The sequence below is a fragment of the Rhineura floridana genome, chromosome 2, assembly GCF_030035675.1.
Source record: "Rhineura floridana isolate rRhiFlo1 chromosome 2, rRhiFlo1.hap2, whole genome shotgun sequence".
Classification (NCBI taxonomy): domain Eukaryota; kingdom Metazoa; phylum Chordata; class Lepidosauria; order Squamata; family Rhineuridae; genus Rhineura; species Rhineura floridana.
In genome coordinates, this window is record NC_084481.1 from 170,337,215 (window position 1) to 170,409,303 (window position 72,089).

General features: G+C 43.1%; 2 protein-coding genes across 7 annotated transcripts; one reads left to right on the forward strand and one right to left on the reverse strand.

Moving 5' to 3' along the window:
• Positions 1 to 621: 621 nt before the first annotated feature.
• Positions 622 to 19,123, reverse strand: LOC133377408 (protein-L-isoaspartate(D-aspartate) O-methyltransferase-like). Of its 2 annotated transcripts, none has more exons than XM_061611436.1 (9): positions 18,756 to 19,123; positions 14,682 to 14,823; positions 13,058 to 13,162; positions 11,957 to 11,988; positions 7,371 to 7,475; positions 5,328 to 5,448; positions 4,514 to 4,599; positions 3,884 to 4,053; positions 622 to 1,370 (listed from the first exon to the last, which is right to left on the reverse strand). In XM_061611436.1, the coding sequence occupies exons 1-9, from the start codon at positions 18,756 to 18,758 to the stop codon at positions 1,358 to 1,360; spliced, it is 777 nt and encodes a 258-aa protein (XP_061467420.1). In that variant the 5' UTR covers positions 18,759 to 19,123; the 3' UTR covers positions 622 to 1,357. The 2 variants fall into 2 exon arrangements, with proteins under 2 accessions (XP_061467420.1, XP_061467421.1); XM_061611437.1 differs by lacking the exon at positions 18,756 to 19,123 and adding an exon at positions 18,518 to 18,712.
• Positions 18,804 to 40,289, forward strand: CCDC32 (coiled-coil domain containing 32). 5 transcript variants are annotated; one of them, XR_009760701.1, is made up of 5 exons: positions 18,804 to 19,305; positions 31,958 to 32,213; positions 33,800 to 33,956; positions 35,304 to 35,461; positions 38,178 to 38,255. XR_009760701.1 is itself a non-coding variant. In XM_061611438.1 (4 exons), the coding sequence occupies exons 1-4, from the start codon at positions 19,141 to 19,143 to the stop codon at positions 38,314 to 38,316; spliced, it is 717 nt and encodes a 238-aa protein (XP_061467422.1). In that variant the 5' UTR covers positions 18,813 to 19,140; the 3' UTR covers positions 38,317 to 40,289. The 5 variants fall into 5 exon arrangements, 3 of the variants coding, with proteins under 3 accessions (XP_061467422.1, XP_061467423.1, XP_061467424.1); XR_009760702.1 differs by having other exon boundaries at positions 35,304 to 35,449; positions 38,178 to 38,236; XM_061611438.1 differs by lacking the exon at positions 35,304 to 35,461 and having other exon boundaries at positions 18,813 to 19,305; positions 38,178 to 40,289.
• The last annotated feature ends 31,800 nt before the right edge of the window (positions 40,290 to 72,089 follow it).

Genomic DNA, 72,089 nt, shown 5'->3' on the forward strand with positions numbered 1-72,089 from the left:
GAATATAAACTTTCAAAGGAAACTGTTTTAGGAAGTACAACAGACCTAGAGTGCCTTGCCTTGTTGCCAGTAAAAGGGAATTGCTTCAGTGACATATTTAGTAAGTGTCACTGAGGCCATTTCCTTTTGCTGGCAGCAAATGTGTATATACATACTTGCTGAATGTTGCATGTGAATAACTACGAGTGTACAGCTCGACTGGTGTACCCAGGTACAGAGACTGTACATCGTTGGACCTTACATGTGAATAACTGTACTAGTGTACAGCTCAACTACTTGTGTACTCAAGTACAGAGACTGTACACTCGTTGAATGTGTGAACAGGGCCTTTATGTACAGGCTTGCAAGGGAATGGGGTATTAGCTTAGTAGTTAACAATATTAAGTCTTCCAGCAGAGTAAATTAAACATCCATGGCCAGAGACAGTATGCCTTTAAATACCAAATGTTAAGGACAAACAGGTATTATGACTTACACAAGAGCAATTTGAAACATGGGTGGCACTGGCTACTGATAAAAAATAGATGCTGAAGTAGAAAGACCCTGGTCACATCCAGCACAATAAATTGTACTATGAGTGTAATAGTAAATACAAAGAAAGAAAGAAAACAAACAAGTGCATTAGTTTATTGGAGAAGTTACAAATGCATTTTATTTTCAGTTATGTTCAGAAGAAGACAACCAAATGAATTATTTCCCAAAACACCAGATGACCACATTAGAATTGCTTCCTTGCATATATAAAAAGGCAGAGTGCACAAACACCTGACTCGGCTATTTCTTCTGCATGCAGGATTTTATTTGTATTCTATTATTTATTTATTTATTTATTTAATTAATTAATTTATATACCGCCCGACTAGCAATAGCTCTCTGGGCGGTGAACATAAAATAGCATAAAAATACAATGAATAGCAAAATAATACTAAAATACAATCATCAATCCAATACAATAAACATTTTAAAAAGTAAATCAGTGTAACTTAAAATGCTTCAGAGAATAGGAAGGTTTTGACCTGGCGCCGGAAGGAGAGCAGAGTCGGCGCCAGGCGTACTTCCTCGGGGAGACTGAAACAGGACAGCTAGACTTATCTAGTTATTAGTCTTGGACCTATTGATCTGCTTTGCCTCCTAACTCCAAGAGTTCTTGGGGTTAGGAGGTAATAAGTCAATTCTTAGCCTGTTGGAAGGATTTATCCTAGTTTCTCCCACATTGCAAGTTATATTTGTGTAACAGTATCAAAAAGTCCATTTGAAAAGCAGAGCCTTATTTGTTTCTATGTACAGCATATGAACCATTCCTTCCAAATACAGTTCACAGGTTATCCAAAGTTCCTTTAAAAATGCTTTAAGACTTTTAAAGTTCACCCCTAAAGAAAGAGAGAAATTGACAATTAATATCATGAGACGTGAACATCTTTTCTCAAAATCAAGTGCTCACACTTAGCTGGAGAGATGAAAATATATTGAAAGGCAAAATGGCATTCCTTGCCTCAACTCTTCTCAAACTTAATATAAACAGCTAAGAAGCAGCACAAACCTTAATGTAAGTGGTTAAGAAAAACACAGATAAAAAGGAAAAAGCCTTTAGGTTAACAGGCAAATATCTTTAATAACTTGTTCACATCAAGAAAATGTAAAATTTGTGAATCAAGACAACCATTAGATTCAAGAGCGTTCAGAACTTTAATTCAGAAAACAAGACTTTATCCATATCTGCATCAGTGCCATGGAGCCCTGAACAATCTGCTCCAATCACAGAATGTAATGTGGGGAAGTGACACCAGTATTAGGAAAGGTCAATGAAGATTTTCCAAGCTGCAGATATGAAATCACCAGACATGTAGAAGCAGGGGGCGATAGCCATTAAGGGGCAGAGGTCTGAATTAGTAGAGATGGTAAAGGGTCAGAACAAAGCTAAGTGAGTGATTGTAACAGTTGACTGAAGAACATTTCTGATAATAAACAGAATAAGGGAGTTCTGGAACTGGAGAAATAATGGAACATCAGCCTCAACAGCAGAGGTGCATTTATATGTATTTGCTGAGGTGGTCGTGCACATTTTGGTGGTTAGCTAAACTGCAAATAGGATATATAAACAGTGTGTTAATGTAAACACTATGGAAATAGCTTCTCACTCCTACAGCTATCTTTTAAAAAACATAATGCTGGGAACAAACTATTCCTTATTATGCTCCATCACCACATACAGTTTTAAGCAGGAATAACTGAGGTTACATACAGAGCCTGTAGAAACCCCCCCTTTTTTAAGCTTGCTGTACAGCAGCCTTATCATTATATTTTCTCTTTTCCTCTTAAATTTGGAATGCTTTGCTTAAGATTTCCTTTGGTTTATACCAGAGAAAGGAGTTTTCAATCTCTAGGTTTCATTTCTCTCTCTCTCTCTCTCTCAAAATAATAATAATAAATAAATAATAAAAATTCTCAAGTCTTAAAAGATACTTACTGGAGGGGGGAATCAGATTGGGCACTATGCCTGCAAACCTTTGGCAGTTACGTCCTCACAGAGGGTAACAGGTTTGGGCTGGCTTTAGGCCAAAGTTTGCAGCCATTAGAACCTGCCTTGTCCTCAGTTGGGGAGAGTCAGTATATCTTCTGACATCACTGTTGAGGTATTCCAACTGTCTCAGAAGTGCAGCATGAGATCAAGGACAATTCCTAACCTCAGCTCCAAGTTCAGGAGGAGGGCTGAATTTCGGCATGCTCACTAGAGGTGTGGGGGGGGGAAAGCTTGCTGTGACATGTGTATTTGTGGGCCCTTTGTCTCTGCATGAAGGCCTAGCACCCAAATGGGGAAGGACCATGCCTATAGCTTCATCCCAACAGACATTAGACTGGCTTGGATCAAATACTGTGGACTCCTGTGTCAAAGTTTTCAACTCCAAAATTTTAAAAGTGGACCTTTTAAAAATTCAGCCAGAATGTATATTTAATATACATTCTACCTGTTTATCTATAAAATACACTTTTCCTTACTCTGTTTATCATGAGACAAAGTACCAACACTTGGTCCTATGGTTTCCTTGTGAACAAGGGCTAATAGAAACAATGGTTTTCTCTTGCCAAATAGTAGGTTAATTATAGTAGCCTGGTTGCGAAGCTCAGTTCCTTCCTGCCTTGCTAAACCACAGTTTGGCAGCTAGGAACAAGCAACAGAACTGTGCATTTCTCCCTGTTCCCCCATTTCCTTTGCATTTACGTCCTTGTTTAATTAAGCCACAACTAGCATTATGTCTGCAGTTTAATCCTATATATGCACACTGAAAAAGAAGCTCCATTGTGTTTAATTCGGTTTTCTTGCAAATTGCCAGCATTAAACACTGGAAGACAAACAAACAAACGATGCACCAGCAAGATCTAAACATTTTAGAAGACCTTGCATTTTGACTAAATTTTAAGGTGGAAAAATATTAGTATGTAGCCTTAGAAAGCACTCAAGCTCTCCAAGTGTCCTCTGTAACGGGGTGGGAAGTTTTTTGGCATGGTGGGCCATATAATGATTTGGCCCCACCCTTGCAGGTCAACTCTGACAGGTGGGCATGGTCTGGGGAAAATGACCTCATGGGACAAATTGGAACTCATGTCAGGCCACATTTGGCATGTGGGCTGGAGGCTCCCTATCCCTGCTCTGTATGGTTCCCAATACATTTTCTCTCTCTGTTTTAAGGGAAGACAGATATAGTTTTTCATAATGGTTTCACTACAAAGTTGCTCAGAGCATATTAGTATCTTTGCTTTGCCTAGTACATGTAGCGTATGGTAAAGATTCTCTTTTTTGCAGTGTGATGTAACTTTAGGGAAAGTGAGCTTTATCCATCAATGACTTGGAACACAGAAGGGCAGGAACTTATTAATATTTTACCGAGGCCACTGTTTCTCCTTATCTGTCAGAGGAACATATATGACACCCATCAGATGCTTTTCCACAATCTGCCCATCTTTGGTTTTGTCATACTGCATCATAATCTGATTTCCACCCTCTGGCCCTACGGGCAGAATTAGTCGTCCTCCTGGTTTCAGCTCATTCAGCAACTAGTAAAACAAAAAACCATCAGTAAGACCAATAACGCAAACTAAAAACAGAGAAATCCAGTTTTCCCATAAAAAGGGAAGAAGGCATCTGGTTCCTTAAGAAGTCCAAGAAAAGTAAAAACTTCTAAAGAATTGGCAATACAAACTTGCTATACATTTGTAACTAAGCTTCCTCTAAGTGAAGTTTTGCCTGCTGAAGAGTTCTATGAAAAGTGCTAATAGTGAAGCATTTTCTTTACATCTCCTGTCAATACGATACAGTCAAATCTCCAGGACATCAGAAATTTCTGTATGTAATGCATTGTCCCCTATCTATTCTAGTTCCCTTTGCTTAGGATAGCAACTCAAACATAACGTCACACATTTTTCATAGCTGTCTTCTCAACTTGGTAAATTAACTACTTCAAAAAGTTCTAGCCAGAGCTGAGGGGCAAGAAAGGCAGGCATGTTTCTTTCTTACCTCCTTCGGCACAGTAGGTGCAGCTGCTCCAACATGGATGGCATCATAAGGGGCTTCTTCAGGGTACCCCTTCCTGCCATCCCCAACTGTGGAGAGAGAATGTGCAGTGAAGGTTCTTATTCAGATGGCAGCTCCTCCTAAACACTGCTCCTCTGCCCTTCCTCTCACTTGACACCTACATGCAGGAGAGACTGGTATGCAGATTATGTTAGCATTGGGGCCCCCTCAAAACTGAGTATAGTAATAATGGCGAGACATCTAACAGGGAGAATGCTCTTTGATATTACTTTCCATGTTGGATGGGATTGAGAAAGCAAAGAGAAGGAAGCTAAAAAATATTCAGTAGTCATTGCACCAGCTTTCCCCAACCTGGTGCCCTCCAGAGGATTTGGACTGCAATCATCATCAGCCCTGACCAGTGGTCATGTGGCTGGGGCTGATAGGAATGGTACTCAAACATGTCTGGAGGGCATCAGGTTGGAGAAGGCTGTATTATGTAAGTTCAACTGTGCAAGTGTGTGTGTGCTTACTTGGAAGCAAGCACCACCAGGATATGGCAGAGGGATCTTATGGAACAGAGTGTTCTCCAGGATAAACAGTTTTGGTTCAGTTTATCATTAAAAAGTTTGATAATAAAAGTCGACAGAAGTGACAGAGGGGCAATATTTAGCTGTAAGTTGTTCATTTATTTTTATGCAATGAATCTTAGCATTATCGCTAGACCAACATTGTTCCTGCTAAAGAACATTTTCACAATGAAAAGGGCATCCAGCTTATCAGCACAGAAATTTGCACCAACACTATAGACACTCACCTAGAAGTTTCACGCGGCCAGAGCTAAGCAAAGCTGGATCATCTTCTCTGACGTTTCTGATGGATTCATGAACCAGGTCTTCAATGTGTTCGACTCCTACTGCTTTCCCTGTGGGACCCACCTGTTGGAGACACCACACGTACTTCAAATCTTTGTTACTACTACAAACAAAATTTTAGAGAGCAGAGAGTTTCTCTTTTTTGTAATGCCTGACCATTTATATGTAATTACCTCTCTAGCCAGTTTTAAAATGCCTGAAGGATAGGTCTAATCACACTGGTTATCTTGAAAATGAACAGTTTATTTGCAGTTATTCCTACAACAGTGTCTGCCATGCATTCCTCATGAACATTAAATATGCTAACTAGCAAATTCCAATGGAAGAGCATCTTGCAGTACAATCTATGCCTGCCTGCCTACTCAAAAAGAAGTCATATTGAGTTAATGGGACTTACTCCCAGGTAACTGTGTTTGCAGCCTCAATCTACTTTTTGTTGCAATGACGGACAATTTATTTGGCAGGGTGGATGAGGAATAGTTTAGAACAGGAGTGGAGAACCCTTGGCCCACCAGATGTTACTTTTTTTTTTTTACAATAATTTTTATTCAAATTTTCATAAAACATACAAAACAAAATCATAAAACATTCAAAGACAAAAAACAAAACAAAACAAAAATGATTAAACAAAAAAATAAGATGTTGACTTCCCATTTGTCGCAGATCAAATCAGTTATAGGTCTACAATATATAACAATCCTGTCTCTTAAATTATATTATAAAATCACTTTCCTCCAGTAGTTATCTTAATTAATCATCAAATCTCATAAACATTACTTTATTCTTTCCACAAAAAGTCAAAGTTTCAATTCTTTAAGAAATATATCTATCAATTTTTCTCCAAATAAACATGTCGATTAATCCATCTCGTTAATAATAATAATAATCTTATTGTCATAACCATATCCAAATAAACATATCGATTAATCCATCTCATCAAAATCTGTTAAGTCCAATAATTTCAATAGCCATTATTCCATTATCCATATTAATTCCATCTTCCATCTTCAATAGTCCTGTTAAGTCCAGTAATTTCAGTGTCCAATCTTCCATTATCAGTATTCCATAATAATCTTGCTGTCATAGCCATAGTCATATAATAAGAGTCTGATGGGAATTTCCTCTATCCCAAATATTTTCTTGCCATCAATTCTGAATAAGTTGCTGAAATATTGTTGTAAAGTCATATCTCTGTTCTTTTTTACAAAATGCACTGGCTCATCTCTTGAGAGTTTTTCCATTGTCACATGGCTGCAGTTAATTCCATAGATTTTCTCTATATCAAGCTCCATCACGTCATTCCAGTCCAGAAGATTATCCAAGCCATTGATAACTTTATCTCTAATATCTTCATTAATTTCTTCAGAGATAACGTTAAATTCCAAACAGTAGATTTTATTTCTAATATCCATAAACTCCAGATCTTTTTCCAATTCCACATTTGTTCCAATCTCCAAGGCTTGTGTCTTCCCTTTATTTTTTCTTTTCTCATCTCTGATCTCATTCTCCTCTCTCACAGGATCCCCTATTTCTTTAAGCTCCTGCGTCATTTTGCTCAGTTCAATTTTCAGCTCCTTACTGCCCTGTCGCAGGGTTTGTTTCGTTATCTCAAGGCCCACCAGATGTTACTGAACTACAACTCCCATCATCCCTAGCAAGACTGGCCAATGGCCAGGGTTCAGCAACATCTGGAGGGCCAAAGGTCCTCCACTCCTGTTAGGAAGTTATATACAGACAGGTTTCTTCTATTAGTTTTGTTAAAGTTGTGTTTACAACTGAAATTCACTTTAGCAGATGCTCTGTAATTTACCAAAATTTAGTAATTTCTGGCAGTGAAATATTTCCCTATAGAGAAGCAACGTCAAATACATGCATCAGATCATCTGTTCTAAAAAGAGAAAAGCTGTACAAGTAGGTCCTTTTAGTAAAAAGCAGATTTCTTCTCTCTAAAAATTTTCAAGAAATTCATGTTGGATTCTGCTTACCATTCTAGCAAAACAAGCTGTGAGATATCCACTTCCTGATCCTACATCCAATGCTTTTGCTCCTTCCACTAGTTGGTCCTTCAGCAACTCAAGGGCATGAGCATGCTGTGGAAGCAAGCAACAATATCTCACCATTTGCACTCAGTCATTTTTCATGATCCCCTTGCCCAAAGGAAATGAAAAGCATGGTGGTTAGATACACAATGCTACTAAAGATTCAGTAAAGTTCTGCTATAAACCATAACTAGCTATTCAATTTTGGCAGGAAAGCTTCAGTGCTCCCTGACAATTGTGCCTGATCTTATGACACTGAGGACAAAATGAAGCTTCCATACAAACTTAGATGACATGCACCCACCTCAGTGTTAAATATTCCAGACTTCATTTGTTCCTTTGCTGAAGCACTGCCTAGGTCTGTATAAGGGAGACCATCACGGCTCTTTTACATAAAACAGGAAAGTAGTAGTAGCATACAAAAATATTTCTTGGCATCACGCTGTCGCATGCCAACTACGCTTGAATTATACCTAGTACATGCGCTTTTATACTTACACCAGGAGTACAAACAAAGGAGCAGGCAAGGCTGCTTCTGCCAAGTTAACACCCACAGATACTTCAGCCAAGGGGTTTCTCCAGCACAAGTTTCTAGGCATTTTAAAGTTCACAACAGGCATAAACAGGGTGTGGAGAAGAAGCTGCTAGACTGACTGCTTGCTCACAAGGAGTCTGCCAATAGTCAGCCTGGATGGGCTGCAGGGGAGCAAGGGTGAGGCTGAGAGGGGCTGCAAGTTTTCAGACTCATTCTGGTGGCCTCAGCAGGAGTCATGGAAGGGGAGGAGCCTGAGCCAGAGCCTGAAGAAGGCAGATGCAGTCTCTTGAGAGAGGTCCAAGGAGCTAGTGAGGAGTGGTAGGTTATCTACTTCTCCCTGTGATGAGCAGGGCTGCTCTGACCTGACAGAAAGACAGAGCAGCGAGTGTAAGGAGCAGCTGCCCTAGGCTCTAAGGGGTCTGAAACTGTCAGGCTTGTTGACCTATGCCATATGCATCAATGTGGGACACAGGATTGTTCAGCCAATCAATGCCTAGCACAAATAATAATTATTTTATTATTATTATTATTTATTAGACTTTTATACCGCCTGACTAGCTATAGCTCTCTGGGCGGTGAACACAAGAAATACAATAAAATCACATAGTATAGTACAACAAAAACATATAAAATACAATACTCTAAAACAATCACAGCAGATTTTAAATTAAATTGACTTAAATTAGTATGCCTCGGAGAAGAGGAAGGTTTTAACTTGGCACCGAAAGGATAACAATGTCGGCGCCAAGCACACCTCCTCGGGGAGACTATTCCACAGTTCGGGGGCCACCACTGAGAAGGCCCTAGATCTTGTCACCACCCTCCGGGCCTCCCTATGAGTCGGAACCCGGAGGAGGGCCTTCGTCGTAGAACGTAGAGTACGGGCCGGTTCGTATTGGGAGAGGCGTTCCGACAAGTATCGTGGTCCCGTGCCGTATAAGGCTTTATAGGTTAATACCAACACTTTGAATCTGGCCCGGAAGCATATTGGCAGCCAGTGCAGGCGAGCCAGAACAGGTGTTATATGCTCGGACCGCTTGGTCCTTGTTAACAATCTGGCCGCCGCATTTTGCACTAGCTGTAGCTTCCGAACTGTCTTCAGTGGCAGCCCTACGTAGAGCGCATTGCAGTAGTCCAAACGCGAGGTTACCAGAGCATGAACAACTGATGTAAGGTCCTCCTTACTCAAATAGGGACGTAGCTGGGCTACCAACCGAAGTTGGTAGAATGCATTCCGTGCCACCGAGGCTACTTGAGCCTCAAGTGAAAGGGAAGAGTCTAGAAGGGCTCCCAGACTACGAACCTGCTCCTTTAGGGGGAGTGTAACCCCATCCAGGACAGGGTATGTATCCACCATCTGATCAGAGAAACCATCCACCAACAGCATCTCAGTCTTGTCAGGATTAAGCCTCAGTTTGTTAGTTCTCATCCAGTCCATTGTCGCGGCCAGGCAACGGTTCAGCACATCAACAGCCTCACCTGAAGAAGATGAAAAGGAGAAGTAGAGCTGCGTGTCATCAGCGTACTGATGACAACGCACTCCAAAACTCCTGATGACCGCTCCCAACGGCTTCATGTAGATGTTAAAAAGCATGGGAGACAAAACCGACCCCTGTAGGACCCCACACTGGAGGGCCCACGGTGTCGAGCAATGTTCCCCAAGTACTACCTTCTGGAGACGGCCCGCCAAGTAGGAGTGGAACCACTGCCAAGCAGTACCTCCAACTCCCAACTCCGTGAGCCTCTCCAGAAGGATACCATGGTCTATGGTATCAAAAGCCGCTGAGAGATCAAGAAGAATCAACAGAGTTACACTCCCTCTGTCTCTCTCCCGACATAGGTCATCAAACAGGGCGACCAAGGCCGTCTCAGTGCCAAAACCGGGCCTAAAACCCGATTGAAATGGATCTAGATAATCGGTTTCATCCAATAGCACCTGGAGCTGGCCCGCAACCACTCGTTCCAAGATCTTGCCCAGGAATGGAACATTCGCTACTGGTCTGTAGCTGCTGAAATTTTCTGGGTCCAAGGAAGGTTTTTTCAGAAGTGGTCTCACCACCGCCTCTTTCAGACAGCCAGGGACCACTCCCTCTCGTAAAGAGGCATTTATCACTTCCTTGGCCCAGCCAACTGTTCCATCCCTGCTCGTTTTTATTAGCCAAGAGGGGCAAGGATCCAGTATCGAAGTGGTTGCACGTACCTGTCCAAGTACCTTGTCCACGTCCTCGAGCTGAACCAACTGGAACTCATCCAATAAAACATGACAAGACTGTGCTCCAGACACCTCATTAGGATCAACTGCTATAAATCAGGAGTCTAAGTCCCGGCAGATGCATAAGATCTTATGCTGGAAGCGCTCAGCAAACCTATTACAGCGGGCCACCGATGATTCTACCGTGTCCTGAAGGCCTGGATGGAGTAGCCCTCGGACAACTCTAAAAAGCTCCGCTGGGCGGCAAAGAGATGACTTAATAGTGGCAGCGAAATGTTGTTTTTTCGCCGCCCTCACCACTCCTACATACAGCTTGGTCGAAGCACAAACCAGCGCATAGTTGCATCTGTCGGGAGTTCGTCTCCATCTCCGCTCAAGCCGCCTCCTATCTTGTTTCATCGCTCTCAGCTCTGGAGTATACCAAGGAGCTGTATGAGCTCTACACAGGACAGGGCGCGCAGGAGCGATCGTGTCAACAGCCCGGGTCATCTCCGCATTCCACAGATCAGCCAGGGCTTCGACAGGAGCACCAGTCCTATCAGCCGGAAAATCCCCCAGAGCCCTTTGAAAACCATCAGGATTCATTAGTCTCTGGGGGCGGACCAATTTAATAGGTCCCCCACCCTTGCAGAGGGGAAAGGCTACTGACAGTCTAAACTTCAACAAGCAGTGATCTGTCCATGACAAAGGGAGAGATATAAGACTCCCCACTTCCAGATCACTATCCCCATGTCCAGTAGCAAAGATAAGGTCTAGAGTATGCCCCGACACATGTGTTGGACCACTAACATATTGAGACAGCCCCATGGTTGTCATGGCGGCCATGAAGTCCTGAGCCGCCCCGGACAAAGTAGCCTCGGCATGGATGTTGACATCCCCCAGTACTAATAGTCTGGGGGATTTCAGCAATACCTCCGAGACCACTTCCGTCAGCTCAGTTAGGGAAGCCATTGGGCAGCAAGGTGGGCAGTACACCAAAAGGATTCCCAGCCTGTCTCTCTGGCCCAGCACAAGGTGCAAACACTCCAGACCAGTAACTGTATGGACATGGTGCTTGGTGAGTGAGATGGAACTCTTATAGACCACAGCAACCCCACCTTCCCGACCCTCAGATCTACCATGATGCTGGACCAAGTATCCCGGTGGGCAGAGCTGGGAGAGACCAACTCCTCCCTGCTCACCCACCCAGGTCTCAGTTATGCATGCCAGATTGGCTGCCTCGTCCACAATCAGATCGTGGACGAGGGAGGTTTTATTATATACCGATCTGGCATTTAAAAGCAGCAACTGTAGATCTGAGAGTTGGCTGAGAGGACAACCAACGACCCTGCGGGTGTGAGAAGGACCGGAACAGGGCACAGCCACCACATGTCTGGGCCGCGTTCCCCTTACCTGGCACGTCCTTCTCACAACGGCATACCTCCCTCTGCCCGTTACTACGGTAATTGGGGCCCCCTCAAGTCCCCCCGCTTGATAATCACTTGGCCACTCTTCTAAAACAAGGGAAGGGCACTTAACTTAGTAGCAAGCATAGCTTGCATACATAGGGTCCCAAGTTCAATTCCCTGGCATCTCTAGTTGAAAGGATCTCAGGTTCCAGGACGACAAAAGTTTGCCTGAAATCAAGGAGGACCACTGCTAGTGAGAGAGGCAGCTCTGGGTCAGATGTTCTAATAGCCTGACTCCATATAAGGCAGCTTCATAAGTTCATGGCCTTTGTGTTTCCTCTAATGAACACTATCCATGCATATACTGCCTATTATTGGATGTAAAAGTATGTCTTACCATGTGAGGTGCACTGATGGTAGCCTTGTACCCTGAAAGAAAGCTATGGATAAGTTTGTTTTTCATGTTAATTACAATTAGAGTCTGCCATAATAACTGTCAAATATTTTGTTTGCATTCATCCTTTTCAGAGCCCACTTTTGTAGCCCATGCACAAAGGAGAATTCTCAGTCTTCAAGACAGAATCAAGACCCAAAATCATCTCGAGCTGCTAAAACACTGGGCTGAAACTAACGAGATGAAATTCAACAGAGATAAATGCAAAGCCTTGTATTTAGGTACAAATAAATAAACAAATCAAAGGCACAAGGAGAGAATGGGGGCAACCTGGCTCAGCAGCAGTACATGCAAAACGGATCTAGGTGTCTTAGTTGATCACAAGCTGAATGAGTTAGTAACATGATACAACGGCTAAAAATGGCAATGCAATCAGGCTGTGTTAACAGAAGCAGAGCATCCTGATGAAAATAAATAACCATCTTGCTCTATTATGCACTAGTCGAGCCACATGTGAAGTAGACTCCAGCTCGGGGTGCCACATGTTAGAGAGGACAACAACAATCCAGAGGGTGTCCAGAGGATGGTGTCCAGGATGATGATAAATCTGGACACTAAGTCCTATGAAGAATGTTTGAAAGAGCAGAGTATATTTAACCTAGAGAAAATTAGGGGGAGACACAATAACTGGCTTCAAGTATCTAAACGGCTGTCATGCACAAGATGGAGCAGGCTTGTTTTATGTTGCTCCGGAGAACAGGACTGGAACTCGTTGGTGGAAGTTGCAGGGAAGCAGATTCCTGCTAAACATTGGAAAGTCTCCTAATGGTAAGAATTGTTCAACTGTGGAATGGTCCGTTTTGGAAGGTGGCGAGCTCTCCATCACTGCACATATTTAAGGAAAGGTTGGATGGCCATCTGCCAGGGCTACTATGGCTGCATCCTGCATTGAGCAGAGGGTTGGACTAGATGACTTCCAAGATTACTTCCAACTTTAGAATTCTATTATTTTTGGGGTCCCAAAAGAATAAAGCTGTGAACAATACAGTCTCTAACATGCATGACATTCCTTTTATTAACATAATAATCTATGACATTTCTTACCAATTGACTGGGGAGAGTCCATGTATGGGAAATACTTGATATAGTGAGCTCTGTCTGTTGCCAACAGCACTTCAAGGACTCTTTGAGATTTAATCACACCATTTTCTACAGAAAAAAGATAACAAGACAGATAGTAATTGTAGAGGGCCACAGTCGTAACTCCCCTGCTGTTGATTGGGGGGGGCAGGTTTAGGATGCTGCACAGTCACCTCTTCACCGGTGATGGTGGCTCCACAACAGCATAGACCCAAGCTCTGCCTGAGTGTGTGGAAAGCTGCTACCAGTGGGTCTCCTGTCAGCAGTAGCCAGGAGAAAATAGGGCATTATGGACGTAGGGCACCAGAGGCTTTGGATCCAAAGCTCATGGAACCCCTGAGGGACTCAGTCCTTGTGTCCCTCAGTTGCACCAGCACTAGAACAGACGCAGAAGAAACTGACCAAACCCTACAGCCCCTGCTGTTCACCCCGACCAGCAGGAGGCAGCAGGGCTTTGGATGCGGGGGGGGGGGCGGGGCTGCGCTGCTCCCATCTTTCCTGACCCCAGTTAAGATTGCTCTGCCTGTCCCCGTCAACCTCAAAATTACGATCAGCTCATTTGGACAATTTGGCAACAGACTCACATTCAGGTCTGTGGATGCACCTCATGTAATTAAGAAAAAATTACTAATTACTCCCAATAGCTTTCTGTGAAATGAAACACCGGAGTTCTTTTCCGGCTGCGCAACAATAGACTGAACAGAGAGAGATCTATTCTCAGAGGTAATTCTTTAAGTCTGGTTTAACGCATACAAGAACAGCGTGGGAAAGTGTAATTGGTGAAGTGAACATGCTTCAAGATTTCACCCCTAGGACTGATAATGCTGTGCTCTTTCAGGTGCCCTTTACAACTTCCAGCCTACTCCAGAGAAAAGCCCACACAATTTGCCCAAACACTGCAGACGTAGCCTGGGGTAAGCACAAGGAAAAGCAGGTCCAATGGCAGGGCTGTACCTTGTAAAAGGTACTCATTTTCTTTAAAAAATTGTAGACAAATGCAGGAAGGTTTCCATTCAATTATTTTGCTTTTTTTATGGCAATGATAGCCACTGGCAGATTGATTATCCTGGTTTCCATACTAAGAAAGCTCCCATCTAAGACAACCAGCCTGAAAAGGGCAAGAATGATTGACTATTGTATTCCCAAAGAAACTCATTAGAAGGAATTGCTAACTGCCCTAGCTGCAGGGGAGCTCTGCTATTTTGGCCTCTGCATACTCAGAATAGCCTTTCTTAGGTTAGATGCTTAGCATGGGTTTCTCTCTTCTGTCATTTTTGGCTGCTTGTACAACTAAGCACGGCAAACACAGTGGGCAAAGATAACGGGAAGAACGTGGCCCCATAATCTTACAGTGGGTACCCAAGTAGAATTTTAAAACAGATTTCCACACTCCATGAAAAAAGTGCAGAGACAACATTGCTAAAAATAAATTAATATTATTTCCTTTGGTATAACTTGGGTTCTTTTAAAAAAAGAGATGGATGATTAATTATGCACAGTATTCTGATATTTCATCAAGTGTTTTAGAGATGAGTCCTGGACATAACGGTGCTGAGGGTGCTGTTTGTACTTACTGTGTTGCACTTACTGTAAAGATTGTTGAGCAGTTCAGCATGTGTCTTTCCAGTTGAGGTCCAGGCCATGGTTCTTGTCAGCAGTAGTCCCATGAGCAAGGTAGCAAAAGGCAGCATACAACTCATCACATAAAAATGTATAGGGGATTCCCAGGCCTGACCAGCCAGTCATGATGAAGCAAAGAGAGAAAGTTTTTTTTTTACAGCAAGCTCATGTAACACCCCACAGAAACCAAATCCTACATGAGAAGCAGCCAAGATTAAGAATAGATGTACAGTTGCAGAATAGGAAACTCTGGAAAATGCATTTGCTGTCAAAGTCAAATATTAACAGACTGTTTCATGTCAATAAAAGTGCTGTTTGTGCCATATGATTTTAGCTAGCATAATTTTTGCATTAGAAACACAACTGGTTGGATTACTGCCATGCACTAAGTAGGGCTGCCACTGAAGACAGCGCAAAACTTGCAGCTGGTCCACAACTGTGACTGGATTGCTAACCGGTACTGAACCAAGAAACCGTATGTTGAAATAACTCCACTGGGTCTTGGTGAGTTTCCAAGCTCAATTCAAAGTTCTGGTCTTACCATTCAAGTCCTATATGGTTTAGGATTTATTTATTGTAAGCTGCCCAGATAACTTTATTTTATGGGGTGGCATACAAATGTCAAAAATGAATAAACAAAACCTACATGCCTGCTGGCAGTTTCCTCCCACGTTAGTTTGCCTCACTACTAAGATGGTTATCTGAGACCTTTCTCCAGGTGTCCCCACAGCCTGAAGGTGGTGACTAGAGAGACCCTTGAGGTGGATTTAGATCAATACTGAACAAGTCTGACTGCCATTCTGCTCTCAACAGGGAGTCACGTAGACAATAGAGAATAGTGCTGTTGTAGTGAAAATGTGCCAAGGACACTGATATTGCAGGAATGGAGGGAGGATGGATGGTACAGGGGGGTATAGCATTATTGTAGCAATGTAACTGTTGCCATGCTTGTGACGGAAGAGGTATATAACTGTCTGTAACTAACCACCATTTTGAGGAAGACAGTAGAGGCCTGTGCTCTACTCTGGCTAAGCGCTTAGCTAAATAAACAACCTTAAAACAGGCTTTGGCTTCATTATTAAATCTCCTCAAAAAGAACTCAGTCGTAAATTCCACGACACCCTTTTCAATGGTGGCTCGTTGCCTATGGAATGCCCTCTCCGAGGAGGCTCACTTGGCACCCTATTTGCTGCCATTTGGGTGCTTTGCAAAAATAATCTCTGCATTCCCAGGCTTAGAGAAAGCTAAAATGTGAGCATTTTTAATTTGCAGCTATTTTATTGTCTGTTTCAATGGATTGTTGCTACTTATTAGAATGCTTTATTATTCTCTTTAATTATGTTTTTGTTTTTTTACTACTTTGTTAGCCACTCTGAGAATATAAATTTGAATGTGTTTGGTTGGCCACAGGATGCTGGACAAGATGGGCCACTGGCCTGATCCAGCAGGCTCTTCTTATGTTCTTATGTGTGAGATACAAGTAAGCAAGCTAGCTAATAAAAAGAAACTAAAGACATAGGCCCCTCTGGACTATACATGTTAAACCACTCTAACAATTGTAGCTCTGTGAATGGAATAGGGGTCTCCTAACAACTCTCAGCAGTGTTAAAACTACAGTTCCCAGGAATCTTCAGAGGAAGCATTACTGTTTAAAGTGGTATCATACTGCTTTAGTGCATAGTGCAGGTGGGGCCATAGATAGATGTGGAAAGCAGGCCCAAGAAATGTTGCAGCCTGAGATAAAGCAGCAAATGGCACCTTCCTTACTAGGGCTGGTGCCAGGTGTGACTGGGCCCTTGGGCACCAGCCTATCATGGGCCCACAGTGCCATACAACCAACAACCCCTCCTGATACAGGGTGTGTGGGCTTAAATAAGCTTGCCTGCCCCACATACCTCTTGCGTCAGTGCATGCACAGTGCATGGGACATGCACACTGATGTGCTAATGCGACAGGCAGGTGGGGCAGGCAGTCTTATTGAAGCCCGCACTGCCTGTATCAGGTGTGTGCACATGCATGCATGCCTGGGAGCTCCTGCTCTTGATGCTGCCATGGATTGGGACTACCATCCTCCCACCCTAAGGAAGGGCCCTTTAGGGGAGCCTCGGCCAGGGCCCAACCTGTTTGCCCACTGGAGCTGGGCCTGTTTCCCACCCCCCATTAAGGTGCATCGTAGCCAAGGACAACCAAAGTTATTCTGGCACCTGAGGCAGAAAATCCAAGCACCTCCTTCTCCTTGGCAGTAAAATTACAAGAATTTGCTGCCTTTTCAGGACACTTAATATCTGCTGTCTGAGGTAGCTGCCTCACTATGCCAGCCCTGCAGATGTGGGTGGGTTAGGCTAAGAAGTGCTGTGAACTAATTTACAAAGCAGGGTGTTCATTTCAGTCTCTGTGCAGCAGCAGTGTTTTTTTAAGGTTATTTGTTCAAGAATGGCTACTTTAAGGTCATTTCACAGCACCTTGGAAATGTTTTGAACATTGTTTTTGAACATTTTGAACATTCTCATTTCTGATGTCAAATTCACGTCCAGTTATTATTTTACGCAGAGACTGGCCTGTTTGACTCATGTAGAATGCAGAAAGGCATTGCTGGCAAATGATATCATATTACATTGGAAGATGGTAATGAACCCAATATTTGGGGATGAACTATTAGGTCCTGTAACAGTGTTGCCCAAGTAGACTTGGGGACAGAGTTGGCACCTGTGTCTGCCACAGGACCTGCTCCCTGTGTTCACATCTCTGTTACGTGGTCTGCTGTTGGAGGCAAGTAGCAGCTTTAGGTTTGGGGTGGGGGTTCTGCCCTGTAAGCAAGTACAGCCCTACCGCCCAAAGCCCTATGAGAGGAAAGTGTAATTGTCTGCAACATGAAATCACTGAACTGCAATACATCAAGAGATGCAGGGCTTTCACATGTGGAATGGATTTTTTCACACTACATGTGTTAATTGGCTTACGTTACCAGTAATTTTTTGTCAATAATTGTGAATAATGTAATTATCTCACCTGTACTTTTTAAAATTGAAATTCATTTCCTTCTGATCCGTTTACAATTCTCACCCCTAAACTCAACCACATATATATGTTACTCATGATAACACTTCATGCATCTGGAGAAGTGGGCTTTAGGCCACAAACCTTCTACCTTGGTAAATCTGCTAAATCTTTAAAAGTACCACAAGACTCTTGTTTTATTATCATCATATTCTATTCATTGATTTTTTCACAAAAAAAGTCTCATCAATTATTTTTATCACTTTTTACAAAGCGTCTCAAAGCAACTTAAATGTAAAAACACACTAAAACCAAATATAAGAGTAAGAATGCTCAGACATGTATGGACAGATCCAGCCAACTAAAAGATGAGCAAAAGAGGCCAAGAAACATACCCGCAGCCTCCAAATTAAGGGCCAGTTTTTTAGTTCATAGCATTCTGAGTGTCTTATTATTTTGTGGTTGGGTTAGAAACGGAAGGGAATGTCACCAAGGCTCCTTTGGGCACACTGGAGGGAGGAGCCCTTCTCGCCTCTCACAGCAGCAACGAGAAGTCCCCCTTTCGCGAGTCCTTATGGTGGGAGAAGGACTTTTCATCTCGGATACCCGTCCTCTTCTCCATGACTTCTAGAGGGGTCTGAGGTGCTGTTGGGTAATCAACTCTCAGCTCCCCTCCCAAGGAAAAATGTGCCGGGAGAGCAGAAGCCGACCCCAAAAGGAAACTCAGGCTTGGGTAACCACTTCCCTTCCCAAACAAAATCAGCAGCCAGACCACTTCAAGACCCACCAGCAATAAGAAGGACTCACCTACGCAGTCGCAATAAGTCCTATGGGCTCACATTCTAGCACTCTCGGCTCCTCCCCTCCCAACAGTTATTTATAATTATTTATTTGAAAGTTGGTGGGGAATAGGAACTGCGATTGCTTATGTTGTTACGTAAGAAAGAGAAGACAAAATACTAGTAAATTCCGCCCGGCTTTAAGATGTCGCTCACGCTTCCCCCCCCCCTAAAGAGATTAGATAAAATAAAAGCAAGAGTCTTACCATTTCCGGTTCTGATTAGGCACCTCCATAAGCGGGGACAGAGAGATGGAACTATGTCCATGTAAATGAAGAAGCGATAAAGTTACAAGTTCCTTTCGTTCCTGTGCTTTGAAATAATCACGCCCGCGCTTTGTCTTGTTTTTCTCACCGGATGAGCCTGCTCCTTCGTTATCTCATAGAAAAGCACTTTGGTTGGTTGGTTTTCCCCGCTAACTCTGTCTGCTTTGAGTCTGTACTACGTTATTTATTTCCACCATTCTTGCCCCACATAGAGATGAGTTTGCCAAGAACAATGAGGAACCGGAAGGCTTATTTGAGAACCACTGACCTTCGCTACTCGACTACCTTCTAAGAATTGGTGGTGACTGCTATCTCTCTATAGCCTATGGCAGCGGAACGCTGTACTGTATCTCCGCCCCGTTCATTGATTGGTCAGTTTTGGACAACAATCGGTTCCTGGCACGCCCCGCTCAGCTCCCGGCTGCTGAGACTTCTGCCCTTTGCGAACTCAAAAAACAAGGAGGCGGTAGACCAGCCGTGGCTGTTTCAGGTAGGGAGGAAGAGAGGTAGGCGGGATATTGATCCGTGCGGGGCGCGGGTGCTTCTGTTTATAGTGTCTCCTGCAGGAAATAGACCCTTCTAGGTCCGAAGGGTCACCTAGAAAAGCCGTCATTAAAGGCCTCTCCCCATAGGCGCGTTTTGTCTCCCACATCCTGACCTGAATGCAAAGTGTTATTCCTAAGATTGCTCAGAGGGTTGTCAGCCACCTCGGGCCCTCAGCAAGCGTGAGAAGAAAAATGGCCTGTTCTCCAACCTGTGGTTGGAGCCCTCCCGCCACCACTTGTCTTGATTTAAAAATGCCTTTCTTACTTTGCTTTCAGTGGTGCTCTCGGATTGTTCTTTATCTCGTGCGCAGAGTGATCCTATGTCTTTTTGCTCGGATGGATATGTAGCTAAGTTCAGCAAGGTGGTCATAGAAGAAAGCTTGTATAGAACAGGAGCCCGACCTTCAGAACAGTCCAGGGAGGTAGATTTGACTGTGCCTTTCTGCAAAGCCAACTTGCCGAGGGTTGCTTCACAGATCATCAGCAGTTTATTATTTTGATTGCAGGTTGTAATATGTATGCAGCATATATACAAAAGGTGGATAATAAAAACATTCACATGCGTAAATGACATGCTTATAATGGTCTAGAACAGTGATTCCCACCCTTTATGAGTACAGGACCCCCTTTGTAAGCTCACAAATTTTTGTGACCCCCCCAATTGTAATTTTAGTCTCTTTTAATTGAAAAAATGGTGCATGGCAAAAATGGCATCTCCAAATATCCCTTTCCATAAAAAGCTCCCAGCAAACAGGACGGTGTTGCTTTCTTTTCTTAATGCAAAGGTCCAATCAAATTGGTATTCCCCTCTCCTCTGCACATTCTGTACAGTCCTGTCTCCCAACACCGCTGGGTTACAACGTTGGACTAAGATCCAGGTTCAAATCCCCACCCAGCCATGAAGCCCACTGGGTGACCTTGGGCCAGACACAGTCTCTCAGCCTGACCTATGTCACAGGGTTGGTGTAAGGATAAAATGGAAATGTGCACCACCTTGAGCACCTTGGAGGAAAGGTGGGATATTAAATGCAATAATAGATAAATAAATACATTTCAGCTGCAGTATGTGGACCCCTGCTGAGCTTTTTAATCATCATCATCAAGAAGCAGCAGCGTGGTAGTGTCAGGAATGCTAAATTGTGAAGACAAAAGGATGGATAGACTTAGAAGGGGGTTAGTACTTTCAGGCCTTGGGATGATCATCAGAACTGATGACTTGGTTAGCATGCACTTGGGGAATGAGAGTGGAACAGAAAACAGATCAGCGCATGCACATACATAAACACACCTGCCCCTCCTGCAAGCATCTGTAGGCATGCATGCATTTGGGCACGTGGGAGGGGGGAAGCCCTCAACTGCTGTAGCATCTTGGAGAGAGAGATTGGGGAGGCGGAGTGTAGGTGGAAGAAAGGGGGATGCTGGCACACACACTTAGCCTCAGAGATGGGGGGCGAGCAAGTCCTGAGCTTCAAAACTGCTCCTTGGCTCCATCTGGGCCAAAGATGAGATCTGGGTGGCCTCACAAATAAGAATATTTTTTAAAAGGAGATGGCAGTACATCAGGAGCCAAGAAAGGCAGGCAGGCTGCCAGGAAAGAAGGGGGAAAGCAGCCTTTCCTTGCAGGCTTGCTTGTTTTTGCTTCACGAATAGCCCCTCTCCTCTCGTTCTGAGTTAGGGTGTCAGCAGCAGCAGCAGTGTGAGGAGCTGGTAGCTGTTGATAGTTATTGTTGTTGTTGTTAATTACATTTGTATACCGCCCCATAGCTGAAGCTCTCTGGGCAGTTTACAGCAATTAAAAATAAATATACAGATTTAAAAACACTTTAAAAAAAAACAATTTGAGGGAGATTCCTGCCTGGCCAGCTCCACCTTGAACACAAGCCCATCTGTCCATTCAAGAACATGAAGGACAGTCTAGCAGCAAAAGTGGGTCACTCTCTTCCCTCCACCCTCAAAGGCAGCACTCTTCCTCGTCCGTTTCAACCAGGGGCTGATGGTGAGGCTCCCCTTCAGAGCCTTCCTCTGCAGCCACCTCCTGTGGGGCAGCTGCCTGAAGCAGGGCTACTTTGTAGGAGGCTGAAGAGGGGCCAATTCCATAGAGAGAGAGGGAGGCTGTGCAACACCAGGCAGACAAACCGGCTTCCACTGTTGCCATCAACAAGGAAGGAAGCCAGAGGACCACTGCTGTGTCCTGGAGAGGGATGAGGAGTAGAGCAGCATGAGTTGGGATGAGGGGTGAGAGTGCTAATGGGAAGTGGCAAATGGGGGTGGGTGCAACTCACACAGATGCGGGTAGTGTCAAAGGGCACTCGTTTGTTATCACAGTGCGAGCATCAGCTGAAAAGGCAGAACTGTTGCAGCCGGTAAAGAGATGATGGCCACTGTTGACAACAGTGAGGGAGATGGCAAGTGCCAGCCCCATGCAGCAGGCTCCTGAGATCAGGACATTTGCCAGGGAGATAACAACCAGGATCCAAGGCAGGCAACGGTAGGAGAAGCTCCGGGACACCAGGATCACCAGGATGCTGGCAGCAATCCCCTCTTCTTCCTGGGAGCTTCACCCTCAGCCTCCTTTGGTGTCTACCACGTGTTTTAAAGGCAGATGCCTCCCCTCAATACACCTGAAAGACACTCTGGCACTTCAGCAAAAGTCCACCCCTCTCGTTTGGAGCAAGGGGGAGGTGTCGGCTGCAGTGGCAGTGGGGAGCAGACAGCATCCAGGGAGTGAAGTCTTTTGTAAAATAAATAAATAAATAATCAATTTCTTTACTGTTCGCGGCCCTCTCTGGATTACTTCATGGCCCCCAGGTTGGGAACCACTGGTCTAGAACACAGACTTGTCTGAGTACTTCTGAAATAGCAGACAGTCTGAGATTAATATTGGTTTCCCAGTACACAAGCAATGCAAGAGCCACCTGCAACAAATTGTTGCAGTGTGTGGAGTGCTCCTGTTCAAGGTCGTGTCCTCTTTCAGGTTACTCCATTCTCCACATGCACCCAGTTTTCTGTCCCCCCTGCATCGGTTAGCGGTAAGTGAGCCTACTGAGCACGGTCAGTCATCATTGGGCTTTCTTTGGTTTTTTCCCCCTGTTGCAGTAAATCAAGCAGGCACTAAGTACGTTTCTGCTTTACCCACCTCTAGTTTGCCCCTTCTGGGTTTGTGTGGACTCCTGCTGGCTCTGTCCAGAACATAACAATTAAACTTGTTGAAGGCTATGCTGAATAAAGCCTTCTTCTGTTCTTGCATTCCTGGCTTTATGCTGTTATATTCCCCACCCCTTAGATCTTTTTCTCTAACAAGTGTTTTTTGAGACTCCCTCAAGCCTGCCAGTGCCCCTTTCTTGTGCATGGATGGTGTTTTGGCTACATAAGGATCCACACTTGGAGAACTGATTTCACTGTTAGTGTGTAGGGTAGATTGTTAGCTAACTCTGATGATCCGTATATGGAATACACACTATTTCCTAGACATGCTGTTGTGAACTAGCCCTAAATGTGGTTGTTCAGGCATTTAAACCAGTTTTTCCATTTCTAAACCCAACCTGAATAGTACCATTACTGTTAAGTTTTAAAACTTGAAGAATTAAAAGCAATTTGGGACTTTATGCATTTTTATATTCTCTTGCAGTAATTCTTTTTTCCTGCAATCATGGGTTCAAATGATAGATCTGTACTGGATATTTTCTACAAGTCTGTGCCAATTTTGTGTGTCTGTGTGACAAAATAAACAGTGGCACTTCTCTCAGTCACTTCCCATCTTGGGGAGAGCTCTTCACTGAACCCCCACTCCCATCAGCCATCTCTTCACGCATTCACTTCCATCAGTGATTGTTTTATTTTATCTGCGTCTTTTGACTAAGCATTGATGTCCTGTGTTGAAGAACAAACCACTTCCTGCCATCTTGTTGGTATATGGATACAGTATTAGGCACGATTGCGTAGCAAGATACCTTCACAACCTTCCCTCACCCCAGTAAATAACATTCATATATAAATCACTAATAAAATTTAGCACAGCAGTATGCGCCATGGAAGTATAACTAGAGATGTGAAGTCCTTGAAGAAAAATGGGTGGACTTCCGGTTTGACTCGTCTTCCGGTAGGATGCACTTTTTACACAGCTCTTACTCTCAGTGTTTAAAGCTCTAAAAGTCAAAACTTAAAAGCGAAAGCTCTAATCAACTAGGGAAGTTCGACTCCCAAACTGCTGGGCATAAATTAGAGACAAACGTGGGGGTTCTATCTGCTAAAAGCGACTGTAAATCAAGGCGTCACTCCAGCTCTAATAACAAAGCACGCCAGTTGAGACCTCAACCTTAAGATATAAACGGCTGCACTAGCAATAATAAATCAAAACTATTATTAACATACCGCCGGAGAGTTTGGAGACCTACTGGAGGCACATAGGACTTTGGAACGGAAACTAGCTCCAACAGTTTTAAACAACTTATCCTTTTAATTTACATTGTATATGTTAACGATCTTAATTTGACGACTAAACAGGAGCTAGGAACAGTCATGGGGGAGGATAAAACACAAGCCAAAATAACGAGCTACTTTTTACCAGCATGACTCAGCTCATTTGCTACAACATCTCTCCAAACCACAAGAAATTAACTCCTCTATCCCAAGGGCATATGAATGGACATTAGATCACCCTTTTTCAATAAAGTAAGTAAAAAAAAAAAAGTAAAATTTAATTTTTGTGTCGCCTATCTGGCCGAAGCCACTCTAGGCGACGTACACATTAAAATTAATAAAATACAATATAAATACAGAATAAAATACAATGCAGTCAACCATAACCATTTTAAATAGCAGCAGTATAAAACAATGTAGGGCAATCAATAAACAATTTAAAACAATCATAGAAAAATTAGCCCACCCCGGAGATCCCAAAGGCCTGTCCAAAGAGCCAAGTTTTTAAGGCTCGGCGAAATGTATCCAGGGAAGGGGCATGGCGGAGATCGAATGGGAGGGAGTTCCAGAGAGTGGGGGCCGCCATTGAGAATGCCCTCTCTCTAGTCCCCACCAACCTAGCTGTTTTCGTTGGTGGGACTGAGAGAAGGCCCTGTGTGGCTGATCTAGTTGGGCGGCTTAATTGGTGGGACTGGAGGTGCTCCTTCAGGTAAACTGGGCCGAGACCGTATAGGGATTTAAAGGTTAACACCAACACCTTGAATTGGGCCCGGAAAACAACTAGAAGCCAATGTAGATGAAATAACATTGGCGTGATATGATCATGGCGGCGGCTGTTTGTAAGCAAACGAGCCGCCGCATTCTGCACCAGTTGTAGTTTCCAGACTGTTTTCAAGGGTAGCCCCACGTAGAGCGCATTGCAGTAGTCTAATCGAGAGGTGACCAGGGCATGTACTACCAGTGGGAGCTGATGAATCGGGAGGTAGGGTTGTAGCCTCCGTATGAGGTGTAGTTGATACCAAGCTGCCCGGCTCACTGCCGAAATCTGAGCCTCCATGGACAGCTTGGAATCAAGAACAACCCCAAGGCTGCGGACCTGATCTTTCAGGGGGAGTCTCACCCCATTAAGCTTCAGGTCAACAACACCCAACCTTCCCCTGTCACCCACGAGCAGCACCTCGGTTTTATCAGGATTGAACTTCAGCCTGTTCCTTCCCATCCACCCACTCACGGATTCCAGGCACTTGGACAAGGTCTCCACAGCCAACTCCGGTGAGGATTTAAAAGAGAAATAGAGCTGCGTGTCATCAGCATATTGGTGACACCGCAGCCCAAAACTCCTGATGATAGCTCCCAGCGGTTTTACATAGATGTTAAATAGCATGGGAGAGAGGATAGAACCCTGTGGCACTCCACAAGTGAGGGGCCAAGGGTCTGAAACCTCATCCCCCAATGCTACCTGTTGATGCCTATCAGAGAGAAAGGAATGGAACCACTGTAAAACAGTGCCTCCTATTCCTAATCCCTCCAGGCGATCTAACAGGATACCATGGTCGACGGTATCAAAAGCCGCTGAGAGATCCAGGAGGACAAGAAAGGTGAATTCTCCCCTGTCTAATGCCCTCCTCATATCATCCACCAGAGCGACCAAGGCTGTTTCAGTACCATGCCCAGTCCTGAAACCCGATTGGTATGGATCCAAATAATCCGTTTCATCCAAGTGTGCTGACAACTGGCTAGCCACCACTCGCTCAATGATCTTGAGCATTTGTTGATAACAGGGCTGCTAAGAGCCTGGCAGAGGAGCTCCAAGACGCTGGTTTTAACTGCAATGACAACTGTGTTAATAACACAATGGACGACGGAATGCCCTCTGAGATAATCACTGTAGATTCATGCCATGACTCCAAGAGTTGTTCACAGTTCTCACAAGAGATGAGCTGCTAGTCCTATTTCTTATCTTCTGCAGCTCACTCCGCTCCTAAACCTACAAGTTGGCAATCACTTCTACATGAAGAATTGAGCATGATCAAAGCATATATTACTGAGACTAACAACCTTCTCACCACTCTGGTCAAATCAATTGGATCTCATCTTGAACAAAATTCTACAGGAGCTAAAACTATGACAACTCCATTGAACACCACTGCCACACAGGAGCCAAATACAGGACCATCTAAGAAGAACAAGAATAAGAGCTTGAACAAATCTGTGAAAACGAACTTCTCAGCACAAGGGAGGAAAAAAGAAACTCAAGAATCTAAGAAACCAAAAACATCAAAAATAGTAAACCTTCCGATGACAGAAAAATGAACTATAAACCACTGTTTAAATTACTGGAAGCTACCACAAAGGACCAATGTCCTGCTAAAACTAATCCTACTTTCTCCAGAAAGAATGTCATGCCACCAAACAATGGGGGCACTTCCTCTAGTCATGCCTCACCAAGCAGGGAGCGGGACCTAAGGCACTCGACACTCGCCTCCCAAATGTTTGCACGGACAACTGTGGACAAGTTATAATAATAATAATAATTTAATTATTATTTATAATAATAATAATTTAATTATTCCAACAGAGCCCATGGAAATTGATACTACAACCGGACAAACTGGTATTAACTTACAACAAATGTGCATATGGACATTGGCCCACTTTTCCAAGCATTCCGTTCTTGGATAAATGCTTTGCACAATCCCTCTTCCCTTCACATAGGACGAATTATATCAAATCCTTGACCAATATATCTACTGGATCGGACTACTCCCGCTTGATCGTCACTTTGCACTCCACTGCCATTGCAAATCAAATATATCGCATACGAAATAATCTTAAGGAAAGAGGTATATCAATTCAACGTTATTACAAAGACTCATCACTGCCGTCTCCACTATGGCCCAACATTCCACACATATCCAGATTATCCATCTCGGAAACAGAGCTGTCTACAATAGATGAGCTCCATACGACTAACTCGCAAGTCAGTTCTTTAATATCAACACAACCCAAGACTCCTTCCAGCGGCATTCAAGAGCTATCTAACCTGATGCATGAATTGGAGCCAGAAGAACTACAACTTGCAGAGCTATACTCTCAACTTCCAGAAACCGAATGTATGATGGTTATCAACAAGCTCCAACATCTGATAGAACACCTAGAAAAAACCAAGTCCATCAGGAATCTGGGAAAAGATATTTCCGCCGCACCCTTGCCGGACCCTGTATCTCCTCCCTCCAACTCAACCTATCCGAATATAAAAATTGCAGCTTGTACTAAGCCATCTGGAGCAATTTTCATGGATACAACAAACTCCCTTAACCAAATCAGCGTTGAACACTGAGTTCTTCCTCCCAACTCAGCAGCTCTTCCTTTATTATCTCTTCCCACCCACCCCAAAACAACACAGGAAAACCAACCACTACACATCCTATCGTGGAATATTGCGGGCTGGAATGCCAAACAAAGCAACATAGAACTATGTAATTATCTGAAACATCATGATATAATCCTTCTTCAGGAGATATGGACTATCCATGAGGTACTACTAGATGGATTTGTTTCTTTTACATTACCAGCAGCTCTGCCCCAAGACAAACGGAAAGGCAGAGCCAAAGGCGGCATGACGGTACTTATTTCCACAACGCTAACAGCTCAGTATACAAAACTTCATTCATGTAATACCCTTGCAATGGCGGTCTTGTTAGAATTCAATACTGTTTCCTTTATACTGATTAATGTCTATTTACCACCTACTTCAGTAAGAGCTCACTTAGAGCAAATATGGGAGGAGTTGGAATCATATATTACCGAGTTGGAATCATGGTTTCCCAAAGCTTTACTAATCATTCTGGGTGATTTCAATGCTAGAATTGGTCCTAGCAATGACACTCTTCGGACATCGAAACTCTGGAGGGGTGAGGAGAATAACCATTATTTCTCTATATATGATAGATCCTCCAAGGATATAAGAACTAACTACTCGGGAATCTGTTTGACCCGCCTAGTGGGAAGCCATGGTCTTATTATACTCAATGGTCTAAAGCCTTTAGATACACATGCTGAGTATACTTACATATCCGGCAGGGGAAGTAGCGTAATTGACTACGCGATAGTCTCTCACCAGCTGCTACAACAAATAACTAAATTCATAGTAGACATAAGACAAGATAGTGATCACCTCCCCCTATCTTTATTAGTACATTCTAACAATAAATGCAAAGTGGTCAAGGGGTATAATTTGATAGCCAACCAAATGTACTCCTCATTTAGGAGGACCATTTGGTCCACCACTTTGGCCTCTAAGCTAGCCACTTTTATCTCATCTGACTATGCTTTAGACCTTCAAGAGCAAATAGGGGAAACTGACAATCTTCATATGGCTCTTAAAGCCTACGATATCCTAAACGCGTCCCTGAATAATCTTTTAACACCTAAGATTTATAAAAAAAATACCAATACAAGTGCCCATAGATGGTATGATAAAGAATGTATACAAATTAAGAGTCAATTGAGACAGATATATCAGCAATATCGAGAACAAAAATCCAACACACTCCCCCCTGAGTACTACACCACTAAACGAAAATACAAACTCCTAATAGCCTCCAAAAAGAGACAGATAATCCACGAAGGATGGAAATCCCTAATCCATGCCTCAGAGATGAAAAACTCTAAAAAAATTTGGTCCTTAGTCTCAGGAGGCATCAGTCCTAAAAATTTTGCCCCATGTAACATCTCGGCATATATTTGGGAAAATTTTTATACAGATACTTATGGAACTGTACAACATACTCCCCCGAAATACCCCTTCACATATGATTTGGAACAACTACCTAGATGGCCGTCAGTGAAGCAGAGTGAAGTAATAGAACTAATCGGAAAATTAAAATCAGCTAAAGCCCCGGGCTGTGATAACATACCCCCGGAACTACTAAAATGCCATCCTGAATGGTGGGCTCCCGTACTCGCTAATCTTTTCACTTTGGTAAATAACACAGGTCGAACTCCTGAGGTATGGCGTGAAGCCATTATCATCCCTATTTATAAGAAAGGCCCACGAGAAGATCCATCAAGTTACAGGCCTATTAGTCTCCTTTCAGTGGTAGGGAAATTATATGCCAGTTACCTAAAAGGAAAACTGCTGACCTGGATGGAGGAGGAAGACATTTTGGGATATGAGCAGGCAGGATTTAGGAGAGGCAGATCCGTGCTGGACCACTGCCAACTCCTACATCAATTGGCAGAAAAGTATAGGAAACAAATGGGGAAAGCCTTATTTGTTGCCTTCGTGGATTTAAAATCCGCTTTTGATTCAATCTCAAGGGACATACTCTGGGCCAAGTTGGAAAAAACAACAATAGACAAAAGGCTGTTACTACTAATTTACCACCTCCACCAGCACACCTCCATATGTGTACATTGTGGTAGCAATGGCGATCTAACCAATTTAATACCCACAACGAAAGGAGTTAGGCAAGGTTGTGTGTTGGCCCCCTTGCTTTTCAACCTCTTCCTAAATGACTTGAGATCAAGATGTCTGTCACCAAAGTTTCATTCCCCCAAAATAGGTGAGCACAGATGCCCAATCTTACTTTATGCAGACAATGCTGCTCTGCTAGCATTTTCAAAAATTGGCCTAAAACGACTCTTAAGAGTTTTCATGGAATACTGCACTGAAAATCATTTAACAATCAATTTCACGAAGACCAAAATCCTAGGCTTGACCAATCGCCCCATAGAGGCAGAGTGGACTATCAATGGGCAAAAAATTGCCCAAGTTTCAAGCTATAAATACCTCGGAATTATTTTCCTCTCCTCCCTCTCCTGGACCACACACATTTGAGCAGCAGTTCTTTCTGCTCGTGCGTCTGCGAAAAGCATCCTACGGTATTTTCACACTAAAGGGGGGCAATATATTCCAGCTGCCATACAGGTTTTCAGAGCAAAGGTAATTCCCCAACTTCTTTTTGGTGCCCAGCTCTGGATCTCTGAATATAACGCTACAGTCGAGTCAGTACTCTCCCTTTTTCTACAGAAACTTTTTGGTGTCCCAAGATGCGTTCCAAATGCGGCCCTTAGACTTGAAGCTGGCCTTATCTCTTTAGAATGCCAAGCATGGTCCAGTGCATTTAATCATTGGGTCAAACTTTCTTATGAGCCACCAATTGGATACTTAACAAGCCTCTGGGAAGATACTTATCTTTCCAAATGGACCAAAACTTTGCATGCTAAACTCCCCAAATTAGGCCTCTCATTAGAATATTTAACTACAGTAGAGCCAATAGTGGCCAAACACACAATTCTAAATAGACTAAAAGACTTAGACCGACAAACCTCAATAGCAGCAGCATCGAAGACATGTTCTCCTCTCCACTCCAATCTGGACTTTAATATTGGATCTCACGCATTATATCTTGACTTTCTAACGATACCTAAACTCCGTCATTCTTTTACTAAGGCAAGATTCAACTGCCTAGACTCTGCTCTGCTGGAAGGGAGATATCGGGGTATCCCTTATGCCCAGCATTTATGTCCATGTAGAGCGGATGAGCCAGAAACCCTTCTACATGTACTATTTGCATGTCCAACATATTCTTTAGAACGCTGTAGATATCTACTTCCATTTACCAAAAAATTTAATAGCAAGACTCCAGAAGAGTTATTGAAACGCTTCCTATATGGCTCAGATAAGGTTCTTACCATTTCAGTTGCCAAATTTGTATACGCAGCCCAAACTAAACGTTCTAATTCCTGCTCCTGAAAGCTTCAGTTTGGTGGTACAGCAACCAAAATTAATAGCTGACCTTTACCTTGAACTTTACCCTATAACTTACTCCTATTACTCTTTGTATCCTACTCCTCTGTACTGATCTTTTAGACATGTGTTATAATTATATCCTATGCTATTTCTATGTATTTTTATACTGGTCAATGACCGCAATAAACTTATTCTGATTCTGATTCTCTTCTGAAGAAAAATGGGGAAAAACCTCTTTTCCCAAAGCCTCCCTCTTGAATTTTCCAGGTTTTTCCCAGGCCTTCACATATCTAATTAAAGCACATGTAAATATATAGTAAAATACATATGTCTTTCTCTGTACAAACTATATAAACTACAAACTGTGCCTATTTTTTTGTAAGCCGCCTTGAGGGCCTTTGGCCAAAAGGCAGGGTAGAAATAACAACAACAATGTCATTGTCTAGCCAAAAGGAGGATTTGGATGATCATATCGCAGCTTAATAATTCAATATATGAACAAGCCTTTTGCCCTTCCACTCAGCTCCTTTGCTCCTCTTTTTGCTCGTTCATGGTTTGGAGTTTGTTTAATGTCTTGGCTTAATAACTATGCCGGCTATTACAATAAGCGTTCTTTAGCATAAACCCATTATTCCTTCTATAACCCTAGCTTTAATCTTTTTTTACTTGTTATTCCTCTCCACACTCTCTCCCCACCAACTGACATCAGCTGACTACTACTTTTAAATGGGCTTTATTTATTTGACAATTCATATACCGCTTAATTACAATTGTCTCTAAGCAGTTTACATCACTGGGTGCAGGACTATTACTTCTGCCAGTCAGGTGCAAAATTCTAAGTTATTTCCCAGTCACTTAGCATACAGTCTTAACCAATAGAATTAGAATATTCATCCTAAATATATAAATTAAAAGCACTTGACAATTGAACCAACCATGTAAATCATTAATACATATTTAAAACCATCTTACAGTTCATTTTGTCTCAGTCTGTGACCCATACCAGATTTGCTGTGTCTGCACTCATCCATGGTTGGATATCATGACAACCTGTTGTTAGTAGTACTCTTGTTTGTTCTTCAATGGGAATTTGAATTTTTTCAACAAATGAAAACTAAAAAAAAATCTGTTCTTCCTCCAGGGAACTCACAGTGTCTTGGGTATAATTCAAGACAGTTTCCTAGAGAGGAGAAGCTGACCTCTGTAGTGTATGCCAGTTGATAGGTCAAAAAATGTTTAGCTGCCTGGATTTTAACAAGCACCTAGTAATCATTTGGGAAGTTAGATTTCAGATTTTTTTTTTAAATGATAACTAAACTTCCTCAGACTTCTTATATGTGGGGGGTAGGAAAAGAAGGAAATGTGTGCAATGTCTTACGTAGCTCACAAGCTACACATCGTATCTTTTTTCCTCCCCTTAGGATTTCTCCATCATGATAATGTTTGAAAGTGTTGACTCCATAGTCACTATTTCCAGCCAGGACCTCTGGGCTGAAATCTGTTCATCTCTGCCATATCCAGACCAGAATGAAGAGTCAAGCAATGCATTTGCAGATTCTTTCACCGATTCTTATATTCATGTAGAAAGTCAGAATGAAGTCATTAACTCCTCTTTCCGAGCAAACATGAAGCCCTGGGCACCACTAAAGGATTCAGAGATTTATCTGGCATCTTTAGGTCAGTATATTGGGAGCTTCTGAGTTGGGGGGGTTGTCCATACCTAACCTATGAGAAAAGTAATTACTACTGTTATTACTGTAACTATTAATTATAATAATTATTACTGTACCATGATGAGAGGGGGACTGTTCCTGTATGTACTTGAACCTAGCCAACAAGTATTAAGGCTGTATTCAACTAACTCGTTGTGCTTGTGGAAGCCAGTGCAAGGATTCCCGCTAGTGCAGGTGTGGGGAACCTTAGGCCCACCAGACCAGATGTTGATGAACTACAACTCCCAGAACCCCTGGCCATTGGCCATGCTGGCTGGGGCTGATGGGATATGTAGTTCAGCAACATCTGGAAGGCCAAAGGTTCCCCACCCTTGCTCTAGTACAAAGGAACTCCCCCCTCCTCCCCCGAGCTCCCCCTGTGACCTCACAAAATCTGCTCCAGAGGGTCGGGAGAACCTCCAGCACAGCATGTGGGGGGGAGCAGACAGAAGTATCTGCTTAGCTTTACATTGACTACAACCCTTAGTATGGTGATGACCCAAAAAGTAGGGCTTTATTGTAAAATCTGTTGTAAAATACTCTAAAACAGTCTGTTAAAGATGATGTATCTGTTCCCCAATAAGTGGACATGGTCTAAAATGTATTTCTAGGAGCATTGTTATTTTTTGCATAAATTATTAATCTCAGTCTCTCTATATATTTTTAGATATTATTAAGACTTCAAAAAGATTACACTTTTTAAAAAAAGAATGCTAGAATGACAAGAGCAATCATCTTTTCTCTCCTGATAGTTAGCAGAAGCAGGCAATGTGTGAGAAAAATTTTTTCCCCAATTTTATATAATTTGTTCCTTGATAAAACCCTGCAAGGTATATCATTCTGCCCATTAACATCTGTGTGGCAAGAGAGGAATTTAATTCATGTAGCGTTCATCTGGGAAAAAGAAAAATTGGCACTGCTCTACATGTAGCTAAATTTCCAGAACAAGAATATGAAGATTTCCATTATACTTCTTGCTTGTGTGCTCTGCTCTCAATAAGCTCAACTGATTCTCTCTTCTTTCAAATATTTGTAGGCATAAGGATGAACAGTGATCCTCAACATAAAATAAAGTGTACTTCTGCTGTTTATTTTAATATAAATGCAGCTTTGATGAACAACCATTTCAGGTTACATTCTTAATATGGGTTTTGTAATGGCAACACAAGTGGGCAGTGAAGGAAAAAATGGTTTAGTGAGACATTGTGGGCTGGTTATTTTTTATTCATTCTCTGCAAAATTAGCTGAAGTCAGGACATCAAAGAGAAATCTCTAAATATAGTACTATGGTAAAATTGGTTTCATTTGGAGGTAGCTAACTTGTGACGCACACAGACAGCAATGTTGTTGGACTGCAATTCCCATCATCCCCAGCCAGTATGGCCAATGGACAGGGATGATGGGAGTAGTAGTCCAGCAAGATCAGGCAGGCCACACGTTAGCCATCCTGCCTTAAATGGTGATTTGCAATTGATATGAAAACCCACGAAACAGTTTGGATTGAAAATCTCTGACTATAACCTGGCCACATTTGTATGATTCTTTCTCTAGAGAGAAGATTGATGCGAATAAAGGGATTGTCACAGGAAGTGACCTCCAAAGATATGCTGCAAACACTTTCTCAGGCTAAGAAAGAATGTTGGGACAGGTTTCTGCAGGAAAAGTCTGAGTCTGACTTTTATATGGAGGGAACTGAATCGGATGAGAGGTAATAATAATCCAATGAGGATTTTATTCATACAGTGTCCAAAAGAAGTGCATGCCTTACAGAAGTGCCAGCTATTTATGGGGGTGTCCTTGGACTTAATTTAAGCCAGAGTTCACCCCTAGATTCAGTAGTGTGTGCTTCTGATCATATGCAGACTGCTTTTATTCCCCACTGAGAAACTACAGTTTACATAAAAATCTCACCTCTCACATCAGAGATTAGACAGTAAAATTTGCATCCAGAGTGATAAAAAAATGGAATTTATCCCCAGCATTTCAGTGCATGCTCATGAGTGAAAGTTTGATGGTTTTGAGTCCATAACCTGGGGGCTGGTGGTATCCCCCTTCCCCCTTATTTGTTAACAATGAATGCAAAGGTATTTTCTGTATTGGGTGCAATAGGGATTGGGTGGTATGAAGAGAGACCAGAGAACTAAAGATCCTGTTTGCCTTCTTCTATTTTTGAAATGTTATCAGGTACTCTGGAATGATCCTCCATAGGTACACTGTACTATTGCTCCTGGGGTTGTTAGAGCCTTCTAGGACCAACTAAGGGTGTTGATTTGGACTTCCAATGAAGCCTTTAGAAGACTGAACCCTGTCTTCCTCAAAGACCATATCTTTCACATTTCACTATGATCATTATGTTAAGATCAGCCAAGAGAACCCTTTTAAGGGACATCATTTACCCACTGTGGTTGATGTATAGATGTTCTACAAAACCTCACAATAGAATCCTTCCTTGACATGATCATGTTGCCACACTTGCTTGGAACATGAGCCTCTGTACCCATCAGAACCTGTTTTCCTTGTTCTGCGAAATTTAGGCTATAGCCTCACCCCCCCTTTGTGCTGTGCTGGGGGCAGAATCTCTCCACTCCTAGAGTGATGCCAGCATCACCCCACTGGCATAGAGCTCCTCCTTCTGCTTGCAAATATGCAGGTGGCTGGATGTATTGCTAGCAGGATATCCACCATAAGTAGCTCACAAGGCCCCAAACGGGGCATTCTGGGAGGGGCTGAGAAGACCCAGGATCTGCTAGATTTCAAACCTGCCCCACTGCTGTCACTTGACAGCCAATTGCCTGGTGCAGTGATTTGCCTTCTGTCGTGACTGGTGTGAGTGACAAGGCTGTGGATGCAGTGGTGTATCCACCTTGCTGCTGCCTAGCCGAGGTTTGGGTTGTCCTGTTAGTTTGATGCTAAGGGAGCAGAATCTGCTTGCACATTTTCAAACTGCTTTTAATTCCTTGAAGGCTTTTGTTAGAAAGCTGCAATAATGAGCAAAATGGTATTTTCTGTGCAGCAAAGCCTTGTTCTGCAATTTCTGCTTGGTTTTGCTACACAGTTGCTGTATCCTTCTTTCCTGGGAAGTTGGATGAAGTAATGGGACCCTTTGACTTGGGCAGTGTTTTTCCCCCCTGCTCCTGTTTCATGAAGGACTGTGGTCGGGGCCAGCACTTTCTTCAGGCAAGAGGAGACAACTGATTCAGAGTGGGTGCTCAGGTGTGTGTGTGGGGGGAGGGGAATTGGTGTGCTTCAGGCCATGTTCACACCATACATTTATTCCACTTCAAATTGTCATGGCTCCCCCCAAAGAATCATAGAAGAGTAGAATTGGAAGGGGCCTATACGACTATGGAGTCCAACCCCCTGCTCAATGCAGGAATCTAACTTAAAGCATACATGACAAGGTGACTATCCATCTGCTTCTTGAATGTCTCCAGTGCCCACCACCTCCCTAGGTAATTGGTTCCATTGACATACTGCTCTAACAGGAAGTTTTTCCTGATGTTCAGTCAAAATCTGACTTCCTTTAACTAGAGCCCACTATTCCGTGTCGTGCATTCTGGGATGATCAAGAAGAGATCCTGGCCCTCCTCTATGTGATAACCTTTCAAATACTCGAAGAGTGCTATCATATCTCCCCTCAGTCTTCCCTTCTCATGGCTGAACATGCACAGTTATTTCAGTCTCTCCTCATGGGGCTTTGTTTCCAGTCCCTTGATCATCCTTGTTGCCCTTGTCTGACCCTGTTCTAGTTTGTCTGCATTCTTCTTAATGTGTGGTGTCAAGAACTGGATGCAATACTCAAGATGAGGCCTAAGGGGTGCTGAACAGAGGGGAATTAGTACTTCACATGATTTGGAAATTATACTTCTGTTAATGCAGCCTAAAATAGCATTTGCCTTTTTTGCAGTCAAATCATACCAATTGGCTCATATTCAGCTTGTGATTAACAACAATTCCAACATCCTTCTTGCATGCAGTATTGCCGAGTCAAGTATCCCCCATATTACAACTGTGTACTTGGTTTCTTTTTCCTAGATGTAGAAGTTTGCACTTACCCCTGCTCAATTTCATTCTGTTGTTTTCAGCCCAATGCTCCAGCCTATCAACATCCCTTTGAAATTTGTTTTGGTCCTCCAGGGTATTAGCTATCCCTCCCAATTTTGTATCATCTGCAAATTTGATATGCATTCCCTGCACCTCCTCATCCAAGTCATTAATAAAAATGTTGAAGAGCTCTGAGCCCAGGACTGAGTCTGCAGTACCCCATTACCCCCCCAGTTTGAGAAAGAACCATTGATAAGCACTCTTTCAGTATGATTCTGCAGCCAACTATGGATCCACATGATAGTCATTCCATCCAGCCCACATTTAGTTAACTTGCTAATCAGAATATCATGGGGCACTTTGTCACAAGTTTTGCTGAAGTCAAGAATATTATGTCCACAGTATCCCCACAGTCTAGCAGGGAGGTTACCCAATAAAAAACGAGATAAGATTAGATTGACAGGATTTGTTCTTGACATATCTATGTTGGCTTCTAGTAATGACTGAATTGTTTTCAAGGTGCTTACAGATTGACTGCTAGGAAGTGTAGTTTGGGTCCCAAGCTATGGTCTGAAGGCACATAAGGCCAGCTCCCTGCTGAATCTAAGCAGGGTCAGGTCTGGTCAGTGCCTGGATGGGAGACTGCCTGGGAACCATAAGCCTTGGGTTTCTATCATGAAAAGAAAGGCAGGGTATAAATGTAATAAATAAATTAGGGTGCTGAGAGTTGTTAGGAGACTCCTATTCTCCTCACAGAGCTACAATTGCCAGAGTAGTTTAACAGTCAGTGCCTCTTCCCAGAGAACTTTGAGAATTGTAGCTCTATGAAGGCCATAAGGGTCTCCTAACAACTCTCAGCCCCCTTAGCAACACTTCCTAAGATTCTTTAGGAGATGCCATGACTATTTAAAATGGAATAATAGTGTAGTAAATGTATGGGGTGAATGTGGCCTCAGACCTCCCCTCCCCCATCTCACTTGCCTCCTGAGCCGCTGCTGCCACCCACCAAGTCTCTTATGGGCTCTTCTCCTCTTTGCCTTGCTCTGGGGAACGACCCGCTTGGCATTTCTTTAGAGGGAGGGGGAGAAACTGTCAGCACTGCTCTCCTTAAGATGGTTGGAAAACAATAAAAAGTACAGAGGAGAGAGGGAGGAGTGGAGGCCATGGGGCAGGGAGAGGAGGCGGTGGAGTGGGGAGCAGCGGAGCCACTGTCCAACTCAAACGGCGCAGTACCTTGTGCTGGCCCTGACTGCACCTTTTCATCCAAGTCATTAATAAAAATGTCCTTTAGGAGGAGATGTCCCGGCTCGGACTTGGCATTTTTACACGCCCTTCATTGTTCTTGTTTTGTTACCAAAGAGTGATAAAATAATATTGGTTACATTTTATTCTCACCAACTGTTTTGAGACCGGTTTTATGGAAGTAGAGGCTCATGTCCAGCAAAGAGACGGACTGACTGCGCAATCCTGTACATCTCTGCACAGAAGTAAGTCCCATTGAGTTCAATGGAACTTACTTCCAGGTAAGCTTGTATAGGATTGCAGCCTCAAGTCTCCCACTAGCTATCATGTTTCTTGCTAGAATGTAGACATTTAATTTTTATGACATTTATATCCTGCCTTTCCTCTGAGACGGTGCATATAGTTCCCCCCACCCCATTATATCCTCACAACAATCCTGCAAGGAAGGTTGGGCTGTGAGGGTAAGTGGCCCAAGGTCACCCAGTGGGCTTCAGGGCTGAGTGGGGATTTGAATTTGGGCCTCCCTAATATGACAATTAAAGTTCCTTCCATTACATTTAGGCAGAAAAGAGCTGAAGTGGTTAGCAGGGGCCCAATTATGTTCCCCCCCCCACTGTTACTTGTCTTTTCTGCTTTCCCTCAGCACTCTGGAACACTTGAAGCGCTGGCTACAGCCTGAGAAAGTGGCAGTCAGCACTGAGGAAGTTCAGTATTTGATTCCCCTTGAAGCTCGGATAGCGAGGGAAGAGACTGAAGAAGAATCTATGACTGTAGAACAGTGACATGTCGGCTTTTGCCTCCAATCCAGGGACTGGTGGGATTTGTGTTCAAACAGCAAGAGGAGGGAAGTGCCAATGCTTAGCTGAGCATAGAGCTAACTTCTTTTTTTCTCAACTGTACTTTTTAACTTTCAGTGGCTGATCCAGTTTGAAGTTATATATCGTTGCAAATTTAGTGATAGTCATATGTAGGAATCTACTAAGATGACTGAACATTAAAGGCAGTGGAATCACACTTTGGATAGAGAGATGGACTGGAGCCAGGCATTCACTTGCTTTGTTTTCCTCCTTTATCATCTCTTTTCTTTGGGTCTACATCATTCCCAGAACTTTTTGCTATATTTTTTTTAAGGAGTTGAATGCACACTGATCCCTTATACCATATATTTCATACAATTTGTCAACTAAATCTGCCTTGAACTATGTAGGAGATTGTACTCTTGAATTTCAGTATATGGAAATATGTTTACCATTCCTTTCCTCATAGTGGAATTCCTGAATTCTAAGGCTGAAACTACATGTGACATGCCATTGTGTATGACTCTTGCCCCCAACTTTTTTTTAAAACCCCAAAGGTGCCTGGGTCTTTTATTCTATAAAGTCAAAAACAGCTGGGAGTGAGTTTTGACTGTCCCCATCTCCTGACCACTGTTGCTTTGGTTTGAACCCCCCCCAAAAAAATTGGAGATAAGATGTACACCACTACATCTTACATATAATTTCAGCCTTAAATAGATGAAGCATCTTCTATGCCCCAAAAAGCTCTTTCTGTTAAAATTTCAACTTTTGTTTCCGCAAACAAATGGGTTTTGAATCCAAGAGTGTAGCATTTCAGGCAGTCATTTTCTTATACTTTTGAATTAAAAGCTCTTCTGGAAGGGATTTACTTTGCTTTATCATTCATGCTATCTGCGGATGGCGTTGTGATCTTCCCAAGTATATGTTACGTTTCCAGCTGGTAATTATCTATTCATACTCATGCTTTCTTCTCTTGCTGCAAGAAGCAAATGAAAATGTATTCTGAAACAATGTGGAACAAAAGCTGTAGCAATTTAGTTGGCATAAATAAGACCAAGTATGAAATCAGTGCTGAGCTGAAAAAAGAAGAATGTGTTTTATTAACATTTTCTCTCACTGTGAAATATTCTCTTTGAGGGGGGCATGCGAAAGACGGTGGAAATGTTTGCCCTGCAGCCACATGCCACACCCTGACTTCATTTTCTCTACCTCCCACACTCCATGGCCAGGCAAAGCACTTCACTGCTCCCATCCCTGACACCTTTCAACGTGTGTAGCATCCCAGACCACTTGCTGCTTTGCTGCCGTTCTTTCTCCATCGGCTTTCTACGTTTTAGAAACAATGAAGTGGTAATAACATAAACAATCAGATCTGACTACATGATGATATCGTTTAGAGCAAACTCAATCTGATTATCTTTGCTCTCAGTGATGTTGTCATCTGAGTGGCTACATAATAACTTCATTGACCCAGAAAATAGGAGAGTGATTTAAAAAAAAAAAGTAACAAAGCCATAGCTGATTGGGGTTGTGCTTGCCAGCAAACCAATGTGAGAAAATAGAAAGGGGAGAACTTTGGTGAAATACTTTAAGACTATATCCCTTCTCTCCCCCCAAAATACTAAAATTCTAACCTGGAAGAAATTTGGCATAGCATTATTTAAAGTCTGCAAGTAAATATGTTATTCCAAAATGTTTTGAAATGGTTGCCTCCTTTCCAAAATCACCTGAAATAATTAGGAATTTTGTTAGACAAAATGTCTCACATTTGTTTATACAAAACATCTCAAAATTTGGGAAATTTACATTTTATTATTTCACATCATTTCATGTTTAGCCTCACTCTGGATTTTTCTGCTCTGATAATATATTATGGATGGTGAACTGCATATCTTGTTGTTACACTGGTGGTGTAGTCTGTATATTGGCTATTGAATAGTTAAGATACCTTTGAAAAAGTTTCGTTTCAACGACTCTTGTCTCAATCTATCAAAACATGCCTCTTTGTGATGTAACTTTGTGGCTCTTCGCATTGTTCTGTATTGTAATAGAAGATCATATGATTTCAGAACTGAGACTTTTAAACTTTTCTGTCTGTATTTAGTGTCTTCAGTGCATTAGGATCTATTCCGAGCATATTGGAGTTAGGATCCCCTTTCTCTGGTGAATTGCAACTGAGCAACAGTGGGAGGGTAAAATAAAAGGATACTCCAGGACTTGAGAAAGACGTAGAAGTGAAGGAGGAAAAGGGGTTAGGCAAGTTTGTATTAGGAAATAGCAACACAGTGGTAGTGCAAACTGAAGTAGGAGATGTTGTCCACTGATTCCACCCCCCACACACACACATTTTATGGTAACGAAAGAGCACTTAGAATGAAGTGTAGATAAACTTGGCATTGCTATCATGATATGGATCAGCTGCAGAAGCCCAAGAGGAGGTTGCATTTAAAAATAGCTTTTCAATATGAACCAGGAAATGGCCTATCTGGACAATGAGAGACCTCTCTCTACACTTTTTATATCTAAGTGTTTCCTCATTTTCCAGCCACTCCATCCCCCACCCCCTTATTTTCAGAGTTTTTTCTTTCTCCAGTCACAATTCTGTGGTCACTGGACATTTGCAGTCCTCACTGGACTGTTTTGGGTTCTTTTTCCCCATTTAGATTTTTTTCCCTACAAACCTTGAAATTATCCCAGGCCTGCTGATGGGTGTAGCTGTTGTCATTTTGGCCAAAGCAGCAATGGCACTCACAGCAGTGAATCAGAAATATGACATAGGGATAACTATCTAGAAAAATGGTAGGGACCAAACTACGGCTTACTGGGATCAGATGAATGTTCAAGCTCTTGGAGAAGAACATGGAGTCACTTTGGTCCTCCCTGTCTCTTTTGCTCCCGAGCTGACCTAAGCTAAGGTTTGGCTTGGTGTATCATCCTAAACAGGACTCATGGTTATGCTATCTTCTCACTAACCACAAATAGTAGCTAAGTATCATGTTTCTTTTGGATGAGTTCTCAGAGGAGGACAAAAAGCATGGGCAGGCCACAGCAGATCCAGAGGAGAGAACTAGCAGAGTCACCAGAGACACAGCACAAGACTCCCTGCTGCTGGAAAATGAGCAGGACACAGCTGGAGCCCCTCAGTCAGACGCGGAGAGTGAACAGGAGACACCAGCGTGTGGCAGAGCAACAAAGACATTTTGGCCATTCAAGATTGCAAGCTCCCAGGAGCCGGAGGGCTGATTGCAATCACCTGCACAAGGAGAGGAGTTCAAAAGGCCATGAGAGGCCTTTTGCCCTCCACTGGAAGCAACGTCAGACCTTCGCAAGCCTAGTCCATAACATGGACCCTCTCATGTGTCTTGACCCTGGACTGCACTACAGATTTGCCATTGCTACACCATTTGGTAAAGTTTTCAGGCCCATCTATTCCCAACCTTTCCCTCATTTAACTTCTATCCTCGACAGATTTACAGTCTGGCTGCGGCCTTGCCAGCTATCAACTAATTGTTTTACTGTAGCTATAAATCACCCCTGTGCGGCCAGCAAAGACTGACACTAAGGTTTGTTCTTGGCTAAAGCTCATGGTTATTATGGAGAGAGCTTAACCATGAGTCTGTTTAGGATGACATGCTAAACCAAACCTTAGCTTAGTCTTGGTACGGAAGCAAAGGACCAGAAAGGAGCAAACTTCTCTCTGGGAGCCTGCACATTTGCACAGTCCCCATAAGCTATAGTTTGGTGCAGTCCTCATAAGCTATAGTTCGGCTCATTGTGCCATGTGAACCAGGCTTGTGTGTTGTATTTAGCAGGAGTCAATGGAAGCAGAACTAGACCCTTGTGTACTATGCAGTGTATGGGCCGTGTATGCCATTACACAGCTGATGTTATTTCCTTCTAAATTTAAATCACCCATCCATTAACTAAGTAATTTTCCAACTTCATACAGAAATTGCTGTCCTGACAGGTCAAGTGAGGTGCCTTCAGGATGACAAATTGGTGTTACTTAAAATGTAAAGGTAATGCTAATGGCATCAATTGCTCTAGGCTCTCAAGAAGCAACCATTAAAACTCTTCCCAATTTCCCCTCTGGGCCCCATGTTGATTCTGTCACCTGGATTCAGCCAGATGCTTCAAAGAGGGCCAGATGCAGGACACAAAGGCAACAGACTTCCCTGTATCTCATTGCTAGCCCAATTTCAAAAGTCCTTGGCAAATGATCAGTTTAGACATCTGGCACAAGTGATCTGTTCCTCCCGCAGAAGCTCAGTGGGCAGGAAAGAAGGGAAACGGGTGTCAGAAGAGAGAGAAAAAGCAGTGGCCTCACCCACTTTGGACTTGTGTCCCACCTCCTACTGGCTTTGGCCTTGCCCTCTGCCAGCATGCAGCCCCCAAGACATTACCCCAAAGGAACGTGGCCCTCAACAGAAGAAAGGTTTACCACCCCAACTTAGGCCATGTATAAGGTTATGCTCTTCCCCCTTTTAGATGACTTTTAGACTTTCTTCATAGGTCCCAACCCCTTGATCATTTCGGTTGCTCTTTTCTGCATCTTTCCCAGTTGCATGATATTCTTATTTATTTAAAATAATTGTAAGCCATCTTTCAATTTTTTAAAAAAATCACGGCTAAAGTTAAATTACTGTAAATTCACATGGCAGTTTCTGAAGCTGAACAAGACTGGCACCTTGCAAATGTCCCTAAGGGAAGAGATTGCTCCACAATCTATATGCCACCACAGAAAAGATCGTATTCCTAGTCACCACCTACCCAGCCCCCAAAGGTAAGGGCAGCCAGAGAAAGACTTCTTAACATTATCTTAAAAGCCAGGCTGATTAATACTGGAGCAGGTGGTCTTCGAGATGGGAAGACCAGAACTGCACACAATATTCCAAATGTGGCTATGCTGTCAAGATTTATTTCCAAGCCCTTTCCTAACATAAAATGTGCCTTTTTTTCTAGCTACCACATGGTGCACGCTAAATTGATATTGAGTTCTGATATGCATCATGAACCTAAGATCTTTTTCTTGGTTAGTCACTGCCAGATGAAACATTGCAATGGAAGTGTGTGAAGTTTGGATTTTTTGCTCCAGTGTGCATCAGTTTACACTTCTTTAGCCTCATTTGCCATTTGTCGCCATTCACCCAGTTTGACGAGATCAATCTGGCATTCTTCACAGTTCACTTGTGTTTCGGCTATCTTGAATAATTTGGCTAGTTCACTGTTCAGCCCAATGTCACATCATTCATCAATCCCCAGTAAAGATTTTTGACCAGATCCTTTTTGTTATCTTTATCTGGGCAAGTCTTCTATTATTATTTTTATAAGGAAGCCAAATGATTCCTTTTTCCTGCGTTTAAAGGGTTTTTTTAATAATAATAATAATTAAAACTGATATTCCTTCAAATACATTATCGGAGTGACTGACTATATGCAATATTTGCTTAGATGGTGGATATTTTAATGCTTTTTCTTTGTCCTCTTCTACATGACAGTACTTCAGACACACTTCAAATACTTGAAGGGCGTTCACATGGCATTTTTTAAGGAATTGTGACTGGGTGTCCATTTTCTCATTCAAATGGCTTGCACATGGAAGCCTGTCTATCATGTACAAGCCCTGACATCTGGACTGAGGTGAAAGTGGTTCAGATTAAAAAGAAAAAACAAAAGTGAATGAAGCCTTGCAAATGCATTTACACAAGTCACTAGCCCAGCAAAATTCTTACTAGCCTGCCCACCCACCAGTAAATACATGAATTAAAAAGCAAATTAAAATTGAACACTGCTGCTTATGATCCATACCCTGCTGTAGAAGAATTCTTCCCCCCAAAAAATGAATATAGAGAGAACCAGACATCATAGTGTATAGAGAGAAAGACTTCAAGAAGTTTTCAGAAAGACTGATGGTTTGTAATAACCCTAAGAATGGTGTAATGTACCCCTACGTTCTATTTTTTCTATTCAATTTCACTAAAATTTCATACCTTTAGTCAAACCTCTAGTGTTACTGGTTCATTTATTAAATTTTATGTGTCCATTTGTGTCCACTGGGTGTCCACAAGCTAGGACTGCATGTCCATTTGGACACACAACTACTACTTAAAAAATGCCTTGCTATCACACAGAAGAGGACAAAGCCCAGAGAGTAGGACTAGATCTAATTGGTTTAAGTGACATGAGGGTAGATTTCAATGGAACATTAAGTGAAATGTCCTGACGATGAGAGGAGCTTGACAATGGAACCAGTTACCTAGAAGAGCAGTGCACTCTGCTTTGATGGAGTCCTTCAAAAGCAGAGGCTGAGACAGCCATGTCCTCCATAGAGCAGGGGCTTGGATTAGATGCGCTTTAAGGCTCCCTCTGACCATCATTTGCAGACTAGCATAAAATACAATTTTTTTTAAATCATGGGAGAGGAAACAAAAGAGTTTTTAAATAATTTTTAATAGGGTTTTATTAAAAGAAAAACAACTTACATTTTACATATACCACTTTTCCATTTACAGACATTACAACATAATTCACCTTAATTTGTAATAACCCTATACATTATATGTTTTATGTTTTAACTTCCCCCCCTTCAGCATATAAACTAACCACCCCTCCCACTCCTGCCCTCCCTCAATCCCCCTGAGAACCACGGAACTAGTTGCATGTATATATGTATATTTTCAAGTTAACCATATATGTTTTGCTGCGGCTGACAAATGTCCTTGTAAATCTTGCTCTGAGGCATATGTAATAAACTTCCACCATATAGCATTGAAATTGTCTGCCTTTTCCAATCCTCGGGATATATGAAGTGAATGTTATTTTCTCTAATAGGGCAATATTCCATACATTTTTCATCCATGCCAATTTGTTCAGGTCGTTTAATTCTTTCTGTCTTTGAACTACCGTCTGACGTCCCACCAGAATCAATAAAGATATCAATTCTTTAAATTTAATATTTATATTCTGGTCTTCAATATGAATAATAAAAATAACTCAGCAGAACATACAATCCTTTCCCCTATAATTTTAAGAAGTTCTCTGTGGACCTCCCCTGAAAAAGTCTGAATTTGGGGGCAGGTCCACCAGAGGTGAAAATATGTACCTTTTTCCTGACACCCCTCCAGCAGGCAGGATTCCTTACAGATGTAAATCAAGCAATTTGAACTGGAGTTCTGTACTATCTATGATATATTTTTAAGCTCATTTCTTTCAAATTAGCGGAAACTGACTTAAATGATTTTTACACCCATAATGCCTCCCACTTTTTATCCTCTATTTTAATTTTAATGTCATCCTCCCATATTTGTTTGGAAAAAAGAGGAGGTCCTATTTGGGTATCCACTAAAATTTTATAAAAGAGTTTTACTACCCCTTTCCCTATCAAATCCTGATTCAGAACTACCATTTCAAATTGTGTAAGTGACCTCATAGCATGTAATTTAAAATTAATATCCTGAAGATGAGCCATTTGTTTTTCTTGTAACCAATTTAGATTCCAATCTGGAATATCAATTTTAATTGTTGTATTGTCACTGGCGCACTGTTATGAGGAATAAAATATTTGGAATTTTTAATCTTTGATTCATCTCAGTGAACCAGAGTTTGAAAAGGCCTGCAACAGCAAAGATTCCTGGGAAACAGCCCCTCTGTGACCTCTGAGTACATATCTTGCAATGCCTGAAGGTATAGACTTTCTGCCTCATGGAAATTTGGGATTTGTCACCCAGTAAGAATAGGCGCTCCTTTCAAGCAAAGGAAATGTTTATGATAATCTAGGCCATCAGGAGGAAACAGAATAGCTCCTTTCAAACTAGGAGGTGTTGTGCATTTCTAAGCCTTTGGAGAAGACAGGACAAATTTCTGTCAAACAAAGAAACTGTTTTACACAAGGATTATGATAATCTTAACCTTGGGGAATCATCAGGAATCTACAGCAGGGAGATCACACCTATCATCCGGGAACTTATCAGGAAATGAGTGGGTTCCCATCTTCCTGATCACATTTACTTTGGGTTTACTTTGGGGTCAGTTTAGTTAGGAAAAGGTATAAAACATGAGGAGTGAGAAGGGGAGTTCAGTTCCTCTTCTGGGGGGCTGCAACAACTGATTTTCTTATCAACGCACGCTAGCATCTTTGGGACAATTTCAGAGCTATGGATTTGGGTGAGAACTTTCAAATCTGGCGCTGGTTACAAAGGGTGGAGCTTTTGCTCATTGGGCTAGATACAAAAGTCTCTCTCTCTCAGCTTTAGACTTGCAGCAACTCTCCAGGAAAGGTATATGCAACTATCTGGGCCTTTTTCTTTCCTTTTTTCTTTCTTTCTGTGTGGGTGAGCTTAATGTGAAAGTGTTTATAGGGCTAGTCTCTTTGCTTTAGTCTATCCAGTGTTGCTGAATGAATGAATGAATAATAGTTAGAAAACTACTCATTGTTAACTGCAATTGTAAACTGCAATATTTTTCCTTGTTCCTTCTCTTAATAAAACCACTCTTTATTTTACTTTCAGTGGATGTGTTATTGGGTTAAGGGTAAAATTATACATGTTCTGGGGGTGACGTGCGGGTAACTCCAGCAAAAGATCCTGCTGCTCTCTTTTGGGGAATTTGGATTTCTAGTGAGCTCTGCTCATGAGGAAGTTCAAGGTCCCTTCGTAACACGCACCCTGAATGAAAAAATATTCTATAGTATCTACTTGTTTCCCATTGCTTAATTTTACCATGCAGGGTGCTATCAATCAATCCAGGATATGAATTTATGGGAATCAATGGTGAGAAAGTAGGGGCAAGTTTAGACCGCCATCTCTGCCACAAAAGAAATGTCGAACAAGTAAAAGGATTATTTATCTAAGCTATAACTGACTTCCTGTGGGGCAGAAACAGAAATCCTTTAGCTAACATCTTTTCTTCAAATAATATCCAACTTTTATTTGCTTTAATTATCATAAAGGCCAATCGCCGAAGCTGGAATGCCTCCTAATACGTTTGCAGATGTGTCAGGCCCCAACCTCCTCCATCTAATTTCCTATAATATATTTTCATTGCTATTCTAGGGTGTGTTTTTTTGAAACACAAATGAATTTAAGATTTTTTGCCATTTCCAAAAGATATCCTGATTGGGGGGGGGGGTGACCGGAAGAGTTTGAAATAAGTATAAAAATCTAGGTATAATTTTCATTTGAAGAGCCGCAATTCTCCCTAAAATTGATAAGTTTAATTTGCTCCATTTACTAATACCTCTTTTCAAGTTCCTAATTAATAAACAGTAATTCAGATAAAACAATGTAGAGAGTTTCCTGGGAATCTGAATCCCCAGGTATATAAAGGATGTTCTGCGCATATGTAGTTTTAAAAAGTTACAGACTTTCAGTTGAATCTTAGGATGACATCTATGGAACATAATAATAGATTTTTCAAAGTTTACCTTTAACCCGGATATTTGTGCAAAAATATCCAATTCCTTTTAAGCCCTACCATAGAGTGCTGAGGTGTGCCCAACATTAATATCATATCACCTGCATACATATTAATAAGGTGTTCTTGTCCCTCTCCCTGGTATCCGGTTATATTAGGATTTGCACGTAATCTATTCGCTAAAGGTTCCAGTGATAGGGCAAAGAGCAACGGTGACAAAGGGCAGCCCTGTTTTGTTCTTCATATACAGATCGGTGGAGCATTAATATTGTTCGTGCGAACAATTGCCTTGTTTTCAGAATATAATGTGGTAACTGCCAACATAAATTTTTCCTAATTCAAAGCGGTATAAGACTTGTAATAAATATAGCCATTCCAAACAATCAAACGCTTTAAAAACATCTAGTGATAACAAAGCAAGAGGGCGACCATGTTGCACAGAATGACAAACTACATTTAATACTCTGCATATGGAGTCCAAAATATGCCTTCCAGGTATAAAACCTGTTTGGTCTAGATGTATAATATGCAACGCTATTCTATTTAACCTAGAGGCCAAATAGAGGTAAACAATTTCTGATCATGGTTCAGGAGAGTTATTGGGCAGTATGCTTCCACTTGGGTGCTATCTTTCCCTGGTTTGGGTATTACAGTTATTCTTGATTCATGCCATGTGTTTAGTATTTGACCCTTAGTCCAAATTGCATTAAATAATCGAACCAAGTTGGGGATCAATATATCCCTAAATGTTTTATAAAATATACTCCCAAACCCATCGGGTCCTGGTACTCTATTATTTTTAAGGTGATTTATTGCTATTTTGATCTCTTCTGCAGAAATAGAAGAGTTCAGGGAGGACAACTGATCAGGGTTTAGTTTTTTTTTGAACAAATCCTGATAAATATTCCTTTATGTTATGTTTTAATGGATTTGTGGAATTATATAATTCTTTGTAAAATTTAGCAAATTCTAAGTTAATCTTTTCCCAATCAGAAGAGGAAACAAAAATGTCTGTTTTCCATTGCAGTTTTTCACCAAATGAGACCAAAATTTTCCAGTAAAAGTATCAGCTGGCTGCTGTCAGCTTCAGGACTGGGGGCTGGGCAGTAACGAAGCAGCCAGCCGTTAGCTGGGCAATAAATCAGTCAAGGCCAGGCAGATAACGGAGGCCGGATGGCAGAAGGAAGGCTTGACAAACTAACCAGTAGCAGTGTCCAAGAGCATTGTCCAGGTAGGGAAGCAGAGTTCAGAAAGCCAGGGGTCCAGTCCAAAGGTCTAGAGGCTAGTAACGGCGTTACATGCGAGGGGTCACAACCGACGTTGTAGTCAGCAGTCTGCTGCAGCCATGAACTGCCTTTTATAACAGACTCCCTAAGCCAAGTGCCAGTAATTAGTCTCCCAGCTGCTCAGAGCTGCTTGTTCTTAAATGACCCGACCTCTTCCTTCATTGCTGTGCTACTCGCTGGTGTCTCCTTTTTCAGGGGGGAGGGGAGCCTCCTGTTCATGCCCAGAATCCAACTGAGGGGCTTCAGCCAGGTCCTGGACATTTTGCAGCTGGGGAAGAGCCAGAGTTGTGTCCTCAGGGGTTCCACTAGTTCCTTTTCCTGGGTCTGCCAACTCTTCCTCTTCCTCCGAGTCCTCTGAAGGGGCCATGACAGCTGCCTCTCCTTAAACGAAAGTGGCCAGTTTCTTTGTTTCCACAGTATGCCACATTCTCGTTAGACAAATGGGGTGATGTTGCAATCGTACTTTCTTCCAGTTAGTGGCATCTGTCATTCTAAATATACATTATACATTTATCAAAGATTCTAAAACACGTGTGCATTTTACCTTTCAAGTTACACTGAGGAAATTTTGACCAGATTTAATGGGAAATATATCCAGTAATGTCCTTACTAAAGGATGGAGATTTTGTGTGTGTGTGTGTGTGCACGCACATGCGCACACACACACACGTAACATATGTATAACACAATATCATTAGAGTATAATAGTTATCATCATCAGCAATAGATCCCATTGCATCTCCAACAATCTGAATGTTCTGCAACCTATGATGGGGTCTAACATCACCAATACTGAACTTTATTACCATGTTCTTTCAGATCCACAGATAAACGTACAATAGTTTTCGGATGGGGGGGGGAATCCAGGCACAGATTTTGGCATCTGGTTGGACAAAGCTCATCAAATTTGGCTATCCTCAGTCATTGTGACTGTCTCGGGATGGAGGGTGTGCAACCCCTTCTCATGCTCCAGTTGTGGGTGGGGCCTGGCTTACAAGTGCCCATCTTGGAGGCATTGAGGGAGCAGGGAAATGGGTTTTGCCTTTCCTTGTCACAGCCTGCTACTTGCTTCATATGGCATTGGCACAGCAAACTGCTGTGAATGTATCTGTGTGCTGGTATACCTGGTGGTAAGCCACTCAAGGCTGAACAATGGAAAAAGATTAACAATGTAGTCCTAAAATGTCTACTCAGAAGTAAATCTCATTAGGTTTAATGTGTCTAACTCCCAGGTGATTAGGTATAGGTCTTTTAAGCCTGATTATGTCTTCAACTTTCTGACATCCCAATATGTTAGCACTGATCTACAAAATCTTGTTACTTAGTACTTTGTATCCATTATAGTTTGCAATTTGACTTTTAGAATAAAAATGAATCTAAGTCCCAGGTGTTTCTCTGAAACTTATCTGAGTTCATATGGTGGGTGAACCTGGATAAATACTTAAAGCCGGAGTTAGTAGGATACCTCAAGATGAAGGCCTAGAGTCCAAATTCAATATCCCATCCCAATAAAAGTCCTACACTGACCAGGCGTACTTCCAGGTAGTCTGGATCCTTTCATGAGCAACAGCCTTCTTAGCCTTGCATTCAACCTCCTGCTCCATGTCCAGCCTCTCCCATCTTCTTGGACAAGCTACCTGAATCCCAACCTTGGCTGTTCCAGTCTCTGATTTTGGTGCAGAAGGCAGAATGGGAGTTGTGTAGGCTATGGCTACCTGCTTGCATTGGGAATGTGTATTTGGAAAGCCTCTGCTTTGATTACCGTTGAATCAAGATCAGCATAAATGACACTCTTCGTATTGTTGTGAGAAAATAATGTTCATTTCTCGCTCTGTCCCAAAACAAGACGTTAACAGCAGTTCAGGATAAAAACTTTAAAAATAATTTTTTAAAGAATAAGCAGCACTCACACCAGCAATTCAGAGTGAGTGCGGTCGACCCAGACTGTCTTGTTCCCCCGATATTTATACCCCTCAGTAAACAACTTACAGGAAGCTTACAGTAGAAACTCCATATATGGTAATATTACAGTGTGTTACATTGAACTGGTTCCACCAGTGTATTCCCTGAGTCTTGCTTCCGGCCATAGTACATGAACAGCTTATATTACTAAGATGACGGATATAGACATCCGTTGTAAGATGGCTGTGCTTAATCAAAACAGTAGATAACTCTCAAGGATGGCCCTCAAGGAGGTGCTTTAGTGTGTCAGAGGAATTAACCCTTAACAATCCCCCCTTAGAACCTCAGCATGCCCACATGCCAGAGGTTCTCCTTTATCCATATTTGGTTTACAGCATTCAAAGTGGCTCACTAATCTGGCCAATACCTTTATTCATATATAACAACATATTTCTTTCTTGACTTCCTTCCATCCTTTCAACCAAACGCGTGTATTGCACAACCCCCAGTGAACTTCAGTATCCAACAATATATACATTAATGCAAAAAATCAATTACAAGCCCTATTCTTACTTACATCAATATTCCATGATATGCTATAGCAGTAATGGCTTCTTCTAATGGGTAAATTATCTTTATTTACACTATGGCTTCTGCTTATACCGTAAATACCTTACTGATGTAATCCTGATTAGGAGGCCATTGTGGCCATATGTGCATGCTTGGTGTGAAACTTACAAATACAAACCAACCAAACCTCCCTGCTGGATTCATTTCTACACCCCTAACACAGCCTAACTATTACAATATTTATACAATAGCAGGAACATTAAAAATTTAACAGTAAACATGATAACATAGACAATCACAGTACATCAAATTATAAAATATAACAATAAAAACTTCAAACAAAAGAATTCTATAACATTCAATATTACAATGAAAAATAAAACAATTCCTGTGATCTTGAAACATACTGCAGGGTGGATTGTACACACTTCATCCTCAGGAGACCAGATGGTTATGGCCTATGGTTTGCTGATGCTAGTCAGAAAAACTTGAATGATGAAAAGAATAATTAATTGTAGCATCTTCCTTTGGAAATCTGAAAGGAAAAAGGCACGGAGACTTTATTTCTCAAAACCCACCTCCCACCGAGTGACTTTTGAAATGCCCTTTCTTCAACTGGCGTGGGCGGAAATTATAACAGCCTTGGAATCCTTCATAGATACGACTGTTTGTTTGTTTGTTTATTAAATGTATATAGCCAAAGGCTGTTACAAAAGCAAAACATAAAACATAACTATACACAAGACTAAAATAAAACAAGCAATAATAGATACGACTGAGGAGTTCTTCCAACAAACACTCTTAATTAAACTGCTCTTGGAAAGCCGCCAAGCCTTGATTCCAACATGTCGGGGCAGGAATTCACCAGATCCTCCAAGCCTTGTCCACACGGTCTGGAAATTCTCCTGTAGCCCTTACTTGGGAAATCAAACTTGAATCAATGCTGTCCTCTTATCGAAAAGCCTTCCTCTTTTAACATTTTGGCAATATCTGCATCTTCGCCATCAGGAAGACACCTGGGAAGGAATTAAAGGCTTTTGATTTAAAGTTAGTAAGTTCCCTACATATTTCCAACACCTCTTTTTGCTCTTTTTCAGAATATTTTCAGCCAGTCTCACTAGATTCTCTTCCGGCAATTCGTGTAATGGAAACAAAGCATCAGGGTCCCACAGTTGGGAGAGCATCTGCTGGATGTAATGTCCTTTTCGCACATGCTGTGTGTATCCAGGCCTCCTTTTTCCTTGCTTTAACTGTTATATTGGTGCATACAAGAACTGGAAAAGATTGAACCCAAGAAATTACTACTTCTCACACATAATTTTCCCCCATTTGCTCATCAACTGGGAACATCAGTGGGAAGAGACTGTGCTTCTTTAACCCTAGACTGATTACAATGCTATTCATAAAGTTCATTGAATATAATACAATACATAATATATATAACCTCTATACCTTTCCCTGAGGACCTTTTTCCTTTGGCCTCAGAGATTTACATATCCATTTGGTCATAATTAAAGACAAATCCTATTTCAAACATTCTTTTATGGTAGATCTGGGTGAAATTTCGATTGAGTAGACTGATAACAGCAATGAACATCTGTTTGAGTAGCTTTAGCATGACCCACAAAATCAGTTTGAGTTGCACCAGAAACATTGACAATATAAGGAAATGGAGAGGCCTGTTCGGACCAAGACATGGGGGATGAAAAGAAAACCAGGGCATATGGCATCTGTAACATTCTCTCAAATTATAAGACCCAATATAGAACCAATCATTGCTTCGAATGAGGTATGGGAACGTGTATGATTCGTGTACGTTCTCACATAAACAACCAAACACTAAGCTGCAATGTTATTTTATCATTGAATTTTGCATGTATCTGTACAAACTGTTAGGTCCAAACCCAACACGTAGGCCGTCACTGTCTACTCAGCCCACATACACCCGGGAAGGTGCGGAGTTGAGAGCAAAAATCTATTGCCAGAGGCCAGGAAATAACACACAATATTACCTTTGCAAAGGGGTCCCAAGACCTGCCAGCAAGTTGCCTTTCAGAAATGAGAACCCCATTTATTGAATTACAACAGATTATATAGTTTCCCCAATGGTTACAAAAAGTGGGGAGCGGACGTCATAAAAGAGTAGAAAAACATAGCTAGACAAAGTAATATCTCAGATATGGAAAAAGGGGTGCTTAGGATAACAAAAGCCAGAAACATCTTGTCTTCTTTCAGGCATAGGCTTGCATAGTTTATACGACCTTGAGATAAGCACTCAGAGTCACAGGAACAAAGGATAGATAGGAAAGGGGAGGTTCGGTAGCGGGGAATCATTAAATCAAGTATATGCTCAAGTTACAGTTTCTACATTTGTAAGAGTATGCGTGTCAAGGTCTACAACCATATAAATGAAGCATAGGCATTCTTTTGTAATACAGTTGGTAACATCAATATGAAACATTGAGTATGGGTATGCATAAGGAAATGGGGAGGGGAGTACATTTCCAGCTCAATTAGGCTTTTATTTGCTTAGCCACTGGAATGTTAAGAGGTCAGGTCACCAGGAAATAAACCGATATCTATCAAAATCAATAATATTTCCATACCTAACAAAACCATACAACCATATATGCCTGCCTACCCCCCTTTTTCCATGGCAAAACAGCATACTCAAGCACAAAATTCATAGGGGATATACATATACATATACATGAAAGGAATAATACCCATAGCAATGTATCACCTGCCAGATGGGCAAACACCATCACTTTTCCCTTACCACTCTCACATTGCCAAGGTAAAATCACCAAGGTAAACTTATGCCCATGAATCAGACAGCGGAAAAGTTCTTAATTTCTTAACATTATACCTGAGTGACAAAAATGAGCTCCAAAAAGTTTATACATAAAAGTTAAAAAGATAAACAAAACAAGTGTGCAAAACAAAATGCTTCAAAGTTATGCCTCCTTTTTTAAAAAAAAATGCTGAAGAGGAGAAAGGAGGAAATTCCCCCACTACACCGGTGTAAAACAAAACAAAACAAGCATTGTTAATGTGTAAACATTTACAAACAAGACAGACAAATAAAAAACCCTTAATAAAAAGATTCATGTCAGAGAATTGGGGGAAAGAATTGGAATTATGACTTCTGTATGGCTTCTGTTTCTTCCTATAATTGAAAAGTTAAATGTGATAAAAGCATGAGTTAAAGGTTAGACTTCTAACCATGTACAAAGTGCATAAAGAAAACGCTTTTCCCTTGCAGGTGACAGTTGAAAATCTTGGGTCAGTCGAGAACTGATTCCTGTAATTAAATTATAACTTATATGCTCAGAAACAAATGCAACCATACAATAAACTGAAAGATATAACAGAATCATACCAATTTGTAGTGTCAGGCTGTTTTCTAACAGACTGTGGGGGGGGGGCAGCAGCTGCGTTTCCCTTTTGGCTGTTTATCTTCAAGTTGGGGAAAGGAAGGAGGGGTTGAAATGCTAAAAGGAATGTTCCTTTGCCAGCCTTTTTACTTATTGTTTTGAAACTAGCTCCATACTAAATATTAATTTAACACTTTAAATGACATAAGAAACATTACTCAGTATCATGTTGTTTTTCAACCACTCAAGCTGAATGAGAATGCATGAGTTTATTTATCCACTAAATAGAAGGGCAGAGGGATAATCTTTTCCCTCCTCCTTCCATGAATCAATCCATTAATTCTTTAAGGCATGTTTAGGAAGCTTAAGGCTGGCAGAATAGCGGCACAAGGGTTGGGATGACATCTACTCCCTAGTTTTAACGATCACAGAACTGGTTAAAAATACTGGAGAAGTTTGCCAGGGAAAGGTCTACCAGAGAAGACAGAAGCGCTCATTTTGGAAGGGATTACTCGCTCAGAATACAATTTTAAAAAACGGAAAGCAGAAGAAGAAAAGGTAGGAGTGAATATTATTGCATATGATTGCAGGAGGGGTTGAAATTTTAAACACACACACACACACACACTAGGGTTGCCAGGTCAGAGCCATCCAAAAACCTGAGAAAATGGGGGTGGGCCCTAGTGATGTCACAGGGCGGGCCCTAGTGACGTCATGGGGCGGGCCCTAGTGATGTCACGGGGCGGGCCCTAGTGATGTCATGGGGCGGGCCCTAGTGATATCATTAAGCATGATACATTGTATCAACCACAGTTGCTTGGAGCATGCCATTCAAAAAAAATTCTCTGGAGATTAAAATAGAAATCTTACCTAAAATAGGGTGTAAAATAAGGTCATTCTTTCTCACAAGCTTAGGGTGATGCAAAATGGAAATGGACTGCCTTCAAGTTGATCCCAGATAGGGTCTTCATGGTAAGCAGTATTCAGACAGAGGTGGTTTACTATTGCCTTCCTCTGAGTCTGAGAGGCAGTGACTGGCCCAAGGTCACCCAGTGAGCTTCATGGCTGTGTGGGGATTTGAACCCTGGTCTCCCAAAGTCACAGTTCAACACCTTTAGGGAACATTCCTTGCTTCTGGCAAGAAGGGTTTACGTGCCCTCAGGCCAGGCCATTATTGGAAGAAAGGAGCCTAGTGTTGCAGAGATGTTAGATGGGAGCACAGATGGATGCTCCTGAAGGCAGCAATTATAAACATGCTTATTAAGGAACTAAGCCCCATAGAACTCAACAGGACTTACTTCTGAGTAGATAGTTTGGATTGTGCTGTTAGTAATGCTTGACTAGGGATCCTCTGCAAAGACATCCATATCCAAGCAGGGTTGACAACCCCCTGCCTGGAATGCCCTGCCCTTATCTTTTAATGTGGCTGCTCCAAACTTCTTTACAGATTTGACCCTTCACTTCAGAAAGAGGTCTGAGAAATGTGTAAGAGAAAGAAGATTCTCTACCCTTTCTGTCTACTCTGTGGGGTGCTATAAACTCACTTGGACAGCCAATCCAATTCCAGTGAGTAATAATTGACAGAGAAAAAACACCCATGGTTTGGTCTACCTTCACAGGCAGCAGCTTGGGAACAACAACTGCAGCCACACTTTCAAATATGTGAATTCTCTTTTACCATTAGTGGGCAAAAAACAAACCATCATGCAACCAACAAGGCACATCATCAGTGGGTTTTAGGGGTTTAGTTGACCACATGGAACCACTGTTGTTGCTTCTATGGATGTAAGGGAGGAGGGTCAAAGGTACATGAAATGCAAACAGAAAATGAAAAAAGACAGTAATGCTTCCCTAAATGCAATACTATACCAACCACAGCAACACATACCAAAGGGTCAGCGTAACCCTTCAACTTCTAGGTAGAACTCTTACTAGGACATTAGGGACATTTCTTGGGAGGTGCAGTTCTGATGCCTTCTAGTTTACTTGCTTCTGGCAAGAAGGGTTTACGTGCCCTCAGACTTGGCCATTATTGGAAGAAAGGAGTTTAGTGTTGCAGAGATGTTAGATGGGAGCACAGATAGATGCCCCTGAAGGCAGCAACTGTAAACATGCTTATTAAGGAACTAAGCCCTATAGAACTCAATAGGACTTCTGAGTAGATACGGTTGCAGCCATGTTAAGGACAAGGGAGGACATTCTAGGCAAAACAGACAAATAATTGGGTGTCCGAACAAATTAAACCAGAACTATCACTAGAAGCTAAAATGATGAAACTGAGGTTATCATACTTTGGACACATAATGAGAAGACACGATTCACTAGAAAAGACAATAATGCTGGGAAAAACAGAAGGGAGTACAAAAAGAGGAAGGACAAACAAGAGATGGATTGATTCCATAAAGGAAGCCACAGACCTGAACTTACAAGATCTGAACTAAATAGGACTTACTTCTGAGTAGATACGGTTGCAGCCATGTTAAGGACAAGGGAGGGCATTCTAGGCAAGCAGTTGGCAATCACAATTATACAATTATACAATTACCTCTAGTATTAAGGTAAAGGTAAAAATGTGACAGAAATAAAACCAATAGCACCAGGTTACAAACAATTTTTTTATTAACAAACACTATCTTTAAGAGAACAAAGGCAGGTTACATCACCAATCAATCTAGTCCCAACTAGAGTAGAGACCCACTGAAGCAATGAAATTGCAGCTGGTTTTAGACATTTATCTCTCTTACAAAAGAGAAGTGGATGACATCCAAGGGATGTTTTCAACCATTATAAACATTATAAACAGTATTACTCTTTATAAAAGAAAAACAGAAAGAATGAACAAGGTGCTTTCACTGTAGGAACTGGTGTTAAATAACTAAACAGGCTGAGTTTAGAATTTGTACTTCTCATTTGAAACACAAGCTTTAAGCAACCTTTGTTCTTCCTTCACATATTTAAAAAACTCAGCACAGTTCATGCCAAAGTTTAATTTGACACAAAGCTCTGCTTTAACAAGGGAAGGTAACATACGGTTCCTGTTGTCAGTCCATACATTGCCCATTAGTGAAAACGCTCTCTCCACAAAAGCATTGCTTACTGGGATGGCAAACACTGCACTGACAACCTTCACCAGAATTCTTGATCTGATGCTCTTTAGCAACTGCACCCATTTCTCATCCAGAGGAAGATCAGATGTTCTGACCTCAGGCACAAACTTTTTAACCAGGCAAAGTTCATCAAAAAGTCTATCAACAGCCGAAGCTCTCTGGGAGGTTTACAGTAACTAAAAACATTAAAAACAAATATACAAATTTAAAACACATCTTTTAAAAACAATTTAAAACACAATTTAAAAAATTTAAAACAATTTATAAGCAAAAGTTATTATTAGACAAAAATTACTAAAGAAATTGAATATGGTTTATCAACAATGAGCATTTGACAGCTTTTATAGTAGTGTCAGTCTCACAATTAACCAGTATAGTTGTCTAAACAAGTCTACCTTCTGAGACTTTTGGAACTACATCATGCAAGAGACAAAAGTAGGGCACATACATTGACCATGGTGGGGGATGCTGAAGCTGAACTCAACATTACTCTTCATTTAACATGGATTCCACCTAGTTTGGAGTATGGTGAAACTCAGTGGGATCACATGGCAGGTAAGTAAACTGACTCCTTCCTTCCCTGGTCAATGAACAAATTGTTCAAGAAGCAGTGTATCATCATGTTTTGGGATGTTTTATTACAATGCCCAATACTAAGGTTGTAACCATATGTAACAACTACTTTTGAATAAAAGTGGAGAGGATTGAGGTGTATGTCATCCTATGTGCTAGCCTGCAGACTTAAAGATGTACTTTTAACTCGCCAACAATTAACTTTAGACCAGAAAAAGATCGTTCAATTTACTTTTTTATGGTTAAAGTATGTAGAAACCGCAATTAAAAAATAAGAAAAAAAGGGGTGGGGGAATGTTGCCAAAGCCATATTGCTCTAATAAAATTATGGCTCTATAAAAATGCAGCTTTCAAACAGGCCAGTTTCTTTCTGTTTTGATAATATTGAACATCTGACAGCTGGTAGTACACATGCTGTCATCATTCAGGGTTTGCAGACAGCAACAGATAACAGAAAGCTTTTTTAAAAAAAAAGAAGGGGAGAAGAAAACACAGACTATAGACTGTCTTGCAAAGTTTAATACATGAATTCAGATATGAAGCTAAAGTGGGGAATTCTACAGCCAGATTTAAATCTAACCTGGCAAGAAATAATTAAGTCCCTGGAGGATGGAAGCACTTAAAAACACACAGTAACACAAAGAGGAGAGAAGAACACAGGAGTCCTGCAGAAACAAATCCTTTCTGCCCTTAACTCTACTCTTCTTATGGCCCATGTATTTGTATGGAGGCAGCCCCGAGCTAACAAATCCCCAATTTTAGTTTAAGGCAAGGGTCAAGCACAGTAATACCCCAAGAAACATGCTTTCACCACCACGGCTCAGCCCAGAAATGAAGAAGTAGACAGTATCGCCAAGCATGTGCAAAGTTATTTCAATAAACAGTGCTTCAAGCACCTGAGATTAAGTTAAAGAGTTGCAGGTGTGAGAGTGTGACATCCAAACAGGCCCTCAAAGCCTTTCAGCACGCTTCCTTAACAGACGTACCAGAAGTGGGCCGGTCAGCCTACCTCCGAACCGGCTGGACTAAGGAGGAGGAGCTGGCCCAGCCTGCCCTCCACGGCTCCTGCTGAGGCTGAGCCTGCAGGCCGCCGCGTCGGCCCTGTCTCAGCAGCGGTTGCTAGGAGACGGGCGTCGCGGCTTGTCAGCCTCAGCAGGAGCCGTGGAGGGCAGGCCGGGCCGGCTCCTTTTTAGCCCCGGAGCCGGTTCCTCTGCTCCGGAAAGGACGGCCGCCGGCTTCACCCCTCCTGCTGTGGGCACCCCTGGGCGGCAGCGGCCGCGATGGGCCCCCCCAGCGGCGCCAACAGCAGGAGGGGTGAAGCGGCCGGCCATCCTTTCTGGAGCTGGAGAACCGGCTGGACTAAGGAGGAGGAGCCGCCCCGGCCTGCCCTCCACGGCTCCTGCGCTGAGGCTGCCAGGCAGGCCGCAAGCCGCATGGGATGGGCCCCGGCCCCCGTCTTGGCCGGGGCTAAGAGGGAGCCAGCCCAGCCTGGGCTCCACTGCCACCCCACCACTCGCCTCAGTCCACCCATGGCAGCGGCTGCGGCCACGATCGCGATCCCCCCCCAGAGACTTCAGCAGCCTGAGCCCCAGGGCAGGGAACTGGCTCCGGGCCGGCCGGGGCTAAGAAAGACGGAGCCAGGCCGGCCCAGCCTAGCCTCCGCTGCTGCCACCGCTCGCCTCCACCCACCCATGGGCCATCAGATCACCCTCACACGCTCGGGCCCCGGCCACCTGTATGTTCTCTCTGTGGGTGGTGGCGGGAGCGGGCAGGGGCTGCTGCTGGAGGAGTCCCTCCCTCACTGTGTCGGCTGCTCAAGTCCTACCTGTGGCCTGCCTGCCTGAAATTGTAAAGAGCGGAAGTCGGCCAGCCGCAGCCCAACGTATGCGTGGTCAATTGCGCATGCGTGGCTGAGGGGGCCAATAAAAAGCCGGAGATCCACCTTTTAAATTGAAGTATAGCCGGAGGCCGGACACGGCCCCCTTTTGCCGGACTCTCCGGCAGATTGCCGGAGACCTGGCAAGCCTAACACACACACACACACACACAAACAAAGCTGCAGCAATAAAAACAAAACCCTGAACTGTAGTGATAAAAGAAAAAGAACTCTGACATTTTAAAACAGAAATTATTCTTCCCCCAAGTCAATCCATTAATTTGCTCAAGACATTCCTTAAACATTAATAAGGCCTTTACAAACCTCCTAAATTCTTCTTCATTGGTTATGACTTGGCTGAAAAGAATAAGCACAGTTAATAAAGCACAGTTAGAAATGGTAAACTGAAAGGGTTGCGCTAGCTCAAAGCATGACAAATGTTTTTCAATTTGTATTACTTAAATGTCCTTCAGAATCAATTGAAAAATATATATATATAACCATACTATTTTAAAACGGACTAGAGAAAGGAAGGGTTGCTTTTACTCTTAAACTTGAGTTTGCAACTTTCCCTTCAGAGACTGGGAGAAAGAGGAGGGGTTGAACTATTGGTGTTAACTTGTTCGTTTGCTGTCTCCCTTTTAGTTAACGTTTGCCAATAAAACATTTCTTAAAACCTATCAAACCTTTGTTTTCTGCAAAATAAGACAAGCAGAAAAATGGTCACTTTTTCTAATCCTTCAACTTAGCTCTCCAGCCTTCTTTACACACTTTCATCACAGCATACTATATTCCAACATACTTAGTAGCTTTACCTTCCCTTTCCCTGTAATGGGCACATGGGACATTCTTTAGGAAATACCTAGCTTTTGCGCTTCTATTCTTCATAGGGAATGTTTTAACACAGTTCCCTGGTCTCTAACTCTATCCATCTTTACACATGCTCTCACCTTCACATTCTCTACCTCTTTTAACCACCTGCTTAGACAAACAGAGCAAATTTCTTCATACAAACTTTTAAAAAACTATTAAAGGACTACTAAATGAATGATTAAAAAAATTAAAAATAATAAAAATAAAATAACTTCCTTGTCTCTGACTGCCTAGCCTGCTCTAATCTTCATCTGGGACAGGCCCCAAAAGTACATCAAAACCATCTGGGTCTCGATAAAGCCAATGAAGAATACAGGGACGTTGTCGCAAAAGGACTGGATATATGTCCCCCGGTCACTTGACAGTTATGGAATATAATTCACTGTATTCTTTACAGAACCATATTGCCTTGCCAATGATAATTGGATGTAGGGCATGAAGCCGTGGCCATCCATTCCTATAAGGTTGATAATCAAATTGCTGGGGATCCAAATGCTGAGTAAAAATTGAAATGACTTCTTTCATGTTACCTGAGCCTAATATAATATCCTTTAATGATTTCTGTGGATTGTCTTCTCTCTTCACATTGCTAGACGTTGTTTCTTCCATTTTCTCCTATCCTGAGTGGGCAACTGAGCTCTAATCTCCCTGCCCCCCCCTTTTCTCTCTTACTCACTCAAGCCTCAGTTTTAAAAGACTTTTTTCCTTTCTCTCTTTAACCTTCAACACACACACATGTTGCAATTCCCGTTATCTTACTCCTCGACTTATTCTCTCCAGCCTGGACAAAACTTTTCAAAGCAAAACAGCCTGATATAATAATAATAATAATAATAATAATAATAATAATAATAATAATAATAATAAATTTGTTTGTCGCCTATCTGGCAATTAGCCACTCTAGGCGACGTACATTAAAATGAGATAAAATACAACAATACAACAATATCAAATACAACAATACGATATCAAATGCAGTCATATTAATAACAGTAGATAAAGATACTGGACAGTCATCAATACATATAAAAGCACTTATATTAGCAGCATATGATAGATGGTAAAATCATAAAGATTTACCCTTCCCAAGGACCTCAAAGGCCTGTTGGAAAAGCCACGTCTTCAGGGCCTTGCGGAATACCACTAGGGAAGGAGCATGTCGAAGGTCACATGGGAGGGAGTTCCAGAGAGTGGGGGCCACCACAGAAAAGGCTCTCTCCCTAGTACCCACCAACCTAGCTGTTTTGGTTGGCGGGATTGCGAGAAGGCCTTGAGTGGCTGATCTAGTTGGGTGGCATAATTGGTGGCAGTGGAGGCGCTCTTTCAGGTAAGCTGGGCCGAAACCGTATAGGGTTTTAAAGGTTAATACCAACACCTTGAATCGGGCCCGGAAAATAACCGGCAGCCAGTGTAGATCAAATAATACTGGCGTAATGTGGTCTCGGCGGCGGCTGTTGGTAAGTAAGCGCGCCGCTGCATTCTGTACAAGTTGTAATTTCCGGGTCGTTTTCAAGGGTAACCCCACGTAGAGCGCATGACAGTAGTCCAATCGAGAGGTGACCAGGGCATGCACCACGAGCGGAAGCTGTTGAACAGGGAGGTAGGGTTGCAGCCTACGTATAAGGTGTAATTGATACCAAGCTGCCCGGCTCACAGCCGAAATCTGAGCCTCCATGGACAGCTTGGAATCAAGAACAACCCCGAGGCTGCGGACCTGGTCCTGTAGGGGCAACTTCACTCCATCAAACACCAGGTCAACATCTCCTAACCCTCCCTTGTCTCCCACAAGTAGTACCTCGGTCTTATCAGGGTTCAGCTTCAGCCTGTTCCTGCCCATCCATCCACTCATGGATTCCAGGCACTTGGACATGGTCTCCACAGCCCTCTCCGGTGAAGATTTAAATGAGAGATAGAGCTCAGTGTCATCCGCATATTGGTGACACTGCAGCCCAAATCTCCTGATGATCTCTCCCAGCAGCTTTACATAGATGTTAAATAGCATGGGTGAGAGGATAGAGCCCTGTGGCACACCGCAATTGAGAGGCCAAGGGTCTGAAACCTCATCACCCAATGCTACCTGTTGGCGCCTATCAGAGAGAAAGGCGTGGAACCACTGTAAGACTGTGCCTCCCAATCCCATACTCTCCAGGCGATCTAACAGGATACCGTGGTCTACGGTATCAAAAGCCGCTGAGAGATCCAGGAGGACAAGGGAGGTGAATTCTCCCCTATCCAATGCCCTCCTCATATCATCGACCAGAGCGACCAAGGCTGTTTCAGTTCCATGTCCAGTCCTGAAACCCGATTGGTATGGATCTAGATAATCCGTTTCATCCAAGTGTGTCTGCAACTGATTTGCCACCACTCTCTCAATGACCTTGCCCAAGAATGGTAAGTTCGAGATTGGGCGAAAGTTGGTTAGAATCTGGGGATCCAAGGAGGACTTCTTTAAGATGGGTTTAATAATAGCCTCATTTAGGGCTAGTGGCATAACACCCTCTTGGAGGGATGCATTAACCATTGCCTTGATCCCCTCACCCAATCTCTCTTTGCAGCTCATAAGGAGTCACGATGGGCAAGGGTCATTTAGACAAGTGGTGGGCCTTACAGATGAGAGCACCTTGTCCACATCCTCAGAAGGAAGAGGCCGAAATCGATCCCATTTGACCGGTTTGCAACTGGTCAACTCTAGCTCACTCACTGTATCCACGGCGCACGGAATCGAGCTCCTCAGGCGCTCGATTTTGTCAGCAAAGTGCTTTGCCAATTTGTCACAGGAGGCCTTAGACTGTTCCAAGGGTTCCTGAGCAACTGGACCGACCAGGCTTCAGACCACTTGGAACAACCTCCTGGGACAGCACTCTGCTGATGCAATGGAGGCGGCAAAGAATTCCCTCTTTGCCGCCCTCACCGCCACTTGGTAGGCAGCTATTGCTGCTCTAACCTGTGTCCGAGCATCTTCGGAGTGAGACTTCCGCCACCGACGCTCAAGTCGTCTCACCTCCTGTCTCAAAGTACGCAACCGTGGTGTGTACCATGGTGATACTTCTGTTCAGGGGGAGAGGACGTTTCGGAGCCACTTGGTCTAACGCCCCGGCGATCCTCTCGTTCCACTCCATCACCAGGGCTTCAACCAGGCGACCTTCAGCAGGTTCCAATTCCCCAAGCGCCGTCAGGAAACCATCTGGATCCATCAGGCGCCTGGGACGGACCATTCTAATAGGACCTTTTCCCCTGCGGAGGGCGTGCGGCATCGAGAGATCCATCTTTACCAGATAGTGGTCTGACCATGACACAGGGGTAAAAGAATTGGCCCCTAACTTCAGCACACTACCCTCCCCCCCGGGACAAATACAAGGTCAAGAGTATGACCGGCTCCATGGGTGGGCTCAGTATTACTAAGGCGCAGTTCCCAGGAAGCCATGGTTTCCAGGAAATCCCGAGGAGCTCCGGTGAGAGTGGTCTCAGCGTGTATGTTAAAATCACCCAGGACTAACAGCTCCGGGGACAACATTCGCACGTCTGAGATCACCTCAAGCACCTCGGCCAGGGAGTCTGCCGTGCAGCGGGGCGGGTGGTACACGAGCAGAATCCCTAAACTGCCCTTCGAGCCCAGCCTCCAGTACATACAATCAACAAAGCTAGTCCCACGAAGGGGAGGTCTGGCAAAGAGCAGCGACTCTCGGTAAATAACTGCCACTCCCCCTCCCCGCCTTCCGACCCTCGGCTGCTGTGCGTAACGGAAACCCGGTGGGCACATAGCCTCAAGAATAGGAGCTGAGGCTGCATCCAACCAGGTCTCCGTAATACATGCCAGGTCTGCACATTCATCCAGGATCAGATCATGGATGGTAGATTTTTTTGTGCTACAGACCTGGCATCACACATCAGCAGCCGAAGGTCAGTAGGAATCCTGCGTCCCCCAGCTTCCTTCTGGTTCTGGACAGACCTGGAACAAGGGATGGGTATTATGTATCTATCCCTTGTTTCTCTGCGTTGACATGGTCTGCCCCAGCACCCTTCCAGCGCCTGCCGCCCAATCTCGTTATACTTTGGCCCCCAACCCTTCCCTTCTCTTCCCTCCCTGATTTACACATGCCGCTATCTCCTCCGCCAGTCAACAGGCCCAGATGATAAAGGTCAAGGATGTTGTAAAAAATATTAAGAGATGGGTAAATCAGGTCCAGTATACAACCCTAGGGTTAGTCAGTTCTTCCAATCATAAGACTGCATATGCATAATTCATTCAAGACATTTATACCACAATTTAATCAATCACACAACATTCATACCACATTAGTCCACACACAGTACAATATAAAATAGTATTAGTCCGGAGACCCGCCTCCGTCCCTAAAGCAGCTGTAGTTTAATTAAATTAAATTAAATAAAATTAAACTGGCTACCAATATGTTTCCGGGCCAGATTCAAAGTGTTCGTTCTTACCTATAAAGCCCTTAATGGCATCGGACCGCAATACCTGGCGGAACGCCTCTCCCGCTATGTACCTACCCGGTCGCTACGCTCGACGTCGAAGGCCCTTCTCCGTGTCCCAACGCATAGGGAGGCACGGAGAATGATAACTAGAGCTAGGGCCTTCTCAGTGGTGGCCCCCAAACTATGGAACGCCCTCCCTGATGAGATACGCCTGGCGCCTTCTTTGTTATCTTTTCGGCGCCAGGTAAAGACCTACCTCTTCGCCCAGGCATTTTAAAAATTTTAAAATTTGAATTTAAAATTGAAAATTTTTAATTATGTTTTATTGTGTTTACATCCACTTGTATTTTAACCTGTTTTATTATGCTGTACACCGCCCTGGGAGCTTATTGCTATAGGGCGGTCTAAAAATGTAATAAAATAAATAAATAAACTAAATCAAAATAAAATCACCCCATTCACATTCATTCATCCATACACATCACCGCCGCCGTCCATTAGTCCTTCTTTGCAGCACTCTCACCGCCACTTCCCGGCGTTCTAAGGCTCATCACGGCCTCTCGGCCTCGCCGCCTCACCTCCGCGTCTCCCGCGCCACCAAGCCGATCTCCCTTGTCACCTCCTCGCCGCCACTGGGCCAATCTTCCTCGGCGTCTTCCCTCCACCACGGCCGCTTTTGGGCTGGCTCTCGTGGCGCTCTCACCGCCGCTCACTGCCAGCTCTCCAGGGCCTCTCGACCTAGACGCCGCACCTCCGCGGCTCTCGCGTCGCCACCAAGCCGCTCCTTCTACTCCTTCTCGGCACCTCCTCGTCGCTGCTAAGCCAAATTTCCTCGGCGTCCTCCCACTGCCGCCGGGACCGCTGTCGGGGCTGGCTCTTGTGGCGCTCTCACCACCACTTACCGCCAGTGACCCGCAATCCTGCCGTCCGACGCCCGCAGCTCTGTTCTTATCCAGGCAGAAACGTCCTAAGGCTGCCAGGAAAATGCCATCCCAGCAGCGGCCCACGCAGCGTCGCAGCGCCAGGCCAGAGAACGCCGGCGGCTTGCACCAAACTGGAATCCGGGCGGCCGTTCTCTGCTCTCCGGCCGCTCTCTGCAACGTTCTCTCGCGGTGCCCCTCCACTGCAGTATTGCCCTCCGGAGGTAAGGTAAGAGGGTAACCGTCTCAGTTTATCAAGAGGGGTGACGACTGTTCTACTCTGTCCATTCATGCCCCCAGAAAGATGTTGAATAGATGGTAAATAGGTGGTAAATAGGTGGTCACTGCGGAGCTCCGAAAAGACGTCCGCCTACGGCGCCATCATGGAGGATATCATGAAGCAGCTTGGTCTGTTTTCAGAGGAAAAGAGCAGCGAACTAGCAAAAGCAGAAGCTTATGGCTTTAAGATCTTTTTCATTTCAGGATCCAGCTGTTCAAAGCACTGAGCTCTTTCAGATAACCTCGCAAAAAAAAAAAAAAAAGGCACCGGGAATTTTCTTCAGAGGTTTGAGTATTGGAATGGAATTTTTCTTTGCAATTTCTTACTGCAATTTGCCAATACTGCAGTTTCTCATCTACTGGCGCCAACTACTGTCAAAAAAAGCATCCAATAGTTCATTCAAATCAGCCCATGCAGGGTTATGTGAACGGACTATTGCTTGGATCCATCTTATCACTGTTTGGGGGTCGGTTCGGAAAGGGGGATCAAGAAATCTCCCCCTCCAGATGCCAACCCAGAAGCCAAATGAGAGGTGGGCGTATTGAATGTTGTCTGAGGGACAAATTCTCTCATACAAGGCCACCCAGCATTTATTAATTATTTGCCTTGGCGCAAGGTCTTGCAAGCGGGGCCTTTAATTCACAGTAATCACGTGTCCCCACTTTTGTTAGGCCAAATCAGTTGCCATGCACCATTCAGAAACCTTTCTCAACTTCCACACAGAAATGCAGCCCCTTTCTTAGTCATTTCCAGCCATACTGGAAGCTATCTGTTTTGTTTTATTTATTTTATTCCATTTTTATACTGCCCAAAGCCAGAGGCTCTCTGGGCGGTGCACAACATAAAGTAAATACAATATAAAAAATACAATAAAATGACAATAAAAACATTAAAAACATACATTTTAAACATTTAACGGCCTGGTATAAATTCACAACAATAAAATATAAAAATAAAAAGGTTTTAACCTGGTGCCGAAAAGATAGAAGGGTAAGCGCCAGGCGCACCTCGTCACGGAGACTATTCCACAGTTCGGGGGCCACCACTGGAAAGGCCCTAGATCTCATTACGACACTCCGAGCTTCTTTGTGAGTCGGAACTCGGAGGAGGGCCTTTGATGTTGAACTTAGTGAACGGGTAGGTTCATATTGGGAGAGGCGTTCCGTCAGGTATTGTGGTCCCGCACCATGTAAGACTTTATAAGTCAAAACTAGCACTTTGAATTTGGCCCGGAAACAAATAGGTAGCCAGTGTAAACGCGCCAGAACAGGTGTTATATGTGCAGACCGTCTGGTCCTCGTCAACAGTCTGGCTGCTGCGTTTTGCACTAGCTGTAGTTTCCGAACTGTTTTCAAAGGCAGCCCCACGTAGAGCGCATTGCAGTAATCCAATCTGGAGGTTACCAGAGCATGCACAACTGAGGTGAGGTCATCGCTGTCCAGATAGGGATGTAGTTGGGCTACCAACCGAAGGTGGTAGAACGCATTCCGTGCCACCGAGGCTACCTGAGCCTCAAGAGACAGGAATGGATCGAAAAGAACCCCCAAGCTACGAACCTGTTCCTTCAAGGGGAGTGTAACCCCATCCAGAACAGGTTGAACATCCACCATCTGGGCCGAGAAGGCACCCACCAACAGCGTCTCAGTCTTGTCAGGATTGAGCCTCAGTTTATTAGCTCTCATCCAGTCCATTATCGCAGCCAGGCAACGGTTCAGCACATTAACAGCCTCACCTGAGGAGGATGAAAAGGAGAAATAGAGTTGCGTGTCATCAGCATACTGGTGACAACACACTCCAAAACTCCTGATGACCGCGCCCAGTGGCTTCATGTAGATGTTAAAAAGCATGGGGGACAGAACCGATCCCTGCGGGACTCCACAATGGAGAGTCCAGGGTATCGAGCAGTGCTCCCCAAGCCCTACCTTCTGGAGACGATCCACCAAGTAGGAGCAGAGCCACTGCCAAGCGGTACCTCCAACTCCCAACTCCGTGCCAGCCACAAATTTCTTAGTCATTTCCAGTCCCACTGGAAATTCTCCGTCCCTAACTTATGGTACTGATACCCCTTGGAATTCCTACCTCTTTGCAGTGAGGTCGTCCTTGTGACGATCCAAGCCCCCTTTCTTATAACCAGAACAAAGCAGGCAACTCTTCCATGAAAGACAAACAAGAACACACCATGCAGTCAAGGTCTCAGCATTCACTCAAAACAAACCAATTTTTACCAGGGGACAAACTACTGTAAAAATAAAGCCACTTTATAGCCACTTACCCCAGGGTCTGTGAAAACGTCACCTTGAGACTCAAAAAATCTCTGTGCCGGCTTTGGGACGGTTCACTGCCTCCTGGGTAATTCTGGCAAGCGAGAATCTCCTGGCTGGCTCGCCAAATTGTTTTGAGAAAGTAATGTTCATTTCTCGCTCTGGCCCAAAACAAGACGCTAACAGCAGTTCAGGATAAAAACTTTAAAAATAATTTTTTAAAGAATAAGCAGCACTCACACCAGCAATTCAGAGTGAGTGCGGTCGACCCAGACTGTCTTGTTCCCCCGATATTTATACCCCTCAGTAAACAACTTACAGGAAGCTTACAGTAGAAACTCCATATATGGTAATATTACAGTGTGTTACATTGAACTGGTTCCACCAGTGTATTCCCTGAGTCTTGCTTCCGGCCATAGTACATGAACAGCTTATATTACTAAGATGACGGATATAGACATCCGTTGTAAGATGGCTGTGCTTAATCAAAACAGTAGATAACTCTCAAGGATGGCCCTCAAGGAGGTGCTTTAGTGTGTCAGAGGAATTAACCCTTAACAGTATTTACAAAATTATTGCAATTCAGTCTTCACCTGTATTTCAGTCTTCATTTAATTTGTTTAAATTGATAAGAAATGTGCCAGTTTAAATGCAGGGGGGGAAATGAACAAATGAGCACATCAAGGCTGCAATCCTAAGCACTCTTACTAGAGAGTAAGCCACACTGAAAACAGCTCAACTAATTTCTGAGTAGAATCATAGAATCATAGAGTTGGAAGGGGCCTTGTAGGCCATCGAGTCCAACCCCCTGCTCACAGCAGGAAATCCACAGCTAGAGCATCTCCCGCAGATAGTAGCTGTCCAGCCTCTGCTTGAAGACATCCAGCGAAGGGGATCCCACCACCTCCCTAGGCAGTCGGTTCCATTGCTGAACTGCCCTTACTGTCAAGAAGTTCCTTCTAATGTCCAATCTGAATCTACGCTCCTGCAACTTAAAACCATTAGACCTAGTCCTACCCTCTGGGGCAGCAGAGAACAAATCTGTACCCTCCTCTATGTGACAGCCCTTCAGGTACTTAAAGAGTGCAATCATGTCACCCCTCAGCCTTCTCTTCACCAGACTAAACATGCCAAGTTCCTTCAACCTTTCCTCATAAGACTTGTTCTCCATACCGGCTATCATCCTCGTTGCCCTCTTCTGAACCCACTCCAACTTGTCTATATCTTTCTTAAAATGAGGCACCCAGAACTGAACGCAGTATTCCAGATGAGGCCTGACTAATGCAGAATATAGTGGGACTATTACTTCCCTCGACCTGGAAACTATAGCTCTGTTTATGCAGCCCAAAACCGCGTTTGCCTTTTTTGCCGCAGCATCACACTGCTGGGTCATGTTCAACTTGCGATCCACTACAATTCCAAGGTCCTTCTCACACGCACTACTGCTAAGCCGGGTATTTCCCATCCTGTACCCGTGCATTTTGTTTTTGTGGCCTAAATGCAGAATCTTGCATTTGTCTTTATTGAATGTCATTTTATTAATTTCACCCAATTTTCTAGTCTATCCAGGTCCCTTTGGATTTTATTCCTGTCTTCCATTGTGTTAGCTATCCCTCCCAGTTTTGTATCAACCGCAAACTTCATAAGGCTTCCCTCCACCCCATCATCTGAGTCATTGATAAAAATGTTGAAGAGTATCGGCCCCAGGACAGAACCCTGTGGCACTCCACTCGAAACCTCCTTCCAGTCCGAAGCAGAGCCACCAACAACCACTCTTTGAGTACAGTTTTCCAACCAGTTGTGAATCCACCTGACAGTATTTCCATCTAGTCCGCATTTGACCAGTTTGCTAATCAAAAGGTCGTGGGGGACTTTGTCAAACTCTTTGCTGAAATCTAGATAGATGACATCTACTAAGCTAGTGACCCGATCAAAAAAAGAGATGAGATTAGTTTGACAGGATTTTTTCTTGACAAACCCATGCTGGCTCCTACTAATCACAGCATTGTCATCTAGATAGTTGCCAATGGACTCTTTTATTATCTGTTCTAATATCTTTCCCGGTATTGACGTCAGACTGACCAGCCTGTAATTCCCTGGATCTTCTTTTTTACCCTTTTTAAAGAGTAGGACGACGTTTGCCCGTCTCCAATCCTCTGGCACCTCTCCCGTTCTCCAGGATTTCTCAAAGATGATGGCAAGAGGTTCCGAGAGTACATCCGCTAGTACCTTCAATACTCTGGGATGCAGTTCATCAGGCCCTGGAGATTTGAACTCATTTAGGTTAACCAGGTATTTCCTGACTATCTCCTTATCAATCTCGAACTGCAGTCCCGACCCCTTACTGAGATTACTACCGATGCAAGGTTGCACACTGTTCCCTTTTTGGGAGAAAACGGAGGCAAAATAGGTGTTGAGCAGTTCTGCCTTTTCCTCGTTATCTGTCAACATTTTGCCATCCTCATTGAGCAGCAGTCCCACCGTTTCCTTTGTCTTTCTCTTGCTTCGAACATATCTGAAAAAACCCTTTTTGTTGTTCCTCGCTTCCCTCGCCAGCCTCAGCTCATTCTGGGTTTTAGCTTTCCTTACGCTATTCCTGCAAGCCCGAGCCGCTCGTCAGTACTCTTCCTTGGTGATGCGTCCTTCCTTCCATTCTTTATACATGCTCTTTTTTACTTTTACCTCCTCCACACGTCTTCCATGTAGCCACATAGGCTTTTTCTGATATCTTCCATTTTTCTTCCTCTTTGGAATTGTTTGCGATTGCGCTTTTTGTAATACGTTCTTCATGAACTCCCACTGTCCCGTCCAGAGCCGAAAGAATGAGGCTGAAGTGTGGGTGCAAGTAAATCTCATTTTATTAGAGTAATTGATACATCAAAAGC

Bases quoted from the DNA above. Each gene is read 5' to 3' on its own strand.
- LOC133377408 (XM_061611436.1), bottom strand. The intron at 13,163-14,681 runs GTAAGTGCAACA...TTTTTTCTGTAG, and splicing joins ACTGCTCAACAATCTTTACA to AAAATGGTGTGATTAAATCT. The intron at 4,054-4,513 runs GTAAGAAAGAAA...TTGTTTTACTAG, and splicing joins CACCTACTGTGCCGAAGGAG to TTGCTGAATGAGCTGAAACC.
- CCDC32 (XM_061611438.1), top strand. From the start codon at position 19,141: ATGGCAGCGGAACGCTGTACTGTATCTCCGCCCCGTTCATTGATTGGT. The intron at 19,306-31,957 runs GTAGGGAGGAAG...TCCTCCCCTTAG, and splicing joins ACCAGCCGTGGCTGTTTCAG to GATTTCTCCATCATGATAAT. The intron at 32,214-33,799 runs GTCAGTATATTG...TTCTTTCTCTAG, and splicing joins GATTTATCTGGCATCTTTAG to AGAGAAGATTGATGCGAATA.